The 71182-nt window shown below is 44.6% G+C and overlaps 3 protein-coding genes across 3 annotated transcripts; 2 read left to right on the forward strand and 1 right to left on the reverse strand.

Moving 5' to 3' along the window:
• The first annotated feature begins 7547 nt into the window (after positions 1-7547).
• WFDC8 (WAP four-disulfide core domain 8) lies at positions 7548-15594 on the forward strand. The gene is made up of 5 exons (XM_004746781.3): positions 7548-7677; positions 11205-11345; positions 12021-12188; positions 14346-14486; positions 15455-15594. The coding sequence occupies exons 1-5, from the start codon at positions 7548-7550 to the stop codon at positions 15592-15594; spliced, it is 720 nt and encodes a 239-aa protein (XP_004746838.1).
• Positions 15595-22218: 6624 nt separating this feature from the next.
• LOC101686149 (eppin) lies at positions 22219-46151 on the forward strand. The gene is made up of 7 exons (XM_004746340.3): positions 22219-22439; positions 24062-24196; positions 27784-27951; positions 32408-32539; positions 34193-34360; positions 35194-35337; positions 45928-46151. Exons 1-6 carry the CDS (start codon positions 22349-22351, stop codon positions 35274-35276), a joined length of 777 nt encoding a protein of 258 aa, XP_004746397.1. The 5' UTR covers positions 22219-22348; the 3' UTR covers positions 35277-35337; positions 45928-46151.
• A 15506-nt stretch (positions 46152-61657) lies between these two features.
• WFDC2 (WAP four-disulfide core domain 2) lies at positions 61658-67183 on the reverse strand. The gene is made up of 4 exons (XM_004746341.3): positions 67045-67183; positions 66343-66486; positions 64185-64337; positions 61658-61817 (listed from the first exon to the last, which is right to left on the reverse strand). Exons 1-3 carry the CDS (start codon positions 67121-67123, stop codon positions 64186-64188), a joined length of 375 nt encoding a protein of 124 aa, XP_004746398.1. The 5' UTR covers positions 67124-67183; the 3' UTR covers positions 61658-61817; position 64185.
• Between the last annotated feature and the right edge of the window lie 3999 nt (positions 67184-71182).

Below are 71182 nucleotides of genomic sequence, written 5' to 3' on the forward strand. Positions count from 1 at the left end.
AATTTATGTTCATATGAAAATGTTTGTAGGGGATTTATTCAGAATCCCCCAAAACTGGAAACAACCCAAGAGACCATAACTAGTGAATGGATAAACAACCTGTGGGAATTCATAAGATGAACCCTAAATCAGCAATAAAAAGGTCCAGGCAACACACAACAGCTATCATTCATCTGCTGATGGCTTCACTAGATGAAAAATTTCAAACCATTTTGGTGTACATTCATATTAAGATTGTAGTGTGTTCCAAATATATATATTCTTACCTATAAATTAGATAGATGTACCACTATACTAAAATATTATGTATTATAAAAGAGAAATTTAAAAAGAATTAGACAAAAGAAATGGTATTAAAAAATTTAAATTTATATATTAATAATATTAAATTTATATATTAATAAATTTGTATATTAAAAGTATTGAAACACTATTATTAAATAAATAAATAATCCTTTACAGAAAAAATATGAAGGGATCTCAAATGCATTATGCAAGTATGTTGTAAATATTAATATTGTTAAAACTGCTACATAACTTTTTAAATTTATTTTTTATTTATTTTCAGCATAACAGTATTCATTATTTTTGCACCACACCCAGTGCTCCATGCAATCCGTGCCCTCTATAATACCCACCACCTGGTACCTCAACCTCCCATCCCCCGCCCCTTCAAAACCCTCAGATTGTTTTTCAGAGTCCAAAGTCTCTCATGGTTCACCTCCCCTTCCAATTTCCCCCAACTCCCTTCTCCTCTCTAACTCCCCATGTCCTCCATGCTATTTGTTATGCTCCACAAATAAGTGAAACCATATGATAATTGACTCTCTTTGCTTGACTTATTTCATTCAGCATAATCTCTTCCAGTCCTGTCCATGTTGATACAAAAGTTGGGTATTCATCCTTTCTGATAGAGGCTTAATACTCCATAGTGTATATGGACCACATCTTCCTTATCCATTCATCCGTTGAAGGGCATCTTGGTTCTTTCCACAGTTTGGCGACCGTGGCTATTGCTGCTGTGAACATTGGGGTACAGATGGCCCTTCTTTTCACTACATCTGTATCTTTGGGGTAAATACCCAGTAGCGCAATTGCAGGGTCATAGGGAAGCTCTATTTTTAATTTCATGAGGAATCTCCACACTGTTCTCCAAAGAGGCTGCACCAACTTGCATTCCCACCAACAGTGTAAGAGGGTTCCCCTTTCTCCACATCCCCTCCAACACATGTTGTTTCCTGTCTTGCTAATTTTGGCCATTCTAACTGGTAAAACTGCTACATAACTTTTAAAAGTAAATCCATTGGTGTCAAAATATCATCCTAACTCAATATCCACAATCATCCCTTCAGAAAAACAAACAAACAAACAAACAAAAACATTGAAAGCAATTCTTTAAAAGTGGGACATTTTAAAGCACTTCTCATTCTCCTTGAATTCATATTTCCATTCCTATTGACCCATAAACTCTTAATCTAGTGCAATATAATCCTATGCTCAAGAGTCTTTCATTTTTTAAAATTTCTTTCCTTCATATTTGAGAGTATTTTAATCACAAGCTTTTCATACTGCTATGTAATAAAAACATGTGTAGATTGAAATTTTAATTTCTCATTTACTAGGACCATAAGACTCTAGGAATAAAAGGTTTTCTTATGGATTGATTCTTCGTTCCATTTTTATTTAAATAACATAATAATAATGGATATGTGAGTAGATACATTGAAATTATTTTTTTAATTTATTTTTTATTTTCAGCACAACAGTATTCATTATTATTGCACCACACCCAGTGCTCCATGCAATCCGTGCCCTCTATAATACCTACCACCTGGTACCCTGACCTCCCACCACCCCCCCCCTTTCAAAACCCTCAGATTGTTTTTCAGAGTCCATAGTCTCTCATGGTTCACCTCCCCTTCCAATTTCCCTCAACTTCCTTCTCCTCTCTATCTCCCCATGTCCTCCATGCTATTTGTTATACTCCACAAATAAGTGAAACCATATGATAATTGACTCTCTCTGCTTGATTTATTTCACTCAGCATAATCTCTTCCAGTTCCGTCCATGTTGGGGGCATCATGTTACCTGATTTCAAGCTTTACTACAAAGCTGTGATCACCAAAACAGCATGGTACTGGCATAAAAACAGACACATAGACCAGTGGAACAGAGTAGAGAGCCCAGATATGGACCCTCAACTCTATGGTCAATTACTCTTTGACAAAACAGGAAAAAATATAGAGTGGAAAAAAGACAGTCTCTTCAATAAATGGTCCTGGGAAAAATGGGCAGCTATATGTAGAAGAATGAAACTCAACCATTCTCTTACACTGTACACAAAGATAAACTCAAAATGGATAAAAGACCTCAATGTGAGACAGGAATTCATCAGAATCCTAGAGGAGAACATAGGCAGTAATCTCTTCGATATCAGCCACAGCAACTTCTTTCAAGATATGTCTCCAAAGGCAAAGGAAACAAAAGCAAAAATAAACTTTTGGGACTTCATCAAAATCAAAAGCTTCTGCACAACAAAGGAAACAGTCAACAAAACAAAGAGGCAACCCACGGAATGGGAAATTATTGATCATATAAGTAATGTGTCTCTTAGTGATGAGTAAGTGCTGGGTACCAAAAGGAGTTTGGGGGGGTTGTTTGTTTTTTGTTTTTGTTTACTGTTTTTTATTTTTTTAATAATTATTTTCTTTTCTAATAAACATATAATGTATTATTAGCCCCAGGGGTACAGGTCTATGAATCTCCAGGTTTACACACTTTACAGCACTCACCATAGCACATACCCTCCCCAATGTCCATAACCCCACCACCCTCTCCCTCCCCCCCACCCAGCAACCCTCAGTTTGTTTTGTGAGATTGAGTCTCTGGGCACCTGGGTGGCTCAGTGGATTAAGCCACTGCCTTTGGCTCAGGTCATGATCTCAGGGTCCTGGGATCGAGTCCTGCATCGGGTTCTCTGCTCGGTGGGGAGCCTGCTTGCCTCTCTCTCTGCCTGCCTCTCTGCCTACTTGTGATCTCTGTCTGTCAAATAAATAAATAAAATCTTTTTTTTTAAAAAAAAAGAGTCTCTTATGGTTTGTCTTCCTCCTGATCCCATCTTGTTTCATTTATTCTTTTCCTACCCCCTAAATGCCCCATGTTGCATCTCCACTTCCTCATATCAGGGAGAGCATATGATGGTTGTCTTTTTCTGATTGACTTAATTCACTAAGCATGATACCCTCTAGTTCCATCTGCATTGTCACAAATGGCAAGATTTCATTTCATTTCTTTTGATGGCTGCATAGTATTCCATTGTATATATTACCACATCTTCTTTACAAAAGGAGTTTTGTTATTGGTAGGTCACTTGGTTCTTTGAACTTCTAGTACAGTGCCCCAAATCACATAATACCCTATAATAAAAAAATATTTTTAATGATCTAAGTTAAATATTAATAAACTAATTGATTAGCCCCCCTTTCAATTTTTAAGAATTAAGAATTGGAAACCTTATACTTGAAAAGAATTTGTCTCCTAGTAATTAGGATACTAATCAAAAATCAGAAGTGGTTGGGGCGCCTGGGTGGCTCAGTGGGTTAACCCTCTGCCTTCGGCTCAGGTCACAATCCTGGGGTCCTGGATCAAGCCTCTCATTGGACTCTCTGCTCAGTGGGGAGCCTGTTCCCCCCGACCCCGCCTGCCTTGCTGCCTACTTGTGATCTTTGCCTATCAAATAAGCAAATAAAATCTTTTTTAAAAAATCAGAAGTGGTTTTCTTAATTTCTGGAAAGTTTTCCAAAAAGTCTTTACCAGTATTTACCAAATGATCAATAATGGTTTTAGTTACACCCAGTATTCTTTTATTTAGACAATTTATTTGATCTGATACACTTTATAAATATTGGAAAGTTTGACTACTATTAACTTTGATAAACCTGTGATAGTATATATTTTATAAAGTATCTTATTGCATGCTTTAAGTACATTCACCTTTTTTGATGCCACAGATTATCTCACTATATTTATGGAAAATGTTAAATGAATCAACTAATTGACAAAGTCAATCCTCAACTAGCCAAATCATACCATTTTCTCCTACAAAAAGATTGACTTCATTTTTCATTTGAAATGAATATTTTCACACACATCCTGTGGATAGGTACCATCGCTCTAGGAATTTCTAACTCTAGGAGAGGAGCTAAAGGCATAGCAATGTACTGTGATTTTGTTACCTGAATAAAACAAGGTACTGACCCATTAATGTTTCCTACCCACCTATTTTTTGCTTTGTTCTTGGGGAAGCATCCTCAGGAAAATGCATTTTCAAATTGTTCCTTTGCTTGGAACTCAGTTTTTATACTTTGGACACTTGTAAGAGAAAGGTAAGGAATATGCTTCCATCTCCACCTTTTTTGGAAGCAGCTCAGGACTTTCTAAAAGATAAGTAGAAAGATAAATAGAAAGGGAGAAAGGCAGACTGCAGGCTCTTTTTCAGGCAGACCAACTTCAGCAAAAAGTAAATGTGGAATTTAAGAACCAGGACATTATGACCTCAACTCTGTCTGTGCCTATGTACCCTCTAGGAGATCTTCCTGTGCCCTCTGGGGTATGGGTATGACAGCATGCAGTACAGACAGGACTGATTGAGTTGATCTTCTCATTTTTCAAATGGCTAAACTGAGAAAGGAGTAGCCCAAAGTGACATGGTGAATTAATGGTGGAACTTGGGCTTCAGACAGTCTCTTCTTTCCTGGCTCATTGTTGTTCCTACAAGACCCTTGCCTCTGCCTTCCAAGTCTGTCTCAGACCCCAGAGCCACTGAACCTGTCCCCCACACCCATTTGCCTGTTTCCCACAGGACCCATCTTTTGTAGTCACTTGCCCAAACAAATCCCCCTCCAGAATTAATTCACTCTGTTTTAATGTTGCTGGGTTCAGGAAATAAAAATATAAGATGACCAACTAAATTTGAATGTCTGATAAACACTGAAACATTTTTAGTGTACCTATGGTCTTTATATTTCATGGGATATACTCCTACTAAAAATACTAACTGAGGACTCTGAGAAACAATCTGAGGGTTTTAGAGGAAAGAGAGTGGGGGGATGGGTGAGCTTGGTGGTGGGTATTAAGGAGGGCACGTATTACATGGAGCACTGGGTGTTGTACCTAAACAATGAATCTTGGAATACTGCATCAAAAACTAATGATGTATTTTATAGTGACTAACAACACAACAAAAAAATTAAAATTAAAATAAAAAAATAATGTATCAGTGTTAGTTCATCAATTGTAACTGTTGTACCATATTAATGCAAGATGTTAGTAATAGGGAAACTGGATGGCAAGGCATATGAAAACTCTCCGTACTTTCTGCTCAAATTTTCTATATACTTAAAACTTCTCTAGATCAAAGTCTATTTATTTTTTAAAAATACTAATTGAATATCCTGTATTATATTTGGCAATCCAATTGGTCTTCATCTTTCCTTGTACCCGCACCGCTGGAGCTCTGCCTCCTACTAATTGACTACCAGCTAATATGATCAATGAGTACTCAAGACTGGGTTAATGCGTGTAAAACTTCAAACCAAAACAGAGATCTGATATAAAAATGTAAGACACCATAAGGCCTTGGCTAATCTTTTGGAGGAACAGAATAATGAAACACACAGTTTTTGTTTTTGTTTTTTTTACAGGAAATTCAGGAACTAAAAAGAAAATAGATAGTTTTTTTTTTTGGTATTCAGTAAATCACCTGTCTATTGACTAAAATATATTCAGCACTAATTAGGTAGTCACTGTGCTTTCCACAATAGTTCTATTAATTCCCATGTCTATGAAGTAGGTGTGTTACTATTTCCTTAAGGAACACTGAGGTGTGGGATGCCTGGCTGGCTCAACTGGAAGAGCATGGCTCTCTTGATTTTGTGCTTGTGAGTTCAAGCTCCACATTGAGTTTAAAGACTAGTTAAAACTAAAATATTGAAAGAAAGAAGAAGGTAGGTAGGTAGGAAGGAAGGAAGAAAGGAAGGGAAGAAGGAAGGAAGGAAAGAAGAAGGAAGGAAGACTTTGGCTCAGTGAGGTTCAATGGCTGAGCCAAGACCACTAGCTGGTAAGTGGGGGATCTACGACGTGAACTCAGGTCCAACTCCAAGCACTGTTTTTGACCATTCCATGCCACTTCATGAATAATCTTCACCCGATCTCATCTAAACCTCACAGTGACAGCAAAGCTGCCCAGTACATTGTATGGTTTCCATTTTCCAGATGAGGAAACTGAGGATCCAGGTTACAGCTACAGTGATAAGTTGCCAAGCCAGTACCACAAATCAGTGTCACTCAGTAGGTTTAAGGCCATAATTGTCATTACTGAACAGTCCAGACACTGTTGTAAAATTTGGGGAGGGTACAGGATTAGAATTCTGGAGACAAAAATGAATAAATTTTCACAAGTCTTAAGGGGAGATGGAGAGGAGAAGGGAGTTGAGGGACATTGGAAGGGGAGGTGAACCATGAAAGACTATGGACTCTGAAGAACAATCTGAGGGTTTTGAAGGGGCAGGGGGTGGGAGGTTGGGGGAAACCAGGTGGTGGGTATTAGAGAAGGCAGGGATTGCATGGAGCACTGGGTGTGGTGCAAAAACAATGAATACTGTTATGCTGAAAAAAATAATTAATTAAAAAAATTTTTTTTCACAAGTCTTTACTCTTAGGCAGCCACATGTGCATGGTTTCAGGAGATCTGGAAAAGGCTCTACCCCTTTCCCAGTGTCAGAAGTTCCACCAATAACAGGTGCATTCTGGACATAATGATGTTCTCTGTCTCTCTTTCTGTCTCCCTTCCTTTCTGCTCCATCCCTCTCTTGTTGCTTTCAAAATGCATTTAGTCTGAGAGAGGTAACACAGCAAGGCATTGTTAGTTCTTCACATAACAAAATTAAAAAGTACATAAGGACCAGGAAGAGACATGTGTAAATAGGGGTGGAATGAGTAGGGAAGGGTCATTCATTTATGGGGGGCTCTGGGAGTATCAGAAGCTAGGCTTGAATAACACCAGAAGGAATACGAGGAATCCTTTTGTTAACCCGAGGTTATCCGGGATTTTTTTTGTGTGCCTGGGGCTCTAAGACCCTGTGACACATGCCCAGGCCCTCCTAAAAATCTCATACCATCAGTTTCTTGTCATCAGTGGAGCAAGAAAAAGGTGTTCACTCATGTCTGGGGTTGCCTTGGGAATGACAGTGGGCAAACCAGCTCTGCAACTATTCCAGACAAATCCCTGTGATCATCTATATGTGACCTCTCATGTAGGAGCAAGACTGGGCGAATGTCCTGCTGGGACACTGTGGAGTCCTGTAGCAGAGTGTGGGGCCACTGGAAGGGGCCTGAGAGTCCTACCCTACTCTCCACGTGACCTCAGACAAACCCCTTATGCACTGTGCATCTTGGTTTCCTCATCTGTGAACTGAGAGAAGTGGTGGGCCATTGTCACAGTTCTCAGCACCTGGTCTGAGTCTCTGTCTCACTTGTGCCTAATCCCCATGCCTCTTCTCATCCCACACAAGCACCTTCCCCTCCACAGTTCTACCTTCTTCTGGATGAATGTAGCACTCCTGCTTCTCTCTCTGTCTTCGGAGGAGACCACTTCATCACCAATCAAGAAAGTCAAAGGTGAGTTCAGAGAAGCTGCAGCCACCCCTCCTTAGGAGGCCTTCCTGGGACTGAGGGTCAGAAAGGAGACAAAGACTTGTGTTGTATGAGGTCACTTCCTCTGTGGCTTTAGAGAACGAGCCCAACTCACTCACCCTGGAAACTTCAGATTCTTCCCTCACTGTTCACTCCAAATTATTTCCCTAGCTTTACCTGATATGTGTATTTTCCAAGTTTAATTTTTTAAAGGTGAGTCATCACTAGGCAGGAGCCCAAGGGCAGAAGTCAGTGAGGAGGTGGTTGCACAAGTGAAGGAGAGAGATGGGGTGATGTCAGGAGCTGACCTGGAAATGGTGGCAAAGAGGGAAAGCCATAGGGCTTGGAGAGAAATGAGGAGGTAGAACTGACTCAAGTCCACGACTGACAGGACGCTAGGGTGAAAGAGAGGGAGGAGTGAATCTCAGGGTTCTCATGAGAGCCTGGGGGTCTGTTGATGCCAAATATAAAGACGGGAGCAGAGTCAAGGAGTCACTGCTAAAGCATAGGAGATTGTAAGTCTGATTTATACATGTGGGCATAGAGGTCTCTTGAGATTCCCAGATATATGTTCCCACGTGGTTGGATATGTGCCTTCAGCTTGGAAGTGAGAAAAGTTCTGGAGGGAGGCATGGTAACCACAGTTAGCTTGGTGGGAATGGATGCAGGAAGTGTGTCAGGTAATGACAACAGAGAGCTGAGATATGAACTTTAGGGAGCATCCCCAGTAGCTGTAGAGGAATGCCCAAGGTATGTGCATTCAGGGAGGAATCCATGGAGACAAAGTTAGTAGTTGAGGAGGGCTGACTGGGAGGGAGGAGGATTCCAAAAGACAGCTGAAGCTGACAGTAGGCAAGGAATACAATGGCTAAACCAAAAAAAAGGTTTACATGCCTCAGAAGCCGAAGGGAGAACTGACTAGAGTCTACACTAGTGAGGGGACATTTGTCTTTATAATCCCAAGATTTCTATACCTTTTACCTCTTTGGAGGTGTCCCTATTTGATTTGCTTTACACTCTCTGTGCCCAAACCGAAAACAATAATTTCTAAGCAGCGTACATCATGGTGCCCGACTGCCTGCTTTGGTGTCACTGGAGGCACTTTATTTTTCCTTTTATGACTTTTTAAAATTTTTTTTTATTTTTAAAACTTGTTTTCAGTGTTCCAGAATTCATTGTTTATGCACCACACCCAGTGCTCCATGTAATACGTGCCCTCCATAATACCCATCACCAGGCTCACCCAACCTCCCACCCCCCAAACCCTCCAAAACTCTCAGATTGTTTTTCAGAGTCCACAGTCTCTCATGGTTCATCTCTCCCTCCAATTTTCCCCAACTCCCTTCTCCTCTCCATCTCCCTATGTTCCACTGGAGGCACTTTAAAGTGATGTATGATACATTGGTGAATTGAATTTAAATTTTAAAGAGAGAAAAAAAATTAAGTCCCTAGGCTTCACTTTCTAGAGATTCTGTTTCAGGCCATGGTCTGTAGTTTCTAAAAGATGCACAGGTGTTTTCAATGTACACTCAAAATTAGGAACCATAACTCTTCTTAGCCTTAGACATCCTTGGAGAGTGTATGAAGCATGGTATGAAGAATAAGAAATAAAGCTGGAAAGTACAAAAAGTCTCAATGGCCACTGTTCAGGACTTCTGGAGTGAATTATGGATTAGAGCTCCTAGACTCACTCCTCATTCACTCTATTTTTGCCATCTGACTTCATTTTTTTAAAACCTGGAATTTAGGAGGGTGATACTGATGATCCATATGGTGTTTCCAATTCTGAACCCTTATAATTCCAAGACTCAGTAGTCTCCAAAAGGATCATGCTTCTCTGGTCAGAAGTCTGGTGTGGTTTCGAAGGATTTTCTGCTCAGGTTCTCAGCAGGCAGCATCCAGGGTTGCATCGAAAAGTGCAGTTCTCATCTGGGACCTAGGATTCTCACTAACACTCACTGGCTGTGGCAGAATCATTTCCTTGCACTTGTACCACTGAGGTTGCTTCCAGAGGTCACCTTCAGTCCAGGACACTAAGTTCCTTCTGTCCTCAAAGCTCCTAATAACATGTTGGGTTCCTCTCACACGTGGAATTTATCTTACCTCTTCTCTATTAGTCAGGGGGAAAACTCTTCTTCTTTTTTTTTTTTTAACTTTTTATTTTTTATAAACATATGTTTTTATCCCCAGGGGTACAGGTCTGTGAATCACCAGGTTTACACACTTCACAGCACTCACCAAAGCACATACCCTCCCCAATGTCCATAATCCCACCCCCTTCTCCCAACCCCCCTCCCCCCAGCAACCCTCAGTTTGTTTTGTGAGATTAAGAGTCACTTATGAACTCTTCTTTTTAAGGTCTCAACAACTTAGATGTGGCTCAGTCAGATAATTTCTATATTTTAAGGTCAATTAACTTGGGACTCTAATTCCATCTATGAAATCCCTCATAGCCCACCTAAATTCAAGTGTGATTCATAACCAGAGGACAGACAACTTGGGGAGGCAACTTTAGAATTCTACTTCCCACAAGCTCAGCAATTAGTAAGCGGTGTCAAGCCTTAAAAAGGAGGAAGAAAACCCATATCTGCCAAGCTCTTCCCATGTGGCAGGCACTGTGATGAATGCATTGTAAGCATCATCCCCCTTAATTCTTAGAAGCAGGTTGTAAGGTAGAGATTGTAATTCTCATTTTATAGATGGGAAATGTTGGACTCAGGAGGAAAACTTTTTTTCCCCCCAAGATTACTTACCTAGTCGTGTTGGAGTCAGGCTCCAAACCAGGTGTGATACACTGCTCCTCCCATTGCCCATTTCTGTTCCCTTTAAGGGTAACTGAGTAGGTATATAGTGGAACTCAGGTTGGTCTTTTTTTTTTTTTTAATTTTATTTATTTATTTGACAGAGATCACAAGTAGGCAGAGAGGCAGGCAGAGAGAGTGGAGGAAGCAGTCTCTCTGCTGAGCAGAGAGCCTGATGTGGGGTTCCATCCCAAGACCCTGGGATCATGATCCAAGCTGAAGGCAGAGACTTTAACCCACTGAGCCACCCAGGTGCCCCCAGGCTGGTCTTGATTTCACAAGGAGTCAGGGACCCAAGTCAGGAATCAGGACTCCTATACTCCTATTTCCATGGTATTCCTACCCCTTCTTACTAATTAATTTCCCCTATCAACTAAGACTCTGGAGGCAAAGGAATTGGGCAATAACATATTAAGTTTCAAGAGGAGAGAGAAGCTCCTAGACTTAAGGAAAGGCTCTTGGTTCCTATCTAGTTCCCTGCCATGAAATCTGAGATGCTTCCCCTTCAGTTGACCTAAGCACAGATTCCTGATTCAGATCAATCAAAATGAACTATGAGTGGTGGGAGGAAGACCCAAATTTAAGCAGAGCTACTGAGGATGGAAGGTAGAAGAGATGGCGGATAGAATGTCACTATTCACCTTTGCCATGGGAGGAGAACTGAAACTCTCAAAGGATGTGAATTTGAATTTGGATGTTGCTTTCTTGTAGAGAAAGCAGGAGTGTGCACCCGAGAAAGGGTCCTCTGTGAGATTTATGTTCCAGACCTCTGCACAACTGATTGGGATTGCCTAAAACAAATGAAGTGTTGTTCATTTGCCTGTGGGAAAAAGTGCATGGATCCATTCCAAGGTAATAGCCCCCAAGCTGAGGGCACAGGTATCTTTTGAGTTGTCTTACTTCCTGCTCCATCCAGAGCTTGTCGAATGATTCCCTTGGATGGTAGGACAAGAAGTCAGGGTTCATGCTTTTCTTGTTCTTGAATCAGATTCCCAACCCTCAAGTACAAACAATGAGTCCAGGCATGAGGGATGTCAACTAGAAAATATTGATGACAGTCTTCTTTGATCCAACACTCAAACACTCACACACAATTAATACTTGTTTCATGTTCACTAAGTGTCAAGAGACTATTGTTGGCACATGGTAAATATAAACCTCAGTCAACTTTGATGTGGGCTTGGTTTCGGACTCTGGCTTTCAAAGAGGTTTTCTGGTGGCTCAAAGTAAAGAGTATCTCATAATGGGAAATTCTGTTATATATATAAATGAATGGGTCAGACCACAATAATGCCTTAGGCACTTTGGATACAGTCACTGAACAAATCTTGTCCTCCCAGAGCTCAAGGACTTAGAGAACAAAGATCAGTTCCATATTTGTAGGAGAGCTAGGTTAGAGCTTTTATTTACAGTGGCTCTCTCTATGACTTGTATGGTCATACTAAGAACTGCATAAAAGCTGAGAGCCTGACCCCTTCTCTTTTTTCCTACCCTTTATGTTCTTCCCTCTCTGCATCCCACCTTCAGAACCCTGCATGCTACCCCCAGAAGAAGGAGAGTGTGATGTTAGTGTCTATCGCTGGTATTTTGACTTTAAACTTCAGTCCTGTGAACCGTTTATCTATGGAGGCTGCTTCGGGAATGCCAACAACTTCCTCAGCATCACAGCCTGCCAAATGGCTTGCTCACCACCTGGTAAGATTTATATCCCTGGCAATCCGAGGGATTAGTATATGCTCAGGCTTTAAGGTTAAACTGCCTTGGTTCAAGTCTACTCTATCATTCCCTGAGTGGGTGGTCTTAGGTCAGTTGCCTGTTTCCCTTAGCTTCAGTATTCTTGTCTATAAAAGGGGGATAGTAATAGTATTTACCTAATAGAGTTGTTGTGTCAGAAAAATGACATAGTGCACTTATCTATTGAGTAGTACCTGAGGCCTCACCCAAGAATGAAGCATAAACAGGTCAGGTCTGGAATCACATGAAGTCCGAGTAGAGTAGAGAGTAACTGAAGAATAGGATGAAGTAAAGGTGAGGGCTGTGGATTAATTCCTACTATAATGACAAGCACCAATAATATTGGGAGATAGTATCTTACAGAGGTAGGTGCCAGATAACCCAGATAAAAATCCTCCTTTTCCCACTTATTGCAATTTTCTTCACCTCTCTGAGTTTCAGTTCTCTCCTCTGTAACACTGAAATAACAGAAAAACATCTTTGAGTTTTTGGTGGATTATGTATAATCGGGACACAAGGATTTGACATAGGGGTTGTTAAGTAGTGTGGGCTTGCTTAATGGTAGCACCCTAGGTGGTAACCATTGATGTTCAAATGCAGCACCGTGTGACTTACAAGGCAGCATTACAACTTTGATGTCAAATTCTAAGAAGCAGGCTGAATAGTATATCATCTCTTCTATTATACAGACAAGGAAACAGAGTCAAATAGATAAAGTTAGTTGCTCAAGGATTCACAGTGGGTCAGGAGTAGAACTGGAATTTTAATTCTGTAATTCCAGTGATCCTGAATGGCAAAGACATTATTGTGGTCTGACCCACTGTAGAAGGCTTTAAGAAATCATGGCACTATGCATTAGACCTTGGCTCACTCTCAGAAGCAGTAGGAAGAAGAAACCAGGGAAATGAACTTGGGTGGGATTGGGGGAAATTTATGTTTGGGTTAAGAAAGAACCTAGGGGTGGGCACCTGGGTGGCTCAGTGGGTTGGGCCGCTGCCTTTGGCTCAGGTCATGATCTCAGGGTGGGATGGAGTCCTGCATCGGGCTCTCTGCTCAGCAGGCAGCCTGCTTCCTCCTCTCTCTCTCTGCCTACTTGTAATCTCTCTTTGTCAAATAAATAAATAAAATCTTTAAAAAAGAAAGAAAGAAAGAAAGAAAGAACCTAGGGGTGCCTGGGTGGCTCAGTAGGTTAAGCCTCTGCTTTTGGCTTGGGTCATGATCTCAGGGTCCTGGGATTGAGTCCCACATCGGGCTCTCTGCTGGGTGGGGAGCCTGCTTCCTCCTCTCTCTCTCTCTCTCTCTGCCTGCCTCTCTGCATCCTTGTGATCTCTTTCTGTCAAATAAATAAATAAATAATCTTAAAAGAAAGAAAGAAAGAACCTAACCATAGCTCTGGGAGTCAAATTCACCACACTCTGTCAGAATCCAACTTGAGAAAGAAGGAGAAGAGAGAAGAGGAGGAGAGAAGGAATAAAATAAGGAAAAAACCTTCCTGTCCTCATAGAATTTGTAATCAGATAATGACGAGGAAACATGCACAAAATGTGAAAATATTGATTTTAACACCATCTATGTCCTAGTGACCCACATTTGTAGCTCTATTCTGAATTTGACTCCCAAACGCCAACTGCATACTCTACTCCTTCATCTCAATCTCACAAACACCTCACACTTCACTTGTCTAAAACAGAGGTGCTCATCCATCTCAAACTTGCTCTGTCCACAGCTCTCCCTCTCTTGGTTGATATGAACTTCTAAATCATCCTTGATGAATGGGCATCAACATTCTCAATCCACACTGATGGAGTTAGGAAATCATTTTAGATATACCTTAAAAATAGATCCATAATCTGAACATGACTTACTATGTCTTCAGCTGCCGCACCAATCCAGGTACCTCTCTTCTCACCTGGAGCTTCAAAGAGCAACCCTAACTATATTTCTCCTACAATCCATGAGAAGCTGAGGCATTCCATTCTGCCATAGCCTACCAGAGGTAGTCACAGGAGAGTGAACCAAGTCACAGAAAGAGATACTAATTTTAAAGGGAGGGAAAGGTGTTTGAAGAGTGTGAGAAGGGGTGGGGTTTGAGAGAACTCACATCTACTCTTGTTTTAGCCAAGAATGGACAGTGCCCACTCTTCCCTTTCAAGGACCGTATGGAGTGTCCAGCTTCATGTAAGAGTGACTTCGATTGCCCCAAAACTACCAAATGTTGTGAATCCATGTGTGGCTTTGTTTGTACCAAAGCCTGGACAGGTGAGAACTAGGGATATACCTCCCAACATCTCTAGGGCATATGCTAAGGATGCTTTGTTGTTCCATTGAATAAGGATGCCCCTTTGGTTGAACTTAGATATCTCTAGGGAATTTTTCTTTCTTTAATGACCTATCACTGCTCTCATGTTGTCATCTTAATTTCAGGAAACTATTATGCTAGTCTTCAAAGCCAACCATGCATAGTATCACTCCCTATTTTTTCCCCATGAGAACTTATTTATTCTGAGTCTCATTCTTCACTGATTGACAGGTGACAATATCCACTTACTCAAACAAACAAAAAAAGATAACCATTAGGTACATTCCTAATAAACCCTTTGTCTACACAGAACTTCACATGAAGTGCATATTCACATCTTGTAAGGTATGCTGGGGAAAAGATGGGTAGCAAACTGCTATTGGGACAGAAGTGAACTCTGTAGCCTCTGAGACTAGTGTTCATTTCCTTACTTAATATTGAGATAGTATGGTCTTGTCTGAGGGATTCTTAGTGTTTGGTGCTGCATACAGCATGGTATAGTGAAAGGAAACCAAGGCCTTTCAACTGACTTCAACACTTCCACTTGTTTTCTCTATGGCCATACACTACTCACTTGCCCCTACACTAACCTCAAGTTCTGCAACATATAAAACAAAGAAGTTCTGGGTGCTCTCTAATACTCCTTCTACCTCTGGTAATTTGGGATTAGATAACCCAAATCCATTACTTCTCTGGGGGGCAGCAGGAATCCTATCAGATTGTCTATGTCAGAGATGGCAAGCATTTTTCATACACCTCAAATTATTGGCCACTGGAAGTTGACACTTTAGCCTTCTGCACTCTATTTTTATTCTAGGGGGAAGGGTAAGAGGTTTAGTCAGAAGAAACTCCTGTTTAGAGTTTTCCAAGTTTCCCCAAACTATGATCAAGTATTTCAAGTTCAAATGTCTTATTTTATCCCATAAAGTCAAACCAGGTTTCTGCCCGCACAAGCCCATGGTGTGTTCCAAGATTGATAGACCCAAGTGTCTTCAGGATTATGATTGCCCAGTGTCACAGAAGTGCTGTTCACATTGTGGACTGAAGTGCCTGGAACCTCAAGAATGAATAGTAAGTGGAAAATATTATCATTGATGTAATTAATTATGAGTAGGATAATAAAAACTATCAATTTTATCTTCTATCCAACTGCTTTCCCAAATTGACTTATGAAATATAACACTATTTACTGGGGTTACTTTGATTGTATATATAATCGTATCATCTGAAAATGATGGAAAAGTTTGACTCTGCTTTATTCCAATTTTGTGACTTAGTTTCCTCACCTTTTTATATCTAGAGCCTCTGAAATTATGTTGAAAATAAAAGCAATGACATCTATCCTTGTCTGGTTCCTTATTTTAAAGTTGACGTCTCACCAGAGAATGTAGTAGTGCACAAATGGTACCTAATCAGGCCAAATTTTAAAGTGTTGTAACCGAGCCACAGACTAAACTGGGTGCTCTAATGGGCTAGCGTGCTTGAGGCAGAAAAGAGAGTAAGTGATCTAGAAGACAAGTGGATGGAAAGAAAGGAAGTTGAGGAAAAGAGAGTAAAACAACTAATAGCCTATAAAAAGAAGTTTTAAGAAAGCAGTGATGCCATGAAATGTACCAAGGCCAGAATTATTGTGGTGCCTGAGGGTGAAGGGGCGGGGGGGCAGAAAGTATATCTCATAGCTGAGGACATCTCTAATCTGGGGAAGGAAACAAGTATTCATGTCTAAGAAGTAGAGAGAACTCTTCCCAAATCAATGAAAATACATCAACACCCTGACATATAATAGTAAGACTTGCAAAATTCAGAGACAAAGACTCAAAACAAGGAGCTCCTAACCTACAGAGGAAGGAACATTAGACCAACATCAGACCTAGCCACAGAAACCTGGCACGCCAGAAAGGGATGGCATGATATATTCAGGGTACATGTAGCCATGAATACTTTATCCAGCAAGGCTGTCTTTCAGAATGGAAGGAGAGAAAAAGAGCTTCCAGAACAGACAGAAACAGAAAGAATATGTGACCACCAAGCCAGCACTGCAACATATATTAAATGGGAACTTGAAAGAGAAGAGAGAGCCAAAGAGTGAGATAGACCAGAAAGAAATAGAGACAATCAAAGAAACAGGGACTTTATGGGCAATACAATGCACTAAATTCATATCTTTTAACAGTTGCTCTGAATGTAAATGAGCTAAATACTACAGTCAAAAAACACAGAGTATCAGATTGCATAAAAAAGGAAGCCCAATCCATATGTTGTCTACAAAAGACTCATTTTAGACTAAAAGACACCTCCAGACTGAAAGTGAGGGAGTGGAGAACAGCTTTCCATGTAATGGACCTCAAAAGAAAGCTGGGGTAACAATCCTCATATCAGACAAATTAGATTTTTAAACCAAAGACTGTAGTAAGGGGTGAAAAGGGATACTATATCATACTTAAAGGATCTATCCAAGAAGAAGACCTACCAATTGTAAACATTTATGCTCCCAACATGGGAGCAACCAATTTTATAAACCAATTAATTACCAAAGAAAAGAAACACATTGATGATAATAACATACATTGGTAGGTGGGGACTTGAACACCCCACTCACAGCAATAGGCAGATCATCTAAACAGAAGATCAACAAAGAAACAAGGGTTTTGAATGACACACTGGACCAGATGGACTTCACAGATATACACAGAACATTCCATCCTAAAAGAAAAGAATACTCGTTCTTCTTGAGTGCATGTGGAACTTTCTCCAAAACAGATCACATTCTGGGTCACGAATCAGGGCTCAACCAACACCAAAATGTTGGGGTTATTCCCTGCATATTTTCAGACCACAGTGCTTTGAAACTTGAACTCAATCACAAAAGGAACTTTGGAAGGAACTTAAACACTTGGAGGTGAAAGATCATCCTACAGAAGAATGAATGGGTCAAACAGAATTGATGAGAATGAAAACACATCTGTTCAAAGCCTTTGGGATACAGCAAAGGTGGTCCAAAGAGGGAAGTACATTGCAATACAAGCCTATCTCAAAAAAGTACAAAAATCTCAAATACACAAGCTAAATTTATACCTAACAGAGTTGAAAAGAGAACAGCAAATAAAGCCTAAACCAAGCAGGAGAAGAGAAATAATAAAATTAGAGCAGAAACCAATGTAATGGAAACCAGAAGAACAGTAAACAGATCAACGAAACTAGGAGCTGGTTCATTGAAAGAATTAATAAGATCAATAAACCTCTAGCTACATATATCCGAGAAAGAGAGAGAGAGAGAGAGAGAGCCCAAATTAATAAACTAGGAATGAAAGGGGAGAGATCATAACCAACAGCAAAGAAATACAGACAAATTTAAGAACATACTTTGGCAACTACATGCCAACAAATTAGGCAATCTGGAAGAAATGGATGCATTCCTGGAAACTTATAACAACCAAAACTGAAACAGAAAGAAATAGATAGTCTGAACAGACCAACACCCAACAAAGAAATTGAAGCAGTAATCAAAAACCTCCCAGTGGCACCTGGGTAGCTCAATCAGCTAAGCTTCTGCCTTCAACTTAAGTCATGACCAATGGCAGCAATGGCCACAGTCACCAAACTGTGGAAAGAACCAAGTTGCTCTTCAACGGACAAATGGATAAGGAAGATGTGGTCCATATACACTATGGAGTATTATGCCTCCATCAGAAAGGATGAATACCCAACTTTTGTAGCAACATGGGCTGGGCTGGAAGAGATTATGCTGAATGAAATAAGTCAAGCAGAGAGAGTCAATTATCATATGGTTTCACTTATTTGTGGAGCATCACAAATAATAAGGAGGACATGGGGAAATGGAGAGGAGAAGGGATATGAGGGGAAATTGGAAGGGGAGATGAACCACGAGAGGCTATGGACTCTGAAAAATAATCTGAGGGGTTTAAAGGGGTGGGAGGTGGGAGGTTGGGGGAGCGGGTGGTGGGTATTATGGAGGGCACATATGGCATGGAGCACTGGGTGTAGTGCATAAACGATGAATTCTGTTATGCTGAAAAGAAATTAATTTAAAAAAAAGAGAGAGAGAACCATAAAGAAAATATATTTACAGTACTACACTGTTAAAAAAAAAAAAAAAGAAAGAAATGGAAGCAAAAGTTCCAGACTTGTTCGATGAACACTACCGCTTCCCAAAACCAGACAAAGATCCCATCAAAAAGGAGAATTCTAGACCAGTATTCCTGATGAACTTGGATGCCAAAAGACTCACTAAAATACTAACCAACAGGCTTCAATTGGTGTATTTAAAGGATTTTTTTAAAAGATTTTATTTATTTATTTGACAGACAGAGATCACAAGTAGGCAGAGAGGCAGGCAGAGAGAGAGGAATGGAAGCAGGCTCCCTGCTGAGCAGAGACCCCGATGTGGGGCTCGATCCCGGGACCCTGAGACCATGACCCGAGCCGAAGGCAGAGGCCTAACCCACTGAGCCACCCAGATGCCCCTATTTAAAGGATTATTCACCGTCTTGTTAATGTTGGCCATTCTAACTGGTGTAAGGTGGTATCAGTGTGGTTTTGATTTGAATCTCCCTGATAGCTAATGACGATGAATATTTTTTCATGTGTCTAAATGAGTGTTGGAGAGGATGTGGAGAAAGGGGAACCCTCTTACACTGTTGGTGGGAATGCAAATGTGGTGCAGCCATGTTGGAAACCATGTGGAGATTCCTGAAGAAATTAAAAATAGAGCTACCCTATGACCCTGCAATTGTACTACTGGGTATTTACCCCAAAGATACAGATGTAATGAAAAGAAAGGCCATATGTACCCCAATGTTCATAGCACAATGGCCACAGTTGCCAAACTGTGGAAAGAACCAAGATGCCCTTCAACGGATGAATGGATGAAGAAGATATGGTCCATATATACAACGGAATATTAAGCCTCCATCAGAAATGATGAATACCTAACTTTTTTATCAACATGGACAGGCCTGGAGATTAGGCTAAGTGAAATAAGTCAAGCAGGGAGAGTTAATTATCATATGGTTTCACTTACTTGTGGAGCATAAGGAGTAACATGGAGGATAGTAGGAGAAGGAAAGGAAAAGTGAATTGGGGGAAATCAGAGGGGGAGACAAACCATGAGGGAGTGTGCTCTGAGAAACAAACAGCATTCTGGAGGGGACGGAAGTAGGGGGTTAGGTGAGCCTGGTGGTGAGTATTATGGAGGGCACATATTGCATGGAGCACTGGGTGTGGTGCATAAACAATGAATCTTGAAACACTGAAAAAATAAGATTAAATTAAAAGAAAAAGAAATTGGGTGAGCAAAGGGCCAAAAATGCCATTTATCCTAGACCCCAAAGGCATAAATTTCATCTCACTTGCTTGGAAAGTGAGATCCAAGGGTGAGGCTGGAAATTAGGCAAGACAGGAGAGATAGAAGAACCAGAAATTCTGAGTTTTCATTTACACTCAAGAAAACTAAGAGAAGAATTCAGCCTTATTTGTGGGCCCTGGGAACCATTTGGGCATTTATAGACTCTGGGGGATCTTTAGACATATATAGACACTATATATGTCTATATATAGACTATAGACATCACCTTCATCTCCTTTTATGCACTATTCCTCGCTACCTTCAACTCCATAGTAAGATATTATAACCATACTAATATCACAATATTCCATAGTGACCTCTGACAAGTATACTGACACTCCATTCTCTTTTACCTTTATCTTTGACACTCACTCACTTGGTGACATTGAGTCAGCATCTGCACTCTTCTGGGCCTTATGACCCCATATGTATGATGAGGAAATGGGACTTGCACCCTCAGAGTCCTTCCACCCACGGATCAGCTTTGTGTTCTCTCCTGGACTGAGTTTGGGAAGGACACAGAATAAGTGGAAAAGCACCACTCATGACTTCTTGGTTGTTTATTAGAAATGTATTCCCTGGTCCCATTATGGGGTTCACCTGGCTCCTGACTGGTGGGGTGGGAATTTGTAATGTAAATACCTGATATTCAGCTTTTTCACTGTAATGTAAATGCCTGACATTGACATTAAGCTTTTGAGTGCTGAGGCATCCATTTCAAACACATCCATCTCAAATAGATACACTCCCTGCTATATAACACAGACACTAACAACGCAATTAGGATAAGGAAACAGCTGCCCTCACCAATGAAGTTCTCCTTTTAGAAAGGCCTCGAGCAACCCAGATAACTAATCACTGGAGTGACCCTGCTTCTCCCTTCCTACACCCTAATTCCCACTTTTAAATTCACCAATAGAAAGTGAACTCATGAAACCTTAGACATTCTACACTTGGACCCAAATAAAGGGAGAGCCCCAAAGTATGCACTTTCTCCCCCTCTCTCTGTCCACAGCCTTTTGTATGTGGCTCTCTGCCTTCCCATGCTCCCTCCAGGGCTTGTGAGCAAATCTTTTCTTAAGTTCCCTAATGGTTTGGCAGAGGTGAGCCCTGTGATCATAATAAGAACCACAAAGACCAGTGCAACCACAACACTGACCCAGTGGTGGTAGGGGGATGTCTCTGAGGGGAATGTCTGGGGGCATCACTTTGAGTAAATATGTTCCAAGGACATCTCAGGCCTTCTTAGAAGAGAATACCACTGTCAATAGGCTGAGACCCACACCACAGATTCCCATAGAGGGCTCTGTTGGTAATCCTAAATTTTGTGACCATACAGTCACTCATTGATGATTAGGCTGGCTTTGTCTGGCTTTTGCCCATTTATAAGACAAATGGAGAACAAAGCTTGGCCCCAAAGTGCAAACTATAGTTAAGGAAAGAAATGGGGACCCTACAGATGACATTTGCACTTTGAAGAGTATCTCTCCTTCTGTCAAGGGTGATGGACTCACTGGCACTGCAGATTCCCTATAGGAAAGCTGCCAAGTACTCCAGAACTCTCTCCAGAGCCCCTTCACCAGTCCCATTAGAAGCCAGCAACTCTAATGCCTATGGACCTGTACTGGGGTGTAGTCTCTCAGGCAGGTCTCTCCACTGTACAGTGCTTCCTCAAACAACAAGGAGTTTACATGAGATGGCAAACATTCCCTACAGGCTCTGCTGACATTCTCCACCACTCTCAAACAATAGGACCTTGACAAACACTCTGAAAACTCTGTAGATGGGCTGTTCCTCCCCCACACCCCACTCTATGGCAACACATTTACTCTTCAGCCTTAGTTGAAGAATAGGAACTACCCAAAGAGAAAGGGGAGAAGGATAAGAAGGAAGGTTGGGAAAGGGAGAAAGAGACACAGAGATCATGAGAGGCCCACAGAAAAAGAAAGTCAGACACCGACACAAAGAAACACAGAAAAACAGAGATATCAGGAGATCCCTAGAGACACATTGTCAGAGACAAACAAAAGGGGCATGCCACTCAGCATGCAGATAAAATAGAAAGTGAATGGAAAACAAGCACATTCCACAACTCTCAGAGTCATCAAGAAGAAGACCCCTGATGGTGACAATGACACCTAAGGTCACCTAGAAATTGAGACAAGCTTTGCCTGCTCCCCCTTGTTGACCAGAAGGCCCAGCCCACCCCACCCCAGCCCAAGCTGCTGAGGCTCAGGAGCCATGCCATCAAAGACCCTTCCCCAGGGCTGTGTGCTGCAGATGCCCGCTGGTCACAGTGATGATCTCAGGAACTTGGCGTTCCCAGAAGGAAAGGAGGTGGCTGGCTTGACTCCAGTTCTCACATCCAAGATACTGACTACTGAAAAATAGGCTGGACAAAGGCAGACAGACATTTTCATATTCCGGGATCACCAGAGGGGCCAGCGCTTCTTCAGAATGGAGTCCTCTAGACTTTTCAGCATCCTGGTCTTTTCTACTCTACTAGTGAATGTCCAGGGACCTGGGCTCACTGACTGGATCTTTCCCAGTAAGTACTGGGGTCTCAGCCCTCACCCTGGAGAGCAGGAAGTTTGCTGGGAGAAGAAAGAAGGAATAAGACTTGAATTGCTTCCCACTGTTTTAGCCCTGGACCCAGGCTGGGACATAGTTGGAATATTTATTCCAATTTCCCTCTTTTTAGAAGATCACTTCAGTGAATGCAAGATTGCAGACCTGAGGCAAACCCCATTTTCAGCCCCTTTGAAGTGAAGGTCAGTTGGGGGGTTGAGGGAAGAGTCACAGAATCCAGTGTTTATGGGAGGGGCAATAGGAATCTGAGAAGCCTAGGGGACCTCCCCCTCATCTCACAACAGAAACTGCCCCCTTTCTCAAGATATCATCTCTATCAACTCATGATTCTTTCAAATGTAGTCCTCTAAAGTATTCCTGCATCCCTAGGGGTGCCTTGCCTTTGGAATAGAAGACAGCATCCAGAAGTTTCTTTGAACTGAAGACAGTAATACTCCATGACTTCATAGAAATAATGATAATTGCTACCACTTACTGAACATTTAGAAAGTAATGAGTTTGAGAGATCTGGATTCAGACATAGTGGGTCCAAATTCTAGTTCCACCACTCAGTAGCCATAACCTTGGGGAAGATACTTAGACTTCATAGAAATAATGATAATTGCTACCACTTACTGAACATTTAGAAAGTAATGAGTTTGAGAGATCTGGATTCAGACATGGTGGGTCCAAATTCTAGTTCCACCACTCAGCAGCCATAACCTTGGGCAAGTTACTTAAACTCCATGTGCTTCTGTCTCCTCCTCTGCAAAATGGGGATGTCAGTAGAACTCAGTGAGACAGCATTTAAAGTGTTGAAAAGTGCTTGGCTTATGGGAAACAGTTGACAAATATTAATAAATAGCTATGCATCGATTCCTATGATTAGAGCTTTACACAGTTTGTCTCATTTCTTCCTCAACGACTGTAAGGCTAAAATGATTTTACAAGTGAATAAAACCAAGGTTCAGAAAGGTGAGTGTAAGCCAAGAGGTAGAATTTAAATACCTGAGTCTCTGATGACAAGGTGAGGGATATTAATCATGTGCAATAGTGCCCTCCCTACCCGTGCCCCACCCCCTCCTGGCCACGAGCCAGGAACTCCCAAACACTGACTTCTCAACCAGGCCCAAAATGACCAGATTAGCCTGGTCCAGTGGCTTTCAGTGGGGTGACTTTCCCCTCCAGGGGACATTTTCTGTCTAGAGACATATTTGGTTCTTTAACAGGGGGGTGCTATTGGCATCTAATGGATGGAGGGCCAGGATGCTTCTCAACATCCTACAGTGCCCAGGACAGCCCTCCTCTCCCATAAATAATGATGAGACCCTAGTGGCAAGGTTGAGAAATCCTGCCTTAGAGGGAGTAAGGGCAGGGGGCGGAACAAGTGATGGAGTGAGAAGGTAGAGTAAATCATGGTCAGAAGGGAGAGTAGTGTGGGCAGTGTTGGGAAATACATGAGAACACCCTGAAGAAAAGGTCTCCTTTGGATGAATAAAGAGAAAGCAAGCTTCCCCGACTCCCCAGAATTGCCTCAGGTTGGGAGAAGAGTGGGCACTGTGCCCTCCAACATTCATAGTTGTAAAACTGTCCTTTTCCTAGGGAGATGCCCCAGAATCCAAGAGAAATGTGAATTCAGAGAAAGGGATATCTGTACGAAGGACAGACAATGTCTGGACAACAAGAAGAAGTGTTGTATCTTCAGCTGTGGAAGAAAATGTTTAGACCTCAACCAAGGTAGTATTCAGAGCTTCAGAATTACCAGCCCCTCTGCCCATACCCTCACCTTCTGGCCATATGGTGGCATTGCCCCTTCTTTACTAAGGGCTGGTCCCTGAGCAAGACTGCTGGGTTGGAGAGACCTGCAAGTCAGAGCCGTCACTGCCCCTGATATATGTGTGTGACATTAGATAGTATTTTCATCCTGTCTGGACTTTGGTTTCCCCAAACAGAAGATGACTATAGGATGGTAGATGACAATCTTGTGGTTGCTTTTAACTCTTGTGATTTTCTTTTTGTTTCTTTGGATTCATGATTTTCTGAGTCCCCTCATGGCTATTGTTGGCACATTGTTGCTGGAAGTGATAACTAAGCTACTGGTATTTACCATATTTTTGCTGCAGAGAGACCACTTTTCTGCTTATTGAAGTACAACTCAGCACCAGGAAACCTCCCTCAACTACTCCAGACCAGAAGGCCTTTCCTTTGCTCCTGCAATCTTAACTCCATGGTCATATCCTTGGGTTCCAAATAGACAATCATAGACTATTTGGAGTCAAGACTCTTTTGCTCTTCATTTAACAAATATGCATCTAGTGTCTCTGAGACTCATAATAAGATTAGACCAGTATGGTCAGGGAGGTGAGGAAGACTTCCCTGAGAAAGCAATCTGGAGTCCTGTTCAGAAGGATGGGTAGTAAATTTAGGCATAGAGTCAGTGGGAGGGCTTATGCAGGTACAGGGGAAAACATGCACAAAAAGCTCAAAAGTGGGTCCTGGAGGCCAGGGAGCAAGAGTGAATATAAGCCTGGTACCAGGGAAAGGATCTTAGGTATGTAGGGTCTGGTGAACTAGCAACTCACTTTGATCTCAAGAGGAGTGAAAACCAACTGAGGTGGACAGCAACGTAATTGGGTTTTTTAATGCACACACAGAGGAAGAACAGACTATCTTCAAGGAATTCAGGAAGAGATGATATGGTAGCTTGGACCAGAGAGGTAGGTGAGGGAAGGGAGAGGAGTGGGGTGTGTTTGAAAGATGTCTAGGAAGTAAAGCAAGCAGGACTTGACAATGGAGCAGCATGGCTAGGAGGATGGTAAGTTGTTCATTTGCCTAAGGTAAGGGATTCTGAATCCATGCTTCCTGAGTTCAAGTCTTAGCTCTGGTTTTTTAACAGCCTGGGCAAATTAACAATTCTCCCCCACTTTCCCTCAGTTTCTCCAGATAAGAAAGGACCAGTGTTAAAGGTTATCTGGAGGATCAGGTAGGTTGATGTGCCTGAAGTACTTAGAGAAATGCCTGGCAAAATATAGACAGATGACACATATTAGTTTAAATTAATTGTTATTTTTTTCATTGTTTTCTTTTTTTATTAACAGATAATGTATTATTTGCCTCAGGGGTACAGGTCAGTGAACCATCAGGCTTCCACATTTCACAGCACTCACCGTAGCACATACCCTCCTCAATGTCCATAACCCAGCCACCCTATCTATCCCTACTCCCTACCCCTCAGCAACCCTTAGCTTGTTTTGTGAGATTAAGAGTCTTTTATGGTCTTTCTCCCTCCCAATCCCATCTTGTTTCATTTTTTCCCTCCCTACCCCCACAAACCCCTGCCCTACCTCTCAAATTCCTCGTATCAGAGAGATCATATGATATTAATTGTTATTCTTGACTGGGAGCTCATAAAAGGCTCCAGCCCTTTTCTTTGTCTCTTAAAGCATCTTGCACACAGTAGGTGCTCAATGAATGGCTTATTTAGTTCAAGTCAGGTTGCATTTGGTTTTACCCTCAACATTCTGCAAGATCCTATACTGAATGAGACCACCTACTAGGAATGGGGCTCCAAGATGAAATCAGACACAATTTGTGCCCCCTTGGAAGCTCACAACCTCATCGGGAGACCGAGGATGTAAACCAGTAACAATCATGTACATGAGATCAGAAATATGGTGGAACAATGCAGAATTGGTCCAGGAACCTGTGGAGGTGTGGGGTGTATATGGAGGCAGTGATATCACAGAGGAACTAATGTCTGAGTTTTTGAAGAGAGAGTGGGAGTGCCGCTAACGAACAGCAGCAGAGTGGGCAGAAGGAATGTACAGTGAAAGGTGTAGGTGTGTGGGATAGCAAAGGGTGTTGAATATTGCAGGAGCATGTACCTCAAATGGTACTGTGGAGGGGGTGGGGCAGCACAAGCAGGAGTCAGACTATAAAGAACCTGTGAGTCATGGGAAGACTTGCCATGAAGTCAAGGTCTTAGCTGTGGAATGATATGATCAGCTTTGTTTCAGGTTCGTTAGGTCCTTCCCCCTGGTGGGCTGCACAAAGGATTGATTGGAGGGGCTAGGGACAGGGGCAGGAGATCAGTTCCTGGCTATCCCAACAGCCCAGGTACGCGACATGGAAGATTAAAGAGAGTGGCAAAGAAGTGAGCCAGAAGTTTTCCCTCGAGGAAATCTTAAGTTTAGTTCAGATCTGCATTCATTTGCTAGGGCTGCTGTAACAAAGGACCATAAGCTAGGTGGCTGAAACAGCAGAAATGTATGGTCTCAGGGTCTGCAGAATACAAGTCCAAGGTCAAGCGTTGGCAAGTCAGGGTCTTTCTCAGGTTATCAGGAGAGCATCTGTTCCATGTCTCTCCCCTAACTCGTGGTGGTGTGCTGGCAATCTTTGGCAGTCCCAGGCTTGTAGACCTCTGCCTTCAGCTGAACATGGTGGGGTGTGGGTGTGGGTGCGTGCGCGCCCTTGTGCAGGCGCGCGCAAAGTTCCCCTTTCTATAAAAAGGCTAGTCATTTTGGGTTAGGAATGCATCTTCCTCCAGGATGACTTAACTAATTACATCTGCCACAACTCTGTTTCCAAGTAGGGTCACATTCTGAAGTACTGAATGTTAAAACTTCAACATATGAATGGGCATGGAGTGGGTGGGGCGGAACACAATCCAACCCATCACAGGACTGAAGCTAACTGCAGGATGAAAGGTGCTTGACCATCTAAAAAACAGCTCCTGCTTTCCCTGCCCTACTTGCCTTTTACTCATGATCCCATAATCTCTCTTCCTGGCATGATTTGCAGGGCAGAGTATGTGCTTATATTTTGTCCCTTTCAAGACACTTCCATATCTTTTATCCATTCAGCATGTATTTACTGAATAGCTACTCTCTGCCAGGCACTATGCTAGAAGCTGCACATTCAGGTCCATGAGGGCAGTCTTACTTGTACTTTGCAGGGTGGGAGTTGCATTCCCATTTTCCAGAAGAGCAAGTCAAGGCCAAGACAGGTCACAGGGGAGGTCGATGTGCACACACTGAATTGGGAGCAGAGCCTTGAAATAAGTCTCCTCACTCTCAGGGAAGACAGTGGGGATGGTGACCATGAGGAATGGGGGGGATGTTCTCTGGGGCTGCAGAACCCCCAACAGCTCCACTCTGGGGTCTCCCTACAATCTGTACCATACACCAGTGGAGCTGGGCTCCTGTGGTGTAATAAGGGGAAAGAAGCCTGCTCTGTTCCATGTCTGGTAGTTTGCAGGGGTAACAATATCAGTTGGTTCATGGGGCTGGACACTCATATTGCTCAAGTCTGGTGTCTCCCTACAGATATATGCTCTATGCCCAAAGAACCTGGCCCCTGTATGGCATTTTTCCACCGTTGGTGGTACGATAAGGAGAAGAATACCTGCTCCAAATTCATCTATGGTGGCTGCCAAGGGAACAACAACAACTTTCAGTCCAAAGCCATGTGCCAGAACATGTGCCCCAGCAACCGTGAGTCGAGTCCCCGGGGCATCCCATCCTCACTCGGGCCCTTCTGACAGGCCTGTGTGCAGCTGCTTTGTTCAGGCATGGGCCATAGCCTTGACAAGCCAGGTGCTGACAGAGCCAACTCCACTTGGAGATGAGCATGCACCTGGCAGAGGGATGGACGGCGGTATTCTGGGAACTGAGGTTGGGAAGGTCGTGGCCATGATCAAAGCTGGCAAGTATGAGGGGTGGAGGGAGGATGCAAACATGGTGAACTCCCAGAGACCAGCTCCAGAGAGGTCACAGGACATCCAGCCTAGGACTGGATCATCAGCACTCTATCTCTACCACAGCTCCGTTCTCCTATAAGGACGAAAGCTATAGCTCCCCAGAGAAAATCCACTTTGTTTTCACTTCCAGTGCTAAGATGCATGAATGTCACTTCAGACTCACTCTGAAGATAAGCTGAATCCAAGATGTTTAGCAGGTCTTGTCCTACATTCTCACCAGGCTCCAAATCATCAGTGCATAAGGATGCACCTGAACAACCACCAGGAGTTGGCTCGTGATTCAAGGCTCTGTCCGTGCTCCCGACTGATGCTCCATATTGATGCTCCACTCTTGAATTCCACATTCCAAGGGCTCAGCTCTTCTCCAGGCAGAGTTCTGGGATCTGCATTCCCCTTTCTCTACCTCAGCCTCTTTTCACACATGGTCCCATTTTTTTTTTTAATTCCATCCCTATGCTTCTTTCCTATATGTCCAATGTCTAGAACCCCCTGTCTATACCTGCATATGTCCCAGTTTTCCCCAATAAAGTATGCTGTTTAGTCCTGTGCCTCTGAGGCTGAATAATTCATATCGGTTCGTACATTACACTTTGCAGAGAGTAAAGGTTCATTGAAGATTTTGTGACACCAAAAAAGGGAGTGAAAACTATCAGAACCTTGAGAGTTTGGAGCTCCAGGAACATTGTGATCCTCCTCTGTTTCTCCAAAAAATTGCAGACCCTTTTAAGACAAGGGTCTATGGGCATTTCCTTATTTTGGAGACCCCAGAATCCAATCCTAGGACAAGGACATGGGTAGAGGACTTTACTTAGGAGATCTCTCAACACACATAAGGTAGGGTGAGGTAGGCGATACAGACAAGAAAGGAGTCAGTTATGAGCTGGTTACCATGGGGGGAAATTGCAGCTTACTGCCCCTGGGGACCTTCTGAGGAGTCCTGTAAAATATGTGTCCAGATGTCTGCATTCATCTCCAGTGATGAGGCAGCGGAGGCCTTTACGCCTTAATTCCCATCCCTTCCTGGATGCCTGGGTCTATGAAAGTTCTTACTCCTCCAGATTGTTTCCCACACAAGCTGACAAGCTGTCAGGGAGCCAGAGCAGTCCTATAGCACGGAAGTAAAGACTCTGACACTTGAGATGGGACGCTATCACGGTACACTGGCCACAATAAGGAGTCAAAAACTAACAGAAGCTACACTGCAGACGGACCTCCAAAGCATCAAGTGATGCAGAAAAAGCCAGACACGAGATGTCCTATATTGTGTGATTCCATTTATAGAACATCCAGAATAAGAAGATCCACAGAAATAGAATGTAGGTTACTGGTTGCCGGGGCAGAATTAGGCTGGGGAAAATAGTGACTGCCAGTAGGTAGAGGTTGTCCTTTTTCTCTTTTTCCTTTCTTTCTTTCTTTCTTTTTTCTTTTTCTTTTTGTTTTGTTTTGTTTCTTTAAGTAATCTCTACACCAGAGGTGGGGCTAGAGCTTCTGAGATGAGGAGTCATGTGGTCTTCTAACTGAGCAAGTCAGGTGCCCCTAGGGTTTTCTTCTGGAGTGATAAAAATACTGTGGAACTAATAGAGGTGGTGGTCACACAACATTGTGTAGGCACTTAAAAACCTCTGATCTGTCCACTTAAAAATGGTTCACTTTATCTGATGTTAATTCCACTTCATTTTTTAAAATAATTAGAAAAATGTGCACTAGATCTCTCTCCTACAGCTGCAAGCGAAATTAGAGGCAAGCCAAGAACATGTCTTATTAACACTTCACACCCTAAGTTGGAAAGTTCAGGGAAGAATCTTCAAGCCCCATGGCTGCTGCTTCTGAGGTCATAACTAATATTTAGTATTTCCTCCTGCATCACCATTCCAAAGTGCACCCAACAATAGAGACTCCGCATTAGCTCTGACATCCTTTCCTGCTTTCAAAGCACCATGATCTTGACACACACTCTCTGAAGATTTGGTTCAACCTGGGATCAACCTGGCTCCTCCAGACCACATGCTACTCAGGGTAACATCTTTATGTTTTGACGATGGTTAAGGAAAAGGGGTGGTCCAAAGAGATGAAAAAGGAGAACAGAAGGGAAATGAAAGGGACGCCTGGGTGGCTCAGCTGGTTAAGTGGCTGCCTTTGGCTCAGGTCACGATCCCAGCGTCCTGGGATCGAGTCCCACATCCGGCTCCTTGCTCAGCAGGGAACCTGCTTCTCCCTCTGCCTCTGCCTGCCATTCTGTCTGCCTGTGCTCACTCTCTCTCTCTGACAAATAAATAAAATCTTAAAAAAAAAAAAAAAAAAGAAGGGAAATGAAAGGCAGGGAGAAAGAGACCCAGACAGAGACTCACAAGAAAAGAGAAAAAGGCAGGCACAGAGTGAAAGGAGGAGGCACAGAAAGAAGGAAAATAAACAGTGTGAGAAAAACAAGCAGACAGACAAATAGATGTGTCAGAAGTAGAAGATTGGAAAGAAGAAAACTGGGATATTCTTGACTCTAAACTCCCTCTGGATGATGGAAGATGCTGAAATTGAACATTCCCTTCTCTGAGGGAGTCTAGAAGTCCCAGACAAGCTTTGCCCCCTCTCCCTGGCTGACCAGAGAGTCAGAGAACCTCAGCGAGCTGAGAAAAATAGAAGCTGCCTGTGAAGGGCCCTTTCCCCAAGTGTTGAGGCTGTGGGTGTCAGCTACTCCCACTGATGGCCTCGGGGACTTGGCATTCCCCAGCAGAGGGAGTGTGGCTGTCTTGTCTTCAGTGATATGTATGTGGCTCCAGGGCCAGGGCAGCCAAAGCTCAGAAGCAGGAGCTACTGGGAGCAGTTCCTAATTTTGGAGCCACCAGCCAGGCCAGTAGATCTTAAAATGGGGCTCTTGGGACTTCTGCCAGTCCTGGCACTCTTCATCCTCTTGGGGGGAGTCCAGGAACCTGAGCTCGTTGAGGGGTTCTTTGGCAGTAAGTACTGGGGACTAGGGCCTCCCAGTGGAGATATGGAAGTTGCTGGGAGGGAGGAACAAAGAGTTCTAAGGATGAGGAACACCTCCCCCACTCAGCCTGAGGTTTTAGATAGGAGAAAGGGAGATATTCACAGTCTTTCTCTCAGAGTCCTACCATCTTCTAAGATGCCTCCTGTGAGTGCAAGAACCTGGGTCTCTAGCAACAGACAGCCCATTATCATTATGAGAGGGATTCTTTCTGGAGGTGCCTGGACCTGGAGCTTATGAGATGGACTAAAGGTGCTGCTGGGACCTTATAGGCCTTTCCTGCAAGAAAGCTCCCTCACCCTAGCTCCACCCTTAGCAGCTTTGAATCTTCCAGTTGCAGCCCCCAAAAGTCTCCCCACACTCGCAGCACCAGAGGGTCCTTGCCTGTGGAGCATAGAATGGTCTCTTGAAGTCCCTTGGAATGCTGAGATATGCAGACACCCTTAAGCAGCAGCTAAAAATACACTGAGCACTCAAGAGTGAAGCCATACATTGTAGGTTTCAAATCCTGGCTCCTCTCCTTAGTAGTAGCTGTGTGACCTTGGGGAAGTTCACATAACCACCCTGTGCTCCAGATTCCTCTGTTTATAAAATGTGGATATTATGAGACTGACGTGCTGCCTACTGTGCTAAGGAGGCAGCTTAAAATGTGGATATTGATAGGACTCACCAATAGAAATGCCACAGGATTCAGGAGAAGAGAACAAGAACACAGGAAGCACCTCGTTAATATTAATTAACATTATTTTGTCGCAGGCCACCTGACAATGACTTCCAAGATTTGTCACCTAATCCTTGAAACAGCTCTATAGTGAAGGAATCAAGGTCCAAAGATGGTGCCCGCCAGTCCAAGGGTGGCACAGAAATTCAAAAGCCCAGCCATCTGACTCCACAAATGGAAATCTCAGTCACCTGGAAAAGTGCTAGCACCCTCGCCCCCACCCAGGAAATATCCAATACAGGAAGGCCAAGTGACCAGAGTAGTCCTAGTGGACAGCATCCTTTTCCCTGAAACCTCATGAGTGGTGGGGGTGGGATTAGGACTTGTTTAGGAACTAGATGGGCAGTCAATACAGGGTTGGGAGTGGGGCCAGTGCTGTGAAAATATGGAGTCATCTGAAGGTCACTGTCTTCCTTAACTCAGCAGTAGTGCCCTGGGTCTGACCATGGAGGGTTCTGGCCTTCCTTTTTCCTTTTTCCCCTCCCACAGAGAGATGTCCCCGAATCAGGGTACCATGCAATTACAGAGAAATCGACCAGTGCGGAAAGAAGAAACCATGTCCCAAGAAGATGACGTGTTGCAGTTTTAACTGTGCAAAGAAATGTTTAGATCTCGACGAAGGTAACACACAAAGCCCCTGAACTATCCAGTGTCCTCCCTGTTGAGCCTTACTCTCTGCCCATCAGCACTGGCAGTGTCGTACCTCTCCCCTGGTTCCCTGATGGCTGGTCTCTGACCAAGAATCTGGGTGCATCTTCTACTTGACCCAAATGCTAGAAGCATTGAACTGGGTGGGGTTTATTTCATTTCTGTCCCTACTCAGGTATATGATGTGTATAAGAGTTTTTGCTTTATGGACTTTAATTTTCCAATTTGTAAGAAAGAAGCAGGCATCAGACCACAAGTTTTCTGGCTTATTCTGTGATCCTCTGAGGTGCCAAGTTCCCACTGAGGTCCCATCAAATACCAGCATGGTGTCAGGTGATATGATAGCTATAAGAAACAGCTATACAATTTATAGTTCCTGGTTCCGCCCCCCAGGCTTCTCTGTCATATAAACCCAGGATGCCTTCCCTAACCATTTTTTAACCTCTTCCACACTTTCTGAAGTGTGATTAAACTCGTATGATTAAACTCTAAAGAGGACCATCAAAGACCATTCATTCATTCATTCAACAAATATTTACTGGTGTCCCTTATACACATGCTGGGCTCCGCTTGTTTATTATAGGACAGAGAGGCAAGAAAGGTTTTCTCAGGGAAAAGATCTATGATTTAAGATCTGAAAGATGGGCAGTAAGTAGACAAAAATTGGACGGAAGAGCTTTCCAGGCACAACTAATAATATGTGCAAAGACCCTGTGTGAGAAGACAGCATGCTCAGGCCTAGAAAGTCCAGAGACCAGAGAGTGAGGATGCCTGTGTAAGACAGAGAAATATCAGAATGGTGAGGCCATGTTAGATAGGCAAGGTTCTGACAAGGCAGGGTCTTGCTGGCCGGATTAAGGGGTCTGATCTTGATCCTAAGAGCAACATAATATCTAAGTTCAAATCCCTTGCCACCTATGTGACCTGAGGAAGTTACTTAGCCTCTCTGAACTATCATCTGCAAAATGAGGACAATAAGAGGACCTAGCTCCTCAGCCTATATGTCAATATATATGTCAAGTGCTAAGAACTTTGATAAATGGTGTCATTGTTGTGCTTCAGACTATGAGGTCCTAAACAACTCTATTTGTATCTCATAGTACTATGCACAATACAGTTGCCCATTAAGTATCTCTTGAAGTTCAGGATATGTTTGATTTTGTACTGTGAGAATTCCTGAAGCATCCTCTCAGTGCCAGATTATCTGCTAGGAACTGGTGTACAAGATGACATAATGTGAAAACCTCACTTTCTGATGCAGGAATCAAAAATATGAACAAATAATTATGTGGAAGTGATCAATGTGTGGGCAAGATTGAAAAGCAAAAAAAAAAAAAAAAAAAAAAAAAAGGCAAACAGTGAAGAATGGAGCCAGGAGAGAAGATATCATAGAAGAGTTTGATGTGTGGAGTGTTTTGAGGGATAAATAGGAGTACACCTAGTAAGCAAGAGAGGGGTGGACACTATGCATGTGCAAAAGCATAGAGAAGTGTAACAGCATAATATCTTTTTAGCAAGTTCATGCTGCCCTAAAAGTATTATGCTCTTTCATTCTTCCAAGTCTTTGTGGAATATTCTCTAGCAAGGCAGGCACCCAAGCAATACTGCTCTGCCATCTCCTTGCAGACATATGCAGTTTGCCAGTGAGTATTGGCCTCTGCCTGGCCAGCATTCCACGCTGGTGGTACAATAAGGAAATCAAAACCTGCATCAGTTTCAACTATGGTGGTTGCGCTGGGAATAATAACAACTTCCAGTCTGAAGCTGCCTGCAGGGCCGTCTGTTCAGAAGCATGTAAGTGTCAGGGGTCCCATCTCCCATGCTCAGCCGCACAGGTGTAAGGCCTGCTTGTTGGTTGGCCCATTCCAGGAAGGCAGGCCTGGGCCCGGTAGAACCAGTAATCTCTGAGAGGCAAATAGGGGATGCTTTGGGAAAGAGAAAGTGTGAAGAGGAGCAGTAGTCAAAGGGAAGTTGGCAAGTATGAGATGGACAGGGGGTGCAAAATGAGACTATGAGAGTGAAAGGAGATACCACTAGTTATTACACTGGGACAACAGGTTTAAACTGGGACTTGACTGAAAAAGCCCAGAGCACACCAGCATGCTATGAGCCCCCAAAATCATTCCACTTCTGATTTCTCTCCTATGGAAAGATATAAAAAGGACCCCATTTCCTTTTTTCCATTAATTCCAAGATTTGGTTCCTGTATGAGTAGGCCCCAAGCATCTCATCCTTTCTATTCTGCTGTCTTGCAGAGTCACCATCTCCCTCAGTACGATAAAAAGAACTGGAACAACCTCCAGAATTTGGCTCATAATTCAGAGCCCTCTCCACATGTGCCTCCCTGATACTTCATATCGGCTACCTCTGGCCAAATCCCAGCTGCCAAGACATTGACTGTTCCAAAAACCAAACCCCAGGATTTGCTTACTCCCTTTCCTCCAGCTCAGCTTCTCTTCACACATATAATGCCCTTCACCCTTGAACACTTTCTCAGTGTCTGATCCTATCTCTTCACTCTTACAGTACCTGTGTATGCTTCAGAAGCCTCCAGTTTTCCTAATAAAGTGTTCTGTAGGTCTGATGTTTCTGAGAATGAATAATTCACATCTACTCCCTCTGTGCAGTGTTTGCAGAACAAGCAATCACTGGGTCTTCCAGTGACACCAAAAGAGAAGAGTATGGAAATCCTACAAATTGGGAATTCTGATGATGCTATGGCCTGTGTAAAATTGTCATGGAATGCTTAGAATGGAACCAAGCTTGCTCAGGTGAGGGAAAATGAGACTTGAGCTCCATTAACTTCATGGGAAATATATCTCTGAAAAGGCTGTGGGTTTGTTTCCTGGACTTTCAATAAAGGATACACTTCCAGCGTCCAGCACAGACAGTACAAAATAGAAGATAACTGTGGAAGAGACATGACAGGAGGAGATGGTTCAGCAAAGAGATGCAGAGGAAGGGAGAAGAGAGAGAGTTGGAGGAGAAAAAGATACTGCATGATGGCACAGTTTTAAGGCAGGGACCTACAATTCTTTCACTCACTTCAGCCTAGTGGTAGAAGCCTTGGAGTCCACAGCCCCTCCCTTTGAATCTCGGCAAACTGTGGGACTGCTTTGACTGGTAGAGTAAAAATAGATGATGCTGTGTGACTTCCAAGGTTAAGCCAGAAAAAGTGCACTCCACCCTCTTATGATGCTTGTTTCTGGGGGTGCATGAGGCAGTTGCCATGTAAGAGGGCCAATTGCCCTGAGACAACCATGCTGGGGAGGCCCAAGCATGTGCTCTGGTTGACAGCCCCAGAAAAGATCAACCTGAGAGCCAAGGTCTGTTGCCAGTCACATGAATGAGCTTCCAATCCCATGGAGCTTCAGATGACTATGGCCCCAGCAGACATCTGACTGCAACCTGGTGAAGACCCCAGGAGAGAACCACCCATTCCCTCCCAAACTGCTCACCCATAAAATGGTGAGAAATAGAGAATATTCTGGGACATTTTATTCACAGCAATAGGTGGGTAATTGGAAGAGATGGGAAGGAAGTGAAAGGGAGAGGAGAGGCGAGGAGGGGAAGGATGGAGGAGAGGAAAGGCATAGAGAAGTCAAGGGGAAGGTAAGAAGGAGTCTCCAAAGGACTGGGCAAGATAAGAAGGTGCCAGGCTTAAAGAGGCAGCCCCACAGCAGGAGGCTTGGCCACCACAACACACCAAAACCTGAATGTATCTTTCAAATGAATTCATTGTCTAGTATAACTTGAATCAGGAGGCTCTAAAGAGAGTCTGGGATCCACTTACTGTTGAATAATTCCTTTCCTCTCCACGTCTCTGTTTATCTCTCTCTCTCTCTCTCTTTTTAAAGATTTTATTTATTTATTTAACAGAGATCACAAGTAGGCAGAGAGGCAGGCAGCGGGAGAGGGAGAAGCGGACTCCCTGCTGAGCAGAGAGCCCGATATGGGGCTCGATCCCAGGACCCTAAGATCATGACCTGAGCTGAAGGCAGAGGCTTTAACCCACTGAGCCAGTGGGTTAAACAGCCAGGCACCCCTGTTTATCTCTTTTTTAAAAAGGCTGGTTAAACTGATGAGTATTTCTGAAAATGCTGTTAGCAAATACTACATTAGAATTACTTGGGGGTGGGGAAGGGCTGTCTAAAATAGAGGTCCTCAAGGAACTGCAGATGCCACTGCCCCAGAGCAGCGTCACCCATCTACAGTCAACCTCACCATGTTCTTCAACATGGCTATGAATGGTGAGCCCTTGGTTTGGGTCTCCTTCCAGCTGTTAGCAGACAGAGTTCCAAAGACAGCAGATAACTTTAGTGCTCTGAGCACTGGGGTGAAAGGATTTGGTTGTAAAGATTCCTGATCTCATAGGATTATTCCAGGATTTATGTGCCAATGTGGTGACATCAGTTGCTATAATGGCACTGGTGACCAGTCCATCTATGGGGAGAAATTTGTTGATGAAAATTTCATCTCGGGGCGCCTGGGTGGCTCAGTGGGTTAAGCATCTGCCTTCAGCTCAGGTCATGCTTTCAGGGTTCTGGGATCGAGGCCCACATCAGGCTCTCAGCTCAGTGGGGAGCCTGCTTCCCCCTCTCTCTCTGCCTACCTGTGACCTCTCTCTCTCTCTCTCTCTAAAATAAATAAATAAAATCTTTAAAAAAAATCTTCATTCATATGATGAAGGTGATGGGTTAATAATATCAAAGAGTACTTCTCAATTTGAGGAATTAAGGCAGCTCAGGAACCCAGCCAAATCTAGTAAGCACCTGATGCTTGTCTGTCCCATTAGTCCTTTCAGTCCTTGATTAATGTTAACATACATGAATGACTGGAACAAAATCATTCTGTCCTAGAGGGCAATGGATCAGAGTGGGCCTTGGAAATGGCCAGAATGTTCCTTGAAGTTTGTAGATTCTGCTTACTTGCTGTCCTCAGGAATGCACTCAGAGCCCTAAGGGCTGAGCACAGAGAACCCTCTGCCTTATAAGGACCTCAGTGGAGATGTTTTTCTTTGTTAACAATTTGCTCATTGCTCTGCCCGTTAGAACCCAGAGGATACCTCAAGTGAAATCTTCAAGTGTTACTCAGGGTGTCATACAGATCCAGGACTCCTCATCTTCCCTCTCCTTCTTATTCTCTCCTTGAAGCTCTCTCCAGAGCCAGAAATGCCTAGAGGAAGCTAGAGATGGTTTTGAAACTCAGGGAACATTGAGTTCCACAGCCCCAATCACCCTCCTTTTTTAAAACCCATGTACAAATGGAAGCTTCTAGTAGGAAATAGACTCATCCAAGATCACATAGAAAATCAATAACAAACTGGAGGAAAAAAATCCAGGTTTGAAGGGTAGCAAGGTGTTGACAGATTATACAGCCTACTTGGAAATCAGAATGGATATAGTGGCTATTTGTCAGTCATTTTGTCAATATTCCATTCTTTTTTTTTAATGTTATGTTAGTCACCATACAGTACATCATTAGTTTTTTTGTTTTCTTTTAACTTTTTTAAAAAATTTAATTTAATTTTTAAAATTTTTTTAAAATTTTTTATTTTTTATAAGCATATAATATATTTTTATCCCCAGGGGTACAGGTCTGTGAATCGCCATGTTTACACACTTCACAGCACTCATCATAGCACATATCTCCCCAATGTCCATAACCCCACCCCACCTCCCGACGCCCCTCCTCCCAGCAACCCTCAGTTTGTTTTGTGAGATTAAGAGTCAGTTATGGTTTATCTCCCTCCTGATCCCATCTTGTTTCATTTATTCTTTTCCTACCCCCCAAACCTCCCATGTCTCATCATTAGGTTTTGATGTAGTGTTCCATGATTCATTGTTTGCATATAAGACCCAGTGTTCCATGCAACACATGCCCTCCTTAATACCCATCACTGAGCTAGTCCACACCCCCTTCCCTCTAACAACTGAAGAAGTCTCTACCAGGAGTCTTTCTTTTAAAGATTTTATTTAATTATTTGAGAGAGAGACAGAAAGAGCACAAGCGAGGGGAGGGGCAGAGGGAGAAGAAGAAGACTCCTCGGTGAGCAGGGAACCCAATGCAGGGCTCAATCCCAGGACCCTGAGATCATAACCTGAGCTGGAGACAGATTCTTTTTTTTTTTTTTTATCATGAAAAAACTGTATTTAGATTTAGCCAGCTGGACTCAGTTTAGATGATCCCAATTTTGTTGGCAACATCCAAAGCATCATAGTCAGGGGCCAGCCGAACGTATGCCTTCTTCTCTCCATCATGCCTGATTAAGGTGTTGACCTTGGCTACATTAATGTCATAGAGCTTCTTCACAGCCTGTTTGATCTGGTGCCTGTTGGCCTTGACATCCACAATGAACACAAGTGTGTTGTTGTCTTCTATTTTCTTCACGGTGGACTCAGTAGTCAGGGGGAACTTGATGATGGCAGAGTGGTCAAGCTTGTTTCTCTTTCGAGGGTATTTGGGTTGCCTTCAGAGACTCAGAGTCTTGGGTCGTCGGAACGTAGGTGATGTGCGGATCTTCTTTTTTTTGTGACTGTGGACGCCTTTCAGCACCGCTTTCTTGGCTTTCAAAGCCTTTGCTTTGGCTTCGGCTTTGGGAGGGGCAGGGGCTTCCTTCTTAGCTTTTGGCGCCATCTTCGTAAAAGGGATTCTGGAGACAGATTCTTAACCAACTGAGCGACCAAGGTGCCCTGAAATTCTTTATATGAGGTAAAACCAGCTTTCTACCATAAAAGCTGAAAAAGTTAAACTCTATCATTCAAGATTCAGTAAAGGACACAGAAACTACACTCAGCCTTTCAAACAGAGAAGACTTAATACTGAAAATTGGCTATATGAGCATTTGTGGGGGTTGGGAGATACTTTCATCACTCCTAGATTTGAAAGAATAAAATCTTTAGGGTTCATAGACCTAGGAGTTCATAGATGGGGCTCCGGCATAGCTGTTGCTCATATATCTGGAAGGACAGAGAGGAGAGGCTAGGATCGTCTGGCTGGCACTCAGTCTTCTAAAATGCACTGTGACTGGTTTTCAGACCTCTGAGGGGAACCTGGATCAAATGGTACTGGGTTCACTGAGTCAGAAGATACAGCCAACTGGTGCTAGTTATCAGAGGCAGTGCAATGCATATGGCTTGGAAAGTGCCAAAAGAATCCAGAGGAGAGAAGTATAACTGTGTTTTGCTGGTGGAGACATGCTAACCAGACCCAGAAAAGGAAGAAAACTCCATATCCCCTCATTTCACCTGTCAATTTCTTCTCAGTGTCTCCCATGCAGAGTCTAACTGGAACTGCTGGAAGTAACTGACAAAAGAATGAGGGAAAACTTAGTTTGTAGAGTCCCACTGGAAGCATCACAGAGAAGAGTATGAAATAATAGACTTGCAACTGGACATATGCATTCTCCCAGCCTCTCTTGCAGCTAGGAGGTAGGCACTTGTCTTGGGCTCAATCAGACATTCCCACATTGAACAGACATTGAACTGGAAACTAGTAAGCAAAGAAGAAATGCCAATGGGGAATTTATTTTGATAGAAACAGTGACAACAGACAACCTAATCCTGTTTCTGGTAGTAGCAGGGATGATGGTGATGGCACAATGGGGCAAGATGGTACAAGTGTTCAGTGTTCTGTTGACTCTGGCCCCAACTTTGTAGCCTTACTTATTCCCAGCCATTCTCCTAGTCTTGTTTTCTTGTCCTTCTGGACAAGAAAAAAAATAAATTTCCTTTCTGCTCAAAATAACCAGAATTGCATTTATGTCTAGAAACCCTGATGGATATAGCAAGGATGGCACCTGGAGGAACTTTGAGCCTAGAAGTCTGAATGAGCACAAGAGAACTTTTATCTTGGAGCCCCTGGATGGCTCAATCAGTTGAGAGTCTGACTCTTGGTTTCAGCTCAGGTCATGATCTCAAGGTTGTAAGATTCAGCCCTTCCTTGGACTCTGTGCTGGGCATGGAGCCTGCTTAAGATTCTCTCTCTTCCTCTCCCTCTGCCCTTTCCCCCTGCTTGTGCATGTTCTCTCTCTCAAAAAAAGAAAAGAGAACTTTTTTCTTGGCAGAGAGGTTGTCACTCTTCCATGATGTGTTTCAATGGAGTTTTTCTCCATGATTTGTTCTCGAAGCCTGTCATCATGTTATGAGCCCCATATTTCTCTAGGTTAAGTTTTACCTTGAAAAAGTCTGCCATGTAGAACCTGGATGTCCAGATGTATGTAACACTGAGGTCATTTACTATCTGACTTTCTCACTGGAAGGATCTAGTCATTAGGAATAACTGGAGCTTGAATGAAAATCAGAGAGAACATTCTCTTCAAAATAACAGGATAAAGCAAAACTAGTTCCATGAAGAGCAGAAAAACTTTGAGCTTGAGGAACTGTTCAATAAAGCTGGCCCCAGCCCTTAGATTCTGTGCAACAATGAGTCACTCTGTCTCTTCTTTGGGCCCCAGTTACCATACTTGCACCATTGGAAAAGACAAAGAAGGAATCTTCCCCCACAGATTCACCTGAAGATCTCATCCTTCCCACCTCCAGTGACATCCAAAAAGATATTAATGGTGGTAGTGATGGGAAAAGAGCAGATATGTGCAGAGCCACAGAAGATCCAGTAAAACATACTATAGACTATACACCTCCCAGAAAGACGTGAGGCTCCGGGTCCTTGTTCTACATCTTCCTCTCATCAATTGAACTGCACTCCACCACAGTAACATATCAGGAAGGGAGAACTGAGCCCGTGTAACTATCATTGCTTTATGAAATTTCCACTTAGATTTCTCAAGACATAAATTATTCTTAAAGTGATCAACCTTATTTTTGCCCTCTGGACATTTATTTGGAACATAAATAAGGTAAAAATGGAAATCAACTCCTTTGGTATGTGAGTGTTTATGATAAATGTATTTGTTACACGTACAAGCACATCTTCTCTCTAAGCCCTGGTTCCCATATTATATAAAATGAGGATGGCAAAATATCTATTCCAAGGACTTTCTATGAGAATGTAATGAGACAAAGCAGAAAACTTCCTGACATATAGTTAGTGCTCAAGTCATGTTAGTCTCCTTCCCTTTCTAGATAAGACAAAGGTTACCTGGAGGTTAGAATCTAAATGGAGAAACTTCATTCTTTCAAAATTCCACCCAATTTACTTCCCCCATTCCCATACCACTCAATCAATGGGTCTCGATCAAGAGTAATTTAATTAATCCTTTACACATACACACACATGCATGCACATATAATTGATGTGAGGTTAGTAAAACCTCTTTGATAAGTATAAGAGCTGGATAACCAACAAGAAGTTCCTACTAGCTTCTCTAATGTGCATTTAATAAATCTTAAACTTGCCCTCCATCTTCTAAAACTACAATAACCCTACACCGAAGTCACCTGATAAAAGGCCAAGTCACTGAGTCATGGCCAAAGTTCCCCCAGGACAACCTGGGTACAGAATGCCTGGTTTTCAAAGTCCAGTGCCTCCCACACTGACCCACAAAGCCTGTTCAGTAAAAAAAAGTACAGACACACCTCATCAAGCACTACCCTCACTGCATGGAGTTTTTATCATGCTGCCAATGTCAGAAATTTTTTAAATTAAAGGACACAGAAACTACACTCAGCCTTTCAAACAGAGAAGACTTAATACTGAAAATTGGCTATATGAGCTTTCTGCAGAGTATCCTAACCTTGACACTATTAACTCTGTATGGTAGGGCTATCCTGTACCTTGCAGGATGTTTAGCAGAATCCCTGGCCTCTACCAATAGGTCCCTTCCCATTCCCAAGTTGTGATCATCTAAATCGTCTCAGACATTGTCACATGTCCTAGGGGACACACTCTCTCTCAAATAAATAAATAAAATCTTAAAAAATAAAAAATACAAAAAACAAATGTTGTCTACCTGGATATAGTTTTTAAAATCATATTATAATACATAATACCTACATTTTATAGAAAGTAATATCTACATTTTATAGAAATTTCAAACGTACCAAAGTGTAAGGAAGAAAGTTAAAAATTGTCAGAATCTTACCTTCCAGAGACTTTCACTTGCACATGTAGCTTTCTGCATGTATGCAAACACATGAAGCTACTACAGATCACAGATTCTTATATATGACTGGGATACTAAACCTCTCAATAACCTGACAGACCAGTGGTTTTCAAAGTTTGTCTCCTTTTCTGGTAGCAGGAGCATCACCTGAGAATTTACTAATTCCTAGTCTTACTGGATCAGAATCTCTGGGAGTGTTTCTCTCACAACATGTGTTTTTTGTTTTGTTTTGTTTGTTTGTTTTTCTCACAATTTGTGTTTTAAGAAGCCTTCCAGGTGATTCTGATATACATTCCAGTTTAAGAACCTCTGTTGGGTGGCTCAGTTGGTTAAGTATCTGATTCGTGATTTCAGCTCAGGTCATGATCTCATGGTCATGAGATTGAGTTCCCCACTGAACGTGGAGCCTGCTTAAGATTCTCTCTCTCCCTCTGCCTCTGCCCCCTCCCTTTGCACACACACACTCTCTCTCTAAAGGAAAAGAGAGAGAGAGAGAGAGAACCTCTTCTAGAAAGGAAGAGAATGTACTAGTCAACCAGACAGGTATCCTATAGTCAGACAACCGAGTCTAGGTCATGGCTATACTACTTACCAACTCTATATTTTGGGAACATTATTTAACCTCTCTGAGAGCTTCCGTGTCTTCTATAAAATAGAGCAAATGATTTAACCCACTTTATTGATCAACCATTCTGATGTATGTAAAGCTCTCAGTATAATTTAGTTCTTACTAGATTCTTGTCTTAGAACTAGTCAGATATGATGATGATGCGCCATAAAAAACTTGTGGAATGCAGCTCAAGTGGTTTTTAGAGGGAAATTTTTCACGTGTTTCTATTTGAAAAGAATAAAGTCGTATGTCGTTAACCATGTACAGAACCCAAGATGTTAGGGAAGAACTACAGAGTAAATCTCACACAAAAAATAGACAAAAACTGGGGTGCCTGGGTGCTCACTGGGTTAAAGCCTCTGCCTTGAGCTCAGGTCATGATCTCAGGGTCCTGAGATCGGGCCCCGCATTGAGCTCTCTGCTCAGCGGTGAGCCTTCTTCCCCTCTCTCTCTGCCTGCTTCATTGCCCACTTGTGATCTCTGTCTGTCAAATAAATAAATAATACCTTTTAAAAAATAGACAAAAACTATAAAGAGTAGAATAGAAGGCAAGATAGAGAACAGCAAAAGCTATCAGTTGGGGGGGAGAGGAAGTGAAAAAAGATTTTTGTAAAGCATTCAGCAAGCTTCCTTTATACGTAACACATACACATGCACATACTTATTTCCACATATTCAGTCATGCACAGAGGGCATCATTTTTTAAAGCTTATTTATTTATTTGAGAGAGAGAGCCCACAGAGGGGAGGGGCAGAAAGAGAGGGAGTCTTAAGCAGACTCCACATGGACTCCCCCAGGAGCCAGACTCAGGGCTCAATCTCACGACCCTGAGGTCATGACCTGAGCTCAAACCAAGTCAGATGCTCAACTGACTGTGCCACCCAGGTACCCCACAATATTCCTTTATTTTAGTGAAATGGAGGAGCAGAGAGGTAGGATTGAGAAAATTAAAAAGCAAGTAGGACTCCACCTCTTGCAGAGTCACCTCTAAATGTCCAGGGGATGAGGCTGGGATATGCAGGAACATCACAACATGCCCCACTCTGCCTCTCATCCTGATTGGACTACCTCTTCTGTCTCTTTCTTATTATCCTTCACCATTAGAGGTGAAGAGCCATATAGATAAGGGGTATAAGATAAAAGCCATACAGGTAAGAGGATAAGAGAGCTTGAACCTTTGCTCTTGCTTGTGTGAAAGATGCTTGATGCCTGAATATCTGCCATAAGAGTGATCATCCATCCATTCATTCTCCAACAACAAACATGGATTGAGAACTTGCCAGCCTTTGCAGCCTGCCTATCCTGGGTTTGGTTCTTGGCCCGGCAGTCTCCAGCATGACATTAGGAAAGGCCCTTCACCTCTCTGGCCTTAGTTTCTTTATGTAAAGTTGGAAATCTTAATATCCACCTTGAAGGATAATAGCAAGGATAAAACCATTTCCATAAAAGGGACATAAAAAGAGAATACAAAGAAATTTGTAACCCTGCCTTAGAGAATCTTATAGCTTTATTTCTGTTAACAAACTGAGCTAAAAATCAGGCCGGGGTTAGGCATGTACTTTTCAGAAATGAGCTTGAGATCTTTGCTCTCAAGAGTCTTCTTGTTAAGGAAGAGAGGGAGTATTTAGAGCTGCTACTATTTATTGGTGCTTTTCTATATATCAGTGCTAGCCACTGGTTATTTCTAACCCCTTAGTAAGCCTCAAATGTGGACATACTCCCATCTCACAGTGAAAGGAATGGAATGTCAAAGATATAAGTGATTTATCCAAGATCACACAGTCAGGGAATGATTGAGTCAATCCCAAGTCAGTCCTCCTTTCATGATGGAATATCATTCTAGAAGGACTATGACATAGAACATGGAACCTGGGAAATCTTACTTATAAGGCATAGAAATTCAGATCTGAAAGGATACTCAAAGATGACAGAGTTAAACTCCTTAATTTTACAAATGAAGAAATGGGGTTTTGGAGAGGTTAAGTGGATGCATGATCCTGAAGTAGTAAGGAGCAGGGCTAAGATTTGAATTCAGTTGAGTTGGATCCTTAAGTATGGGATTTTCACCACATTAGGCTACTCTCAGAAGTAAAAACCTCAACTTCTCTGTAGATGGGTAAGACCATGGCAGGGTTGGCTGGGTGGGTCAAGTGGGCCAGGTGGGACTATGAAGAGGAAGGTGATGGCTTTGGCCTCTCTCAGCTCTTTTCTATCTTTGGGTCCTGCCAGGCTTGGCTCCTGAAATGCATGCAATCTCTCTTTGGAATTTGGCTGTTGGCCAAAGGTCTCAATGCCACGATGGTTTTACAACATTAAAACTTTTCAAATGTGAGAAGTTTTTCTACGGAGACTATAACAGCAATGGCAACAACTTTTTGAGGAAAGAATCATGTGAGAAAGTTTGCAAGGACACCTAATATCCTAGTAAGACCACAACCCTCAGTCAGGATTGCTCTTGGGCAATACAAGGCATTTTTGTGAATGAGAGATGTATCTCTTCACCCCCAAATCGATTCTTCCTGCTGTGTTCTTGAAATCACTCATCTCTGTGCCAGAAATTCTACCAATATTAAAAACATGTTTAAATTCTCACAACCTTCCCCTAAAACTACGTACATCCACACAAATATGCTGGGGAAATGAATTAGAGTTAACAGCCACTTACACTTTGTTTGAATTATTCCTCAGCCTATTGGAGGACGGAGTGAACGGTAAATCTGAAAACACTGGGCAAGACATCAGAAGGACTTGCAATAGAAAAGAAAAAGAATTCCTGGAATCATGTGAAACAAGACAAAGGACAGAAACCAGAGAGGCAAAGGGAATTGTGGGTGGGGGGTGAAGATTTTAGGATCATTGTGTTTTGTTAGTCACCATAAAATATATCATCAGTTTTGACACAGTGTTCCAAGATTCATTGTTTCCATACAACACCAGTGCTCCATCCAATATGTGCCCTACTTAATACCCACCACCAGGCTTACCCATCTTCCCACCCTACCCTCTAAAACCTTCAGTTTGTTTCTTAGAATTCACAGTCTCTCGTGGTTCATCCCCACCTCCGATTTCCCCCAATTCACTTTTCCTTTCCTTCTCCTAATGTCCTCCATGATATTCCTTATGTTCCACAAGTAAGTGAAACCATATGATAATTGACTCTCTCTGCTTGACTTATTTCACTCAGCATAATCTCCTCCAGTCCCATCCATGCTGATGCAAATGTTGGGTATTCATTCTTTCTGATGGCTGAGTAATATTCCATTGTATATATGGACCACATTTTCTTTAACCATTTGTCTGTGGAAGGGCATCTTGGCTCTTTCCACAGTTTGGTGACTGTGGCCATTGCTGCTATGAACATTGGGGTACATGTGGCCCTTCTTTTCACTTTCATCTCTATCTTTTGGGTAAATACCCAGTAATGCAATTTCTGGGTTGTAGGGTAGCTCTATTTTTAACATCCTGAGGAACCTCCATACTGTTTTCCAGAGTGGCTGCATTGGCTTGCATTCTCATGGTACTGGAGAGTATTATGCTAAGTAAAATAAGTCATTCAGACAAAGACAATTATCATATGGTTTCACTTATATTTGGAATATGCAGAATAGTGCAGGAGACACCAGGGGTATAGGTGGTGGTGGAGGGGGACTGAATGGGAAGAAGTCGGAGAGGAAGACAAGCCAAATGAGACTCTTGACTCTGGGAAACAAACTGAGGGTTGTGGAAAGGGAGTGGGTGGAGGGGGGTGGGGTAATTCGGTGATGGGCAGTAAGGAGGGCATGTGTCCTGATGAGCACTGGGTGTTATACACAATTAATGAATCACTGAACATTATATAAAAAGCTAATGATGTCCTATACCATGGCTAATTGAATTTAAATTTTAAAATGAAAAAAAAATCTAAAAAAGTGAAAATTTTTTCCAATTTATTTATTTTCAGAAAAATAGTATTCATTATTTTTTCACCACACCCAGTGCTCCATGCAATCCATGCCCTCTATAATACCTACCACCTGGTACCCCAACCTCCCACACCCCCGCCACTTCAATCCCCTCAGATTGTTTTTCAGAGTCCATAGTCTCTCATGGTTCACCTCCCCTTCCAATTTACCCCAACTCCCTTCTCCTCTCTAACACCCCTTGTCCTCCATGATATTTATTATGCTCCACAAATAAATGAAACCATATGATAATTGACTCTCTCTGCTTCTGTACCCCAATGTTTATAGCAGCAATGGCCACGGTTGCCAAACTATGGAAAGGGAAATTTTTAAAAAAGAAGCTGTTGTATATGGAGAAACACAGATAACATTAACTGATTTCCATTACTGTTTCCACAGTAAGGTTTCCAAGGCCCACTGTTGGAAAGTCACAGAGCTGGACATGGAGCCCAGACTGGTCCATTTCCAAGTCCATGATCATACTGCTATGCTACACTTTTTTATAGATCTCAGAAATTCCCTCAAGGGGCTGATTTCCAGCCACAACTTTTGTTCAAAGGGTTTGCTGCCAAGACAACAGACACATCCCACTCTCCTCCTCCACCCCATCACTTTCCATTACATCACTACTCATTAAAAGGAAGTCACTTGGGGCACTTGGGTGGCTCAGTGGGTTGAGGCCTCTGCCTTCGGCTCAGGTGGTGATCTCAGGGTCCTGGGATCAAGCCCCTTGTCGGGCTCTCTGCTCAGCAGGGAGTCTGCTTCCCTTCCTCTCTCTCTGCCTACTTGTGATCTCTGTCTGTCAAATAAATAAATAAAATCCTTAAAAAAATAATAAAAATAAAAGGAAGTCACTTGGTCCAGCCCACACTTCAGGAAGGAAGTGTGCAGGGGCATTTATACCAAGAGGTGAGGAATGTTTGGGGCCATGTTGGAAGTCTGTCTGCCCAGGGAGTAACTTGATGACAGTGACTGCTAGAAGTCTCAGTTCTTTTTCCCTTCCCCACTTTTCTTCCCTGATATTTGTTCACAGATGGAAAGCTCAAGGCTCATAGTGCCTGATCCCAGTGAGTACAAATACCCAAATGGTCCTACAACATCAACTCTAGGTTCTGAGAGATGTTTTGTTATAAAAGTTGCTTAAGTGGAAAGATAAACAAAAATTGCCAGAAATAAAAAACCAGTCCACTGGATGCCAAATAAGCTGCATGGAGCCTGGGAATAATCCTTTGACATGATATTGAGGGTATAATTAAATTTCTTAATTCTGAGGTGCTTGCCTGGCTCAGTCAGAGGAGTGTGGAACTTTCAAGTTTAACCCCCCACATTGGGTGTAGAGATTACTTAAATAAGTAAATAAACCTTTTAAAAAATTTCTTAATTCACTATGATGGAGGAAGGTCTTCCAAATGCCCCTGCGGGCAGTAGCAAGATTCTCAAGGCCTTTAAAAAGAAACTTTTTGGGTACCTGGGAGGCTCAGTTGGTTAAGCAACTGCCTTCGGCTCAGATCATGATCCCAGAGTTCCAGGACTGACTCCTGCATCTGGCTCCTAGCTCCACGGGGAGTCTGCTTCTCTCTCTGAACTTCTCCCCTCTCATGCTCTCTCTCTCTCTCTCTCTCTCTCTCTCTCAATAAAAATAAATAAATAAATAAAAATCTTAAAAAAAAAAAGAAAAGAAACTTTCTGGGAAGAATAATAGAGTATAATTTAGGAGCACATATTAATGCAGATTTATAATCTGTTTTTATCAGTTAATAGTTTTGGGTGAATATTTTCTCATATCATCAAATATTCTGCAGCATGGAGCACTGGGTGTTATATGCAAACAATAAATCATGGAACATCAGGTCTTGGGATTGAGTCCCACATCAGGCTCCTGGCTGGTTCATCAGGGATCCTGCTTCTCCCTCTTTTTCTGCTTCTGTCTGCCTCTCTCCCTCTCTCAAATGAATAAATAAAACCTTAAAAACCTTATGGTATACTGTACAGTGACTAACATAACATAATAAAAAAATATTCTGCAACATAATTCCTAAAGGGCACAGAGCTTTCCTTGTATGGATAGCTTATATTTTTTTAAAGCAAGCTGTTCCACATCCTCTCCAACACTTGTTGATTCTTGTCTTGTTAATTTTGGCCATTCTATCTGATGTAAGATGGTATCTCAATGTGGTTTTTTTTTTAAATTTTTTTTAAAGATTTTATTTCTTTATTTGACAGAGAGAGATCACAAGTAGGCAGAGAGGCAGGCAGAGAGAGAGAGGAGGAAGCAGGCTCCCTGCTGAGCAGAGAGCCCGATGCAGGACTCGATCCCAGGACCCTGAGATCATGACCTGAGCCGAAGGCAGCGGCTTAACCCACTGAGCCACCCAGGCGCCCTCTCAATGTGGTTTTGATTTGAATCTCCCTGATGGCTAATGATGATGAAGATTTTTTCATGTGTCTGTTAGCCATTGTATGTCTTCTTTGGAGAAGTGCCTGTTCATGTCTTCTGCCCATTTTTTGACTTGATCAACTGTTTTTTGGGTGTTAAGTTTGAGGAGTTCTTTATAGATCTTGGATATCAGCCCTTTGTCTGTACTGTCCTTTGCAAATGTCTTCTCCCATTCCATGGGTTGCCTCTTTGTTTAGTCGACCATTTCCTTTGCTGTGCAGAAGCTTTTGATCTTGATGAAGTATCAAAAGTTTACCTTCGCTTTTGCTTCCTTTGCCTTTGGAAATGTGTTGAAAGAAGTTGCTGTGGCCGATGTTGAAGTGGTTACTGCCTATGTTCTCCTCTAGGATTTTGATGGATTCCTGTATGATGTTGAGTTTGGTAAGGCCACTTTGGAAAACAGTGTGGAGATTCCTTAAGAAATTAAAAATAGAGCTTCCCTATGACCCTGCCATTACACTACCGGGTATTTACCCCAAAGATACAGATGTAATGAAAAGAAGGGCCACATATACCCCAATGTTTATAGTAGCAATGATCACAATTGTCAAACTGTGGAAAGAGTCAAGATGCCCTTCAACAGATTAATGGATAAAGAAGATATGGTCCATATATACAATGGAGCATTATGCCTCTATCAGGATGGATGAATACACAACTTTTGTATCAGCATGGATGGGACTGGAGGAGATTATGCTGAGTGAAATAAGTCAAGCAGAGAAAGTTAATTATCATATGGTTTCACTTACTTGTGGAACATAAGGAATAACATGGAGGACATTAGGAGAAGGAAAGGAAAAGTGAATTGGGGGAAATTGTGTGGGGGGGGTGTGATGAACCATAAGAGACTGTGAACTCTGAGAAACAAACTGAGGGTTTTAGAGGGGAAGGGGGTGGGTGGTGGGTGAGCCTGGTGGTAGGTATTAAGGAGGGCATGTATTGCATGGAGCACTGGGTATTGTACATAAACAATGAATCTTGGAACAATGAAAAAAATTAAATTAAAAAATATATAAAAACAAGTAAAAAGAAACCCCAATTTACTTTTAAATGTGAAATATATTATCTCACATGACCAGATGTCCAACAATAAGGAAGTTTCTGGGTAAGGAAGGATGAGTAGTTTAAAAATGACATTCAAGCGGTGCCTTGGTGGCTCAGTCAGTTAAGTACCCAACTCTTGATTTCTCTCAGGTCATGATCTCAGGGTCATGAGTCAGGCTAAGTCAGGCTCTGCACTCATTGGGGAATCTGCTTGAAATTCTCTTCCTCACCCTTTGCCCCTCCCCCCACACACTCTCTCTAAAACAAATAAATCATTTTTTTAATGACAAAAAAAAGCAAGCTATGATTGAATGTTAAGATTTTTTATGGTTTTTCAATATAATAAGTAATGTTGCAAAGATAAAAATCACTGTGAAACATTTCAGATTGTTTAGTTGTGAGAAATTCTAAGAAGTAGAATTTCTGGATCAAAGAGGACATGCATTTTTAAAGCATTTTGATACATAATACCTTTCATTGAAATTTTAATAATTACCACTTAGGAAACACTTATGATGTGCCAGGAAGCAACCTTAGTGCCTTGCATACATTATCTCATTTAATGTCCTCAACATCCTGGAGAGGAAGATTCTATTAATAACTGCATCTTACAAATGAGAAAGTTGAAGGTCAGGAAGATAAATGACTTGCCCCAAATAGCAGACTGGCAAGGAATGAAGCTGGTGTTTGAATCAAAGTCTGACTCCACTAATGAAATACTGTATGGTAACTAACATAACATAATAAACAACAGTCACACAAAAACAGACACATAGATCAATGGAACAGAATACCGAGCCCAGAAATAGACCCTCAACTCTATGGCCAACTAATCTTTGACAAAGCAGGAAAGAATGTCCAATGGAAAAAAGACAGACTCTTCAACAAATGGTGTTGGGAAAATTGGGCAGCCACATGCAGAAAAATGAAACTGGACCATTTCCTTACACCACACATGAAAATAGACTCAAAATGGATGAAGGACCTCAATGTGAGAAAGGAATCCATCAAAATTCTTGAGAAAAACACAGGCAACAACCTCTTCGACTTCAGCCACAGCAATTTCTTCCTAGGAACATTGCCAAAGGCAAGGGAAGTAAGGGCAAAAATGAACTCTTGGGACTTCATCAAGATCAAAAGCTTTTTCACAGCAAAGGAAACAGTTAACAAAACCAAAAGACAACTGACAGAATGGGAAAAGATATTTGCAAACGACATATCAGATAAAGGGTTAGTATCCAAAATCTATGAAGAGCTTATCAAACTCAACACCCAAAGAACAAATAATCCAATCAAGAAATGGGCAGAGGACATGAACAGACATTTCTGCAAAGAAGACATCCAGATGGCCAACAGACACATGAAACATTCTCCACATCACTGAGCATCAGGGAAATACAAATCAAAACCACAATGAGATACCAACTCACACCAGCCAGAATGGCTAAAATTAACGTCAGGAAATGACAGATGCTGGCGAGGATGCGGAGAAAGGGGAACCCTCCTACACTGTTGGTGGGAATGCAAGCTGGTGCAACCACTCTGGAAAACAGCATGGAAGTTCCTCAAAAAGTTGAAAATAGAGCTACCCTATGACCCAGAAATTGCACTACTGGGTAGTTACCCTAAAGATACAAACATAGTGATCCAAAGGGGCACGTGCACCTGAATGTTTATAGAAGCAATGTCCACAATAGCCAAACTATGGAAAGAACCTAGATGTCCTTCAACAGATGAATGGATAAAGAAGGTGTGGTATATATACACAATGGAATACTATGCATCCACCAAAAGAAACGAAATCTTGCCATTTGTGACGATGTGGATGGAACTAGAGGGTATTATGCTTAGCAAAATAAGTCAATCAGAGAGGGACAACTATCATGTGATCTCCCTGATATGAGGAAATGGAGATACAATGTAGGGCGTTTGGGAGGTAGGAAAAGAATAAATGAAACAAGATGGGATCAGGAGGGAGACAAACCATTAGAGACTCTTAATCTCACAAAACAAACAGGGTTGCTGGGGGGAGGCGGGTAGGGAGAGGGTGGTGGGGTTATGGACATTGGGGAGGGTATGTGCTATGGTGAGTGCTGTGAGGTGAGTAAACCTGGCGATTCACAGACCTGTACCCCTGGGGATAAAAATATATGTTTATAAAAAAATAAAAAATTAAAAAAAAAAAAGAGTAAAAGCCTCCATCTGCTCCAGTAGGACACAGTAGAAATGGCCACAACCAGCAGGGATAACCACTTATCTGTTGAGCTGGGAGAAAGGCAGAGCAGGACAAAGAATGTGACAGCTGGGAGTGCATCACCCCCAAGCAATAGGCTCAAACTAGAGACAAAGGATTGGGAGATGGGGCCGGAGGAAGGAGATTGAGTGAAAGCCCTTGAGAAATCTCCTCTTCCCTATTTGAGCTATTCATAAAGGGCCCAACGTACAAAGGCACCTTGTGCTTTTCTCTTTTGATGCACGGATGAGCATATGACTACTGTGGAGAGATTTTGTAGAGTAAACAGATGCCCAAGTTCTGTCCCAACATGTGGATAAACCCCTCTTAGGAATAGGATACTCCATTAAATACCAGGACTAAACCCCAGCATAGAACACTTAACCAAAACTCAGAGGAGAGATCCCCAAAATGCCAAGAAAGTTTACTCCCTACCCCTAGCCTGTCCCTGGGCTCAGGACCATAGCTAGACCACAATATTCAACCCTCACACTGGAGAGATGGGAAGCCCAAAGGAGCTCAGTAAGGGATAGAAAGAGAAGAACCATTGTTTGGCAACCATTCAATGATCACTGAAACTGGCAGAATCATCAACGGATGTTAAAACTAATAAATAAAATTTTGAGAAGCAAAAGGATATTTACAGAGCTACAAAGCATATTCTGATGGATGCTTATTCCTTACAAGGGGGGGTGGAATAGGAATTTGATTGTGGAGAATCCTGGCAGACACAACCTTACTCAAGTAATCAAAGTTAACATCATCACTCTTAACAGAACAAATCAACATCATGTACCATCTGATGGTACACTGCAAAGAACACTCTGTCTCTTCAGTAGTATTGCTGCCAAAACCAAAAATGCCTAGCATGAATCTGATCATGAGAAAGTATCAGATAAGCTTGATTGAGGGACATTCTGTAAAATAACTGGCCTGTGGTGTTCCAAAATGTCAATGTCACAAAAGATTAAAAAAAAAATCAAGGAATTTTTCTGGATTAAAGAAGATTAAAGACAATTGAATTCCATGCAGGATCCAGAATTTTCTTTTCCTCTAAAGGACATTATTGAAACATCTGGTGAATTCTGGGTAAGTTCTAGAGACAGACTTCATGGGTATGCAACTAAGCCACATTGGGCCCTGTACTCGGGAGGACCCTGCACCTGAGGTTAGTGATCTGTGGTCATTGACTTGATATTCTCAGGATTTTTACTTTTGAATTTGTTCTTTGTAGGTGAAGACCATTAGGAGAATATAGGATACTGTGGGTACATGCAGCCTTGGCACAAAAGCCATCCCACCACTTGCTAACTTCCCCGGACGGATTCTTAGCAGCCAACTCTCGGTCTCCTGGCACTCTGGCTCTGCCCAGTAACCCCATTTCCACCTTCACCCCCTTGACCCTGACACCCTACAGTTGGGGTGGCAATTGAGTCACTTAGTGGGGAGGCCCAAGGTGTGTCATTGCCTTCACCTCCCCTGTGGGGGCATGGAAATGGGTACAAGGGGGTGAGAGGTGTGCACACCCTGTGACATTTTGGGGCAGGCTATGGCAGCCAGTGTCTCTGTTTGCACCACGGTGCATCTAGGAGGCCACTTGGAAGGGGCTAACCTCTCACGCTTTCCAATCCATGTACCAAGTACAGAGACTGAAATCCCTTGGAGATCACCCACCCATGGTTAGAGTGGGGGAACTGTAGAAAGAGGAAACTGATTTCCCCACCCATGGCTGGGGCATGGAACTAGAGCCAAGCATCAAGTGGAATGCTCGAGGACACAGGGCAAAGTATCAGAGCAGGGACCTTGGGCACCTCTGAAAGTCTTCACTGCCCCCAAAGTATCTTCCTGCCCAAGGGAGAGTGAAATTGAGTAATAAATAAGAAGCACTATGACAAGTCTAGAGAGAGACTCTACAAGAAAAGAAAAAGCATTATATGTGAGGACCTTTAGTGGCACATTTTCCCCAGCTGTGAGGACCAAGCCCCCTAAATTATGTAGCCAGTCCTGTCTGTTGATTAGATAGTAATATCATATCAATGTTAATTTCCTGAATTTGATTATTATGGTCCTATGGTTACCTAAGAGAATGCCTTTAGTTTTAGGAAATTGACTGAAGTATTTAAGATGTCTACAACTTACTCTCATGTGCTACAGAGAAATATACTATGTGGTGGAAGGTGTGGAGAGAGGGAAAGAAATGAAAAAAAAAAAATGTGGTACAGGGTACCTGGGTGGCTCAGTGGGTTGAGCCTCTGCCTTCAGCTCAAGTCATAATCTCAGAGTCCTGGGATCCAGCCCCGCATCAAGCTCTCTGCTCAGTGGGGAGCCTGCTTCCCCCTCTCTCTCTGCCTGCCTCTCTGCCTACTTGTGATCTCTCTCTCTCTCTCTGTGTCAAATAAATAAATAAATCTTTAAATAAAACTAAAGGAAAAAACTGTAAAACGTAAGCATGCAATGGATAGACATAGAGTATGTAGGAAATCTCGGCACTAAGCTTACAACCATTAGTCTGAAATTATGTCAAAAGTAAAAGTTGAAAGAAAAGAATACAATAAAGCCTAAAAAAGAAAAAAAAAGACAAAGAGAAATAAGCCTCAACTACATCATAGCTACCAAGAGGGTGGGATACAGTGTCCCATGAAACCACAGGCCAAAGTGACAAAAAGAACCGTAGGGAACAGGAACTCCCCAAGAAAGTTGGAGAACTGTCCTGCGATTGTGTGGTGCACCTCACTGGCATATGAATATGTCGAGAGATTTATGTCATTTCAAAGCATTTTTTAAAAATTTATTTGAGAGGGAGAGAGTCAGCACAAGCAGGAGGGAGAGGCAGATGGAGAGAGAGAAGTAGACGCCCCACTGGGGGAGGACCTCAATCCCAGGACCCCAAGATCAGGACCTGACCCAAAGGCAGATGCTTAACCTACTGAGCCCCCCTGGAGCCCCTCAAAGCAGTTTTGAGTTCTACATCAGACATCATGAATAAGCCAATGGAGAGGCTTCTGTGCTCCAAATCTCTCAGCCAGCCCAGGCACCTACCTACCCAGGAGTCTGTGTAGATTGCTACCTGGAGTTTGGCTCAAATGGGTCCTGTGGGCCAGGGGGAGCCCTGCCTACTGACTGGAAATCGCCAGCCTCCCATTCGTGAGCTCTTGTTTTCAGACTGATGGCAGCTGCCTTCCATTGCCTCTTCCCCTAGTGCCAAGATCCTGCCCATAATCCTAAAACTATCCCTACCTAACGCATAAGAAACACAACAGTACAGACAAAGGTTGATATCCAGGATCTATAAAGAACTTCTCAAACTCAACACACACAAAACAAATAATCATATCAAAAAATGGGCAGAAGTAGGCATCTGGGTGGCTCAGTGGGTTGGGCTGCTGCTTTTGGCTCAGGTCATGATCTCAGGGTTCTGGGATCGAGTCCCGCATCGGGCTCTCTGCTCAGCAGGGAGCCTGCTTCCTCCTCTCTCTCTCTCTGCCTGCCTCTCTGCCTACTTGTGATCTCTCTCTGTCAAATAAATAAATAAAATCTTTTAAAAAAATGGGCAGAAGATATGAACAGACACTTCTCCAATGAAGACATACAAATGGCTATCAGACACATGAAAAAATGTTCATCATCACTAGCCATCAGGGAGATTCAAATTAAAACCACATTGAGATATCACCTTATACCAGTTAGAATGGACAAAATTAGCAAGACAGCAAACATGTGTTGGAGGGGATGTGGAGAAAGGGAACCCTCTTACACTGTTGGTGGGTATGCAAGTTGGTGCAGCCACTTTGGAGAACAGTGTGGAGATTCCTCATGAAATTAAAAATAGAGCTTCCCTATGACCCTGCAATTGCACTACTGGCTATTTACCTCAAAGATACAGATGTCGTGAAAAGAAGGGCCATCTGTACCCCCATGTTTACAGCAGCAATGGCCACAGTCGCCAAACTGTGGAAAGAACCAAGATGCCCTTCAATGGACGAATGGATAAGGAAGATGTGGTCCATATACACTATGGAGTATTAAGCCTCCATCAGAAAGGATGAATACCCAACTTTTGTAGCAACATGGACGGGACTGGAAGAGATTATGCTGAGTGAAATAAGTCAAGCAGAGAGAGTCAATTATCATATGGTTTCACTTATTTGTTGAGCATAACAAATAATGTGGAGGACATGGGGAGATGGAGAGGAGAAGGAGTTGAGGGAAATTGGAAGGGAAGGTGAACCATGAGAGACTATGGACTCTGAAAAACAACCTGAGGGTTTTGAAGGGGCGGGGGGTGGGATGTTGGGGGAGCCAGGTCGTGGGTATTAGGGAGAGCACGGATTGCATGGAGCACTGGGTGTGGTGCAGAAAACAATGAATACTGTTACGCTGAAAAGATATTTAAAAAAAAAGAAAGAAAGAAAGAAAGAAAGAAAGAAAGAAAGAAAGAAAGAAAGAAAGAAAGAAAGAAAGAAAGAAAAGAAAAGAAAAAGAAACACACGGGTTTCAGATTGTTCATCCTGTGAAAAATTTCCAGAGGGGTGTTTATAGTGTGAAGGGCACAAACACTGGGGACAGAGCAGCCCTCAGGGCCAGGGGGGTGTCCCATCTTTTTTTGTTTTTGTTTTTTTATTTTCAGCATAACAATATTCATTATTTTTGCAGTAATGCAATTGCAGGGTCATAGGGAAGTTCTATTTTTAATTTCTTGAGGAATCTCCCACACTGTTCTCCAAAGTGGCTGCACCAACTTGCGTTCCCACCAACAGTGTAAGAGGGTTCCCCTCTCTCCACATCCCCTCCAACACATGTTGTTTCCTGTCTTGCTAATTCCCATCTTTGTGTGTCATGAGCTCACCCCAACAGGCCAGGTCTGGCTGGCACTAGCGTAGATGTCCCAGCCGCTAGGATCCTACAGAGACACGAGGGTAGTGTAACTGCTCTCCCTGCTCCTACATCGCCCCCTAGAGTCTATTCTTAACATAACAACCAGAAAGATATTTTCCCTCTTTTTAAAAATTTTTATTTTTTCAGTGTCCCAAGATTCATTGTTTATGCACCACACCCAGTGCTCCATGCAATACGTGCTCTCCTTAATACCCACCACCAGGCTCCTCCATCCCCCACCCGCCCCTCCCCTCCAAAAACCTCAGTTTTTTTCTCAGAGTCCACAGTCTCTCCTGGTCCCTCTCCCCATCCGATTTCCCCCAGTTCACTTTTCCTTTCAAACACAATTCAGATCACAGTGCATCTCTGCTCAAACCCCTTCCATGGCTCCTAAATTCCCTAGAATAAAAGGTAAGGTCTTTGCAGAGACCACAGCGCCCTCCATACTCTGTGTGTGCACCACCTCTCTGAGCTCATCTCCCCTCGTGACCCTGATGGCTCGCTTACTTCAACCACGTTAGTCCCCCAGAGGATCCTCGAATACTCGGGGCACACTCTGACATCAGGTTCTTAGGCCTGGAAGTTTCCTGTGCCTGGGCAGTTCTTCCCATGGATTGTCACAGGGTTCATGGCCTCCTTCACTCAGTACTTGGATGATGCCTAATGAACATTGTCTGTGAAGTAACTACCCCACCTCCACCCCACCCCCTGGACTTGCTGGTCCTCTCACCCATCTTTATGTTACTACCTGCCATAGTACACATGTGTGGGTTCATTGATCTATTGACTCCCCCCCCATTACACACACTGATACACACTCATGCACACATGCGCACGCGCACACACACACACCCCAAATACCTGCCACCTACAACAGAACACATAGTAGGTGCTCAATAAATATTTACTGAATGAGTGAATGCCTCTGCTTATGCTATTTCTTAGGCAGGGCTGCTCTCTACTGGTCTGTCTTTAGAACTTCTTTAATGTAACTTCCTAGTATCCTCCCAACCCCAAACTTGCACTTGCCTGCAAAACAGAGGCTTGTTTCCACTTGGGTGTTACCGCACACAGCCCTCTGGACTGGAGTACGGGGCATAGATGCATCAGCAAAGCCACGTACTGTTGGAGATGGGAGAATAAATGCAGGAGGGAACCCTGCCCTGAACTCCAGAGCAGTAGCAGGACCTAGGGACTCTGGGATGTGCCACGACAGTGACACTGCCATCTGGAGCCAGCACTCTCTCAGGATTCCTGGGCCTGGGAGCCACTCCCCAGCCAGAATTAAGCATTGCTGTGGTCTGGCTACACAACACACAGCCCATCAAGACCTGGGAATGGGGAGGAAGGGTCCAGTCCAGAGCAGTCCCTTCCTTCATTCCTTCATTTTCCGACTCCTCCAGCGAAGACTCCCAGAGTCCCTAACCTACAGCCGCCACCAGCAGAAATCAAAGAGGATCAAAGAAATGTCCTCAGCAGGGCACTCCTCCAAACCCATCCATTTTCTTTTTTTTTTTTTTTAAGATTTTATTTATTTATTTGACAGAGACACAAGTAGGCAGAGAGGCACGCAGAGAGAGGGGGAAGCAGGCTCCCTGCTGAGCAGAGAGCTTGATGGGGGGGAGGGGGCTCGATTCCAGGACTTTGAGATCATGATCTGAGCCAAAAGCAAAGGCTTAGCCCACTGAGCCACCCAGGCACCCCAAACCCATCCATTTTCTCACCTGACCCACTCCACCCCTCAACACTCCTTTTCCAGCAGATTCTTCCTGTTCATCACTGGGACCCTTGGTAACCACCACCCATGGTTCTCCTCACTTCCTCTTCCCCGGGACACTGCTGGGGCAGGGCTACCTTGAAAAAGTCTGCCCCCTCTCAGGGTTCTGGTGGAGGGTCCAAGGGCTCGTCTCCCTCCGACCCCTACTCAGGGTGGTCCTTGGCAGCCTTCTCATGCAGTAAAACCTCCACCACCACGTCTGCTATTCCGCCGCTGGCACTTTGTTTCACGAGTTAAACTGGGAGTACAAATTCACTTGCTAGCCCTGCTCAGGGGATAGCCGGTAGCAGCTGCCTAGAGGGTAAGGAGAGGAGCAGCCTGAGTGCTCAAGGTTTGCAGGGTGGGTAATGGTTGAGGAATGATGGTGTGCCTCCAAAAGGCATACCCTGCGTTAGACAGAGCCCTGCCCAGGGTTCTCTCCGAGGGCAAACCTGGGGAAGATGAGGAAAGAGTGGAAGAAGTGGCAGCCACACATTTGGTCCCTAAGAGCTAGATGCCTTTGCTGCTGCCTGCAAGGACTGGGGGACCCAAGCACGGACAGGGAGAGACGTCAGAAAAGGGAAAAGATAGAGAAAGCTACACTGCCATCTATCGCCAAGAGGAAGCCTTATGCCCTGAGCACCCTCCCTTGCATCTGGGAGACTCATTCACCTTGCATTCCTGGGGCCAGGGGCGGGGTGGAGAATACTTGGGGTCCTGCCTGGCTCCCGGCCTGGAGCAGGGACCCACAAGAAGATGAGACACCCAGCCACCAAGGTTTTCTGTCTCCAGATCATGGCCCTCAAGCTGCCCTGAACTCTCATATTCCAGAGTGGGTAGAGCAGAGAAGGAGGGGAAAGCTCTCCTGGGATGGGCAGAGGAACATTGAGCGAAGGGGATACAGAGAGAGGGGCCCGGAGGAGGGCCAGAAGAAGAGGCGATGGCGGAACAGGGGAGGATAGAGGGAGAGAGAGAGAACAAGGGGAAGAGAGAGAATATAGAAAGGGAGAACGGGGAAACAGGAGAAGAGTAAGAGAGAGAGAGACGTGAGGACTGAGACCTGAGTTAGGTCTCGGAGAGACCACACAAGAAACTGGTAGATTTGGTTTCACCCGTAGAAAACAGTTAGCAGCTGGCGGGAGGAGGTCAAGCTTGAAGGACCCTTTCCATTGTGTGTGTGTGTGTGTGTTTAACTTTTTGAATTTTGGTCCACGTGACTGCATTATTTCTATAAAATAACAGTTTGATTTAAAAACTGTTGACTGTTGGTTTCGGCTCAAGTCATGATCTCAGGGCCGTGAGATGGAGCCCCCTGTTGGTCTCTGCTCTCAGCCAGGAGTCTGCTTGGGATTCTCTCTCTCCCTCTCTCTCTCTGCCCCTCCCCCAAACAACTCTAAACAAACAAACAAATGAAATATTAAAAAATAAATAAGTAAAGATAAAGCCCAACAACCAGGGGCACCTGGGTGGTTCATTGATGAAGCATCTGTGTCTAGCTCAGGTCATGATCTTGGCATCCCGGGATGAAGCCCGGTGTCAGGTTCTCTGTTCAGTGGGGAGTCTGTTTTCCCTCTCCCTCTGCCCCTACCTCCCCCAACACGTGCTCTCTCTCAAACAGATAAATAAAATCTTGAAAAAAGCAAAGCAAAACCAAACCAACAACCAATGAAAAGACCCCAGCTTTGTTACTTTCTACCCACTTAACTGCAAACAAGTCACCTGGCAGACTCCTAGTCTAGAACTTGGGACAGTCATCAGCCACACCGAGGGTTGCTGTGGCTCGGGGAGATCTCACAAACAAGTCTCCCAGCCCTGGGTCCAGCACCCAGACTTGCTGTTCTCAAGCTCCCAGTAATGAATGGAAGTGACTTCGGAACCGATTCTATCCTGTCTGTGAGCCTGTTCTCTCTTCTGTCTCCCTCCTGGGGAGAGATACCCCCCAGCCTCTTGGGGAAAGTGCTACTACACAAGCCAAGCCCTGAATGTATGTTCGATGTTTCAGAGTTGATCTGGCTCTGGACTTCATGCCCTGATGACCTAGTCGTCCCCCACCCCCGACACCCCTCCTCAGCCCAGAGTCAGGGGAGCCCTGGACAGAATGATTAAGAATAGAGGCCATGCCTCACACCCTGTGCTGGAAGTGGTCACTTTATTGGTTGGAAAAGGAAAAAGCAATGCTCAGTCCTGGAGAGAGTGCAGAGGCCAAAAAGAGGGGAGGGTAGCTGGGCTGGAGCCAGGCAGGGCCAGGCAGAAACATCCGCTCCCCCACTCCTTAGGCTGTGGTGGCCGGAGCTGGAGGAAGAAAATCATAATGACACATCAACGACAATATCCAAAATACCAGCCAAGAGGACCTGGAACTTAAATTCTGGACCAGAGCTCCCCTAGTCTCCCTTTCCACTACACGCACAGCAAAGCCTTGTCTTCCTGAGGCTGGGGGGCTCGGCCTGCGTGGCTCTGCGGGTCCTAGACTCACCTCCTATGCTTCAGGCCATCCTGGGACATACCTGGGTAACCGTGTCTCAACAGACCGCAGCGGCCTTCCTGGGGGACCATGGTCATTTGTCCTCCCTGCAAGTCCCTCAACCACCAGGAAGTTCCACCTGCCTCCCTTCTTTAGGTTAAGCTGGGATTAGCTGGTCAAGGAGATCCTAGTGATCCCATTTTAGAAGCATAACAGTGGCAGCTCAGGGAGGTAAAAACTAGTTAAGTGTCAGAGCTGACATCTGAACCTGGGTCTTCCTGGCCACGAAGTCCAGCCATGCCCCTACCCCTTGGAGGCAAGAGATGGCTGGCATCACTGGAGAGCTCTGAGCCCTTGGGAGACTGTGGTTCCCGCTCAGGCACTGGAAGGACCCCTCGAAATAGCAACCATGAGGCCTTGGGCAGATCCTCCCCTCTCGGTGGCCTCAGTCTTCTCATCTGTGCAATACTCGGTCCCACCCAAGACCCGTCAGTCCCTGGGCTGAGAGCGTCTCGAGCTAGCCCCCCATCAACAATGAGATTTCAACCACAGGGTGCCTCCAGGTTCCTTCTCCTCCACTACTGACCTTCGGGCCATCTTTGAGGACGGACCCATGGTCATCCCTCTGCAAAGCCTGCTGTCTCTACCATTCCACACCCCCCCCTCCCCGTCCCCGAGAGGCCTTCCTCCTCTGCTCCCACAGCACTCAGCCCTTCCCTCACCACAGCACTGAGGACAGGCACTGGGGGTGTCTGTCCATCCGTCCGCCTCGGCCACGGGCTGCTCTGTGAGGAAGGGCCGTGGTCACCTTCCGTCCCAGCATCTGGCACAGCGCTGGATCTCCCAGTTTGGGCCAACCAAACGTGCTTTGGGCCTTGTATTTCTTTACTTAATCACACTTTCTCTAGGACTTAGTATTGTTTTATTTTTAGCTGTAAGTAGGGGAGAGAGACGCTCCACCATCCTTTCCTTGCACAGTCCGAGCCACCAGAGGTGATCAAACACAGCCCCCACCTGCCCCGGAGCGAGTGCTTGTCACACTTCGAATACACATTTGATGCCCGCCATGTGCGTGCATCCTGAAAAGCCAAGCTTTTGGCGAAACTAAAGATCAGTCTTTGGCCTCCCATTGGCCACGTTTAAAGAGCTTGCCACTTCCCCGTCCCCTCCAGGTCCTGTCCACTGTCCCCTCTCTCAGGACACAGATGCTCCTCCCACCGCTGACTTTCTAGGTGCATGCTACGGAAACAGAGTAAATCTTCTCTTTCCATGCAGCCCAGTTCATCAGCAAATACTGTCCCATGAATAATGTCATTCATCAGCGAAGACTGTCCCATCCACCTTCACATTATGTCCCAAACCCAGCCACTTAGCTCCCCGGGTCTGTCCTCTCCGGGCTGGCCTCTCACAGGAGCCTCCCGCCGGTCTCCTGCTTCTGCCCCCTCTGCAGTCTATTCTCCAGCCAGCAGCCTGAGCAATCCTTTTCCGATCTAAGCAAGAGCATGTCCATTTCCACAGAGGCAACATCCCCAGGTCAAGACCAAAGTCCTGTAGCAACCTATCAGGCCCCTGAGGAGCTGCTCCCTTTACCCCTGACCTTGCTCTTCCTGTGTTCTCTTTGCTCCCTTCCAGGCTCCTGGCTTTTCCTGAAACACCAGGGACACTCCTGATTTTGTACCTGCTGCCCCTCTCCGTTAACACCACCACCCTCCACCCATCCCACCCCTCCCTGAGATCCTCATAGCTTCAAGTTTTGGCAAGTCTGTGTTCAAATGCTGCCTTCTGGGTGGGACCTTCCCTGAGTGTCCCTGTTAAAAAAAAAAAAAAGCAGCCCTGCTTCCTGCCCACTCTGCCCCACCCCTACCCCAGCACGCCCATCCCTGTTCTGTTTCCTTTTTCTCCACGGCACTTTTCTCCTTCGAACATTCTACAGAATCCACTCGCTTATGTATTTTTCTTCCGTTGGCCTGTAAACTGCATCAGAGAGAAATGTTTGTCTGATTCGCTCGCTCATGTATCATCCTCAGTACCCAGGGCCGGGCACCGCTCAGCAGAGACTTGTCGAGCGCATGAAAGCAAAGAAATGGGCAGAGAGTGGAGAGCAGTGTGCTTGCCCAGGCCCTCCTTTTCAACCACCTTTACAGCTAGACAGCAGTGCTCTCTCCCTCCCCTTCTTGTCCCCCACCCCCACCTACCTCAGAAGACAGGAGTGACACAGGACACCTTCCCACAACCATTGTAGCAGCATTTCAACAGGCCAGGACACTGGCTGTCCACCTGGCACTGGTCCTGGCAAAGGCCGAGCTGGGGGAAGTCAGTGTTCACCTTGGGGCAGGAACCCTGCTTTTCTGGGGAGAAAAAGGAGCAACGGGAAGTGGGCAGAGAGGATGCCGGGAGATGAGTGCTTGTCCACAACGCTGCCTTACCCCTGTGTCACAAACAGGACAGCTGCCTGTCAGCCTTGATCCCGGGGGTACCTGGGGAGGCCACCTGCAAACCCCTCCTTCTCCTGTTCCCTCCATCCTTGATTTTGCAACCACCCAACACCATGCTGCTGGAAGAACAAAAACCAAGACCTGAACCCAGTCTCTGGACTGGGTTTGCACACACACACTCACACACACACTCACACAACCTCTGCTCCACTTCCTGGATCAAGGAGAAGGGAACTGGGCTCAATTCCCAAGAACCCCAAGAGTAAGCCCAACCCAAGGTCAATCACAGGCACAGAACTGGCTGATTAGCTCAACAAGACAGGAGTGGTTTCCTTCCCAGCACAGAGAAATCCATTCCCTTGAAAAGGGCAGGTCTGGTCACTGGGGTTCCCTAGGACAAAGGGGAATCAGGAACCTTTTACTAACAAAACACGCCCCTGCGGAGAGAGGATCTGCTCTCTACAGAGACATTTTCTGTGTGTTACTTCATTTAGCCCATGTCAGTCCCACAAAATTTGGGATTATCATTCCCATTCTGATGATGAGAAAGCAGAGGCTCAGAGATGTAAAGCAACTTGTTAAGGATCACACAGCCAGCAGATGGGCAGCTCTGAGATTCTAGTTCAGGAGGCCATCTGACCCTATCCCTCTTCCTGCCTCACTCGGTCCATCTGAGACAAAACAAAGAAACAAACAAACAAAAAAACCAGCAAAGACTGCACCTACAAGTAGGCATGCCTTCTGTCCCCCTCCACCTTACTCATCTGTCTGTCTGTCTGCCCCTCTCTTTCCATCTCAATCCTCACGTCTCCTGATCCTTCTCTCCCTGCTCCAGATTAGAAGGCTCCAGACCCAGTAGTTGCCCCTCATGAGCCAGTCCTCCCTCTACCTATGTCTGAGGTCTCTAATTACAAACCACCCCAGCCCCTACTGGCATCTGGGGAGAAATAACGGAGAGGGAGAATCCTGGCTGAAGACCAGCAATCACCACAGCCTGGTGCCCCAGGTCATATATCCCTGCTTCTAGTCCTCAGTTCTTCCCTGTGAAAAATGAGAAGCTTGGATTTCATCTTGTCTAATGCCACTCCCTGCTCTGATGAGCGTCCCCATAACCCCAGGGGAGACAGTGAGCTCTAGTAAGGACCTTCTGTGGATCCCCAGCTCTTTCCATAGTTCTCTCTCTCAATCTTTAGAGTGTTAGAGCTTGTTTTAAACACAGGAAGAGAGGAGGGGTGCTCAAGAATGAGTCCTGATTTCCTTCAAACCAGCCTTCCAGAAGGGGCAAAAGTTGAAGCCCGCGCTGTGACTCCTCCCCAACCAGGGAGTGACAGTGTGACCTTGGGCAAGAGCCTTCCTGTCTGACACTCACAACCACATCTTCGGGATGGGCTGGGCGCTCCTCTTAACGTGTAAAGCCTCTTTCCGTCTGGACAGAGGAATCCGGGGAGTCTTGCTAGGCCGGGCGCTCCAAGTGCTTCCCCCAGAGCTGAAGGACGCCCCAGGGGAGGGACTCCAAGAGGGCTGGGCGCCCCAGGTCTTGCGACCCAGCCCGCTGGCCAGTCCCGGACTTCCCGAGGCTCCAACCCGCAGGGGAGGAATCTGTGAACCGGGTGTCTTGACCTCCCGGAACACCGGGAACATCGTCCCAGCTGCTGCTTGCCCGGAAGCCCGTCATGCACCAGGGAATGGAATCCAGCCAGGGGTGGGGGACCCCCCCCCCCCGCACCCCTCCACCTCCCGCTGAGCTTCAGAGACGCCTTTGTCTCCCTGGGCCCGAGGAAGCACGAGAGCACCTGGTTCCATCCATCTCGACTCTGCAGGGGTCCCTGGAGTGGGGGCCCTCTTCCCGGATCCGGAAGCTCTGCCTCCTCCAGCCCACCCCGCCCTTCCCTGCCCTTCCCCGGGCGCCCCGGGTTACCGTTGGGCAGGTGGCAGATGGTGGCGCAGCCGGCCTGGCAGCACTTGAGGTTGTCGGCGCATTGGGCGTCAGAGAGGCACTCCTGCGTGCAGTTTAGGTCGGCCTGTAGCTGGGGGCACACGCCGGGCTTCTCCGCTTCTCCGCCTGGGAGGCGCACGGTCAGTGGACGCGGAGCCCCCGTCTCAGAGGGAGCCCACCTCCTGCGCCCAGGGCTGCAGATCTCAAGTTCCAAGGGATTCTCAGTCTCTGGCCCTAGGCGTCCCTCTTAGAGCCTTCAGAGGCCCCACCTCCAGGCCAGGCCCCCATACTTGGAAGTACGGGGTGGGGGGTACCGAACCCTCATCGTTGGCACCCTCAATCTTTAGGGACCCCCCGCACAGCTGAACATCCAGGAGCTTCCGACGTCTAAGCAGGGGGTTCCCCCACCGGCCACGTTTAGCACAGAGCCTCGGCCCCAAATTTCACAGTGGGCTTCCCCCCCTCCAGCACACTGGACCCCACACCCCAAGCTCCAAGGGTCACCACCTTCAGGACCCGGGGAATCCTCAAATTTTAGTCTTCATGTGTCTCCCCACTTCCGCCCCAGGAATCCCCATTTCTTCAGCTCCCAGAGAGACTACGTGCGCCTCGGCTGGGCCCTGTCCTGGCTGGTGCTCCTGGAACGGCCCCTCTGGGCCCCAGGGCTGTCCCCGCCCGGCTCACCTGGGACCCGCGGGAGGCCGAGCAGCAGCAGGCCGAGGAGGAGGACGACGGCGAGGGGACCCGGGCGGCAGGCGGGCATGGTGCTGCGCCGGGGCGGGGTGCAGGTGTGAGCCGCCGGGGGGATGCGGGGATTTAACCACACGCTGGAGAGGCGGGGCGTGGGGTAGGGGTGGTGCCGCGCCCGCGGCGGGAGGGGGCTCAGGGGCCACCGCGGGCGGGCTGCCACCTCAGACCATTTCACAATCCTTGGGGATCAGGTGTCACTCTTGGCCCCGATGGGAACCAGGAACCTGAGCAGCTTCCAGGCCTGGCGCAGCTCGACCAGCTGCAGCCGGACCCTTGTCCGCTCCTCCCTTCCCTCCTCCCCGCTGGGGCCCGAGCGCAAGGTTGCTGGCGGCCAGGGCTTGGTCCAGGATTCCTGGGTCTCCCTGTCATGCCTCCGGGGAAGGAAGGACGGGGCCCACAGGGAGGCAAATAGAGCTTGGGGATTAAGTGGTTCGCCCTGGGGCAGCCAGATCAGAGCGCAGATCCCCGTTTAAGGATTCACGACAGAGGTCTAGTGTAGTCACACACAGCACATGGGGGGGGTGGCTATAGAAAAAGCAATTATTGATAAATGAACCCATTTGACGCAAGAAACCGAGGCCCACGAAAGTGAAACACCTAACAATCTCAAGCGACTTTGGATGTGTGTTTCTCTTTTCCTCTTTTCTCTTCTTTTCTTCTTCCTCTTTTTTTTTTTTTTTTTTTTTCCTCCTCTTTTCCAGATCAGCGCTCTCTTGGAGGTACCTGTGTGCCAGGCTCCGCGCTCACCGTCTCAGGGAGTCTGACGATCTTCCCAGGAATAGGGAGTTACTGTTACCATCAACTGTATATGCCTGATGAACCAGACTTCAGGGGTTTAAACGCTTCTCCCAAGGTCCCAGGCCACGCTCTAGAGACAAGGTTTTGAACCCACACCTCCTTCCTCCAAGCCCCTTCCTTTTCCCCCCCATTCCGTCATAAATATTCACTAGGTGCCTACTGCCTGTAGAGCAAGACAACTGGGGGTGCAGGTAGAGAAAGTAGGAGAAAGGAGCCCTCTGTCTGGCACTGACCGAGGCGGTGGGGACAGGCTGTGACTCCCATCGTCATTGTTTCCTAGCTGAGGAACCTTGAATAAATCACTTCTCCATTCTGAGCTTCCATTCTGCCATCCACAAAGATAATGATGATATAAGAATTCAGGGAGAACATGAATATGGAAAGGCTGTGTCCTCATTGGGGGCTAGGTCCGCAGGATTGACATGGGAACTCCAGCCTGGACGCACAGCAGGGAGCAGATACACGGCTGGAAGGGCTCCATAAACGGTGCCTACTGCCACCAAGGAACCTGATCAGGATACACCGACGCCTGAGAATCCAGGCTGGCAAACGCCAGAACAGAGTTAGCCAGGGCATTCGACAAGAGACCCTTCCTGCTCCGACAATCTGAGATTCTGTAAGCCCCGGGAGGTTTTTGCCGCTGGAGGCTAGAGGGCATCTGGGGCACTGCACACTGGGATGATAGACGAGTAGAGCTTTGGTGACATGAGTGTATCAGGCCACTGTCCTCACAGATGACTTCTGGTAAAAGAGGTTTAGAATGACTCCCTCGGGGGTGACTGGGGGCTCAGTCGCTTAAGCAGCTGCCTTTGGCTCAGGTCAAAATCTCAGGTTCTGGATGGAGCTCCACATGGAGCTCCGTGCTCAGTGGGGAACCTGCTTCTTTCTCTCCCTCTGCCCGAACCCCTTGCTCATGCTCTCTCTCGCTCTCAAATCAATAAATAAAATCTTAACAAAATTTTTAAAAAGAATGCCTCCCCCAACTTCCCGTGCCCATCCTGGGTAATAGAGGGGTATTATAGTTGGGGGGGGGTTGGGGTCTATTTACTCCGAGCTCAGAGAGCAGTCCACAGCAACCAGGCAGGAACCAGGTGGGGGACAGCATTGGGCACGCTCCTGAAACACAGTCCAAGGCATGCAGAGGACGCTTTGACGAGCAGCCAGTTTTCGCCTTTGGACCCAATCAACTACTTACTGGACATTAAGCCTTGGGCCCAGCTTCCCGGACCTACTTAGCTCCCCAGTCAGGGAAACTGCCCAGCCACACTCCTCCCCAGCCTTCCCGGGTTCCCTGCTATCCAGTCCTCTCCTCTTGCAGGAAAGCAGCTTTGCCTAAGGCCGAGGGGATCTGGTTTGGCAGAAGATGGAGACATCTCCTCTGCCAATGACTGATGGCTTGAAAAGATGTTTCGCTTTTGTGATGCTAGCCTCTGTGCCAGGAACATTCATATGTTTTCCCTTCTACATAAAAAGTAAAAGGGCAGAGGCTTTAGAACCAAACATATTCAGGTCTAAGTCAGCGATAGGCTACTTCCTGGTGTTAAATGACGAAAGTTAAACCAAGTGTATTTTAAAGATTGAACTGGCTTTATTAATCAGTTCACGAATGGGGCAGCATTCCGTCAAGTGGGTAGAGGGGAGCTCCAAAGGGCCACGGAAAAGCAAAGGTTTTTAAAGTTAGAGAAGGAGCAGAAGAAAGGAAATTATTAATAAAGAACCTATTGTTTTCAGCAAGCTCACCCTCCCAAGAGGAGCAGAGGGGGTCTATCAGTAAATTTCCTAGCGCTGACCAGGAAATCCCAATGTTGACTGGTAAAATACGACGTTTCTAGGGGGTTGAGACTGCAGTCAGGTTAGGTATTAAGTCTTGGTTTACTGACTTGGGGCCCGAACCTAAGTTAAGCCATTTTGGGGGCCTGTGGTTTTCTTTTTAACAATTACTCCCTTTCGATCAGAATCTCAGCTTAACCAAAAGATATGCTCAAAATGTAAGGCATCAGCCTCACTCTCTAGCTCCGACTGGTAGTGCTCACAGCCCCTGCTGATCTCTCCTTGCATGAGGTACACGGGTCATGATGTTTCTGCTTAGTCACCATGATATTCACAGGTTGTGACTTCAGGTTCACGTGCTTTAAATCAGTCATTTTCTTCATTCCTTTTTTGAAGTTTCAGTGGTAGGGAGATCATTTGCATGGTGGTTAGCGGCTATGAACACACATTTAAAGCTTTTGAGAGGCTAGAACACAGCAGGAAGATTATTGTGATTGTTAGGAACAGGATACCCAATATTTGGAGTGTGCTTCGAAGCCAAGGTCCCCAAAGCAATCAAAATTAAGTAAGTCAGGGTGCGTGGTAGGCTCAGTCAGCTAAGTGTCTGTCTTTGGCTCAGGTCCTGATCCCAGGGTCCTGGGATTGAGCCCCGAATCAGGCTCCCGGCTCAGCGGGGAGCCTGCTTCTCCCTTTCCCTCTGTCCCTCTCCCTGCTAGTTCTCTCTCTCTCTCTCTCTCAAATAAATAAATACAATCTTTAAAAAAATTTAAATGAGTCAAAGAAAAACCCCACTGAAGGAGTCATTCTTTCAGGCCAAGTGGTTTGCTTAGTGATCTTATGTAAATCAGTTTTGACTTCTGCAGAAGTTTTAATCCCAGGATCGCAGGTGGTGTGGGCCACAGCAGACACCTACTGGTTCAGCTAAAAAATAATCAAGGGCTTATTTTATTATCAAGAACAACCTTGGCCAGAAACTCTAAGGATCTTTGTTGGGCAACTATTGCTTTGACGGCAAATGATGCAATTTCAAGAATTAAGAAGTTCCCAATCACAGCCTCACTTCCATCTATCCTTAATCAGGGAGGTAGGAAAGGAGTGAGTCTTGAATCACGAAAACCTCCTGGTAGATCTTTTGTAATTTAGGATGTACATTTCAGGACTGTCTTACTTTGTTCAAGAAAAGTTAAGGGCGCAGTTAGATTTTCCCCTAGCCTGAAATAAAAAGTGGTTTTAAATTCTAGGCATTACCCCCCTTAGCAGTGGCTGAGGAGATACTGATGAAGGTGCTGTTTTCCAGGCCAACGCCAGAGTAAAGGGAAGGAAAGGAAGGAGAGTGTCCTGTTTAAAGTATGAAGTCGATCAGTCCTCTTGGATGGAGGCCGTCTACCTGGAAGTCAGCTACTTCTCTTCCTTGTCAACTGGACTTGGAGGTCTCCAGCATCCATACAGGATCAGATAGTGGGTGGAAGCCTCCTTTACCTGTGTGATGTGTCCCCAAGGCTCA

The sequence above is a fragment of the Mustela putorius genome, unplaced genomic scaffold (genome assembly GCF_011764305.1).
Source record: "Mustela putorius furo isolate JIRA1106 unplaced genomic scaffold, ASM1176430v1.1 tig00000592_pilon_pilon_pilon, whole genome shotgun sequence".
Taxonomy (NCBI): Eukaryota; Metazoa; Chordata; class Mammalia; order Carnivora; family Mustelidae; genus Mustela; species Mustela putorius.

Coding starts and splice junctions, on each gene's coding strand:
- WFDC8 (XM_004746781.3), top strand. CDS start 7,548: ATGCCTCTTCTCATCCCACACAAGCACCTTCCCCTCCACAGTTCTACC. Junction 11,346..12,020: donor GTGCATGGATCCATTCCAAG/GTAATAGCCCCC, acceptor TCCCACCTTCAG/AACCCTGCATGCTACCCCCA. Junction 14,487..15,454: donor TTGTACCAAAGCCTGGACAG/GTGAGAACTAGG, acceptor TATCCCATAAAG/TCAAACCAGGTTTCTGCCCG.
- LOC101686149 (XM_004746340.3), top strand. CDS start 22,349: ATGGAGTCCTCTAGACTTTTCAGCATCCTGGTCTTTTCTACTCTACTA. Junction 22,440..24,061: donor CACTGACTGGATCTTTCCCA/GTAAGTACTGGG, acceptor TCCTTTTCCTAG/GGAGATGCCCCAGAATCCAA. Junction 24,197..27,783: donor ATGTTTAGACCTCAACCAAG/GTAGTATTCAGA, acceptor GTCTCCCTACAG/ATATATGCTCTATGCCCAAA.
- WFDC2 (XM_004746341.3), bottom strand. CDS start 67,123: ATGCCCGCCTGCCGCCCGGGTCCCCTCGCCGTCGTCCTCCTCCTCGGC. Junction 66,487..67,044: donor CGGCCTCCCGCGGGTCCCAG/GTGAGCCGGGCG, acceptor TGCGCCTCCCAG/GCGGAGAAGCGGAGAAGCCC. Junction 64,338..66,342: donor CATCTGCCACCTGCCCAACG/GTAACCCGGGGC, acceptor TTTTCTCCCCAG/AAAAGCAGGGTTCCTGCCCC.